The sequence below is a fragment of the Triticum aestivum genome, chromosome 7D, assembly GCF_018294505.1.
Source record: "Triticum aestivum cultivar Chinese Spring chromosome 7D, IWGSC CS RefSeq v2.1, whole genome shotgun sequence".
Classification (NCBI taxonomy): domain Eukaryota; kingdom Viridiplantae; phylum Streptophyta; class Magnoliopsida; order Poales; family Poaceae; genus Triticum; species Triticum aestivum.
This window is the reverse complement of record NC_057814.1, coordinates 490,002,012-490,063,077: the sequence shown is the minus strand read 5'-3', so window position 1 is coordinate 490,063,077 and position 61,066 is coordinate 490,002,012. Positions and strand designations below refer to the sequence as shown.

The window sequence follows — 61,066 nt, the reverse complement described above, 5'->3', positions numbered from 1 at the left end:
ATAATTTAATTAATATAATAATAATAATAATAATAATAATAATAATAATCTCTCCCTCTCTCCTTAATAATTAATAATAATAATAATATTTTTTTATAATAATAAAGCACGGATCGACTTTGTCGGATTCACCGTCACAATACGCTTTCTTCTCATGTTATAATACGCTTTTACAATTTGTCGGGTTTACCAATAATTTTTCGTGCGTCTAGCCGTCCGTTGTTGTATGTCGTTTCTCGCTCCTCCGTCGTGCAAAACCGGAAGTTGCTTACTTGGAAAACCAGCGATCTACACCGTGACTGAAAAGGTTACGACTCAGGATTCCGTAAATTTTCTATGCTCATATCTAAATATACGGCCAGACACGCACGTGTCGCTTCTGGGTTTCACGCGAACCATTGGACGGAAGCAGCGGCAGCGTGACAAATAAAAAAAAGGAAGCAGCGGCGGCGTGACGCAGTCCGGATCTCACAGGACACGAGCCGGTCGGCTTGGTTACGAGGCTCAGGGCTCAGGGCTTCTCGCCGCCACCGCCGCCCCCTGATGTAGATGGCGTACGGGTGGTTGCAGTCTGCTACACTCCAGCGATTCCCGTGATTCCAACGGCCTGGTCCTCTGCATCCTCGGTCGCCTCCTCCTGAACATCTGCCCGTCTCGCTTCACCAGGCCTTGATCCCTCTTTCTTGTGGCCAATGGGGGAATCCATGCCGGGGAGCAACATGCACCAATGGAGTTCCTGCAGAGCAGAGCACGCAGACCATGGTGGCCGTCACGGTCGCCGTGACCACTGGCGCCGGATTTCCTCCTCCGGCAGCAAAAAAAGGTTCGCGCGCGCCAACTCCTATAGATAGTGTGCGGGTTCTTTGGATCAAGTACAGAGTTGGGAAATTTGTTGTGGATTTTGTGAGATTGATATACTTGAGGCGTAGCCATCTGCGTCTTTGATTATCCATGAAGCTGCTCAATATAGATGTGTTCTTTTTTCGTCTGGATACATGCACCAGTTCCGCTCAGGACTGTACCGATTCATACTTTCGAGGTAATTTAGGTGAACCCGGGTGATTAAATTTTGTCGTACTTCCATGCATGCTCCCCTCTCTCAGTTTCTCTAGCGATGTGTTGCTTCTGTGTTTCGTTGGTGGCACCAGACCAATTCATCTCTACCACATGACCTGATGCTCTGTATTTTTTGGGACGTATTTGTCTTCTGGAAGAAGCTAGCTTTGACGGATTTAGGTGTGATTTATCTAGAAAAGGAAAACTATACGAGGCAAGCCAACGGCAAGAAAGACAAACAAGATGACGCCGGACTGTTGGAAGGTGACATGCTGGATCCATGGCGGGCTGGTGCTTTGCAGATGAACCGACTAAGAGATTTGTGCGCTAGCCCAACAAGAAGGTGCAGCGCTATTCTACACTCTTCTCAAAGTAATAGCTTATTGGATGCATACATCATCTGTTTTTCTTCCATTGACTCAGAACTACCTATTTATAAAGTAGTAATGCTTTTCCATGTTAGGGACATGTCGCTGACCTCTGCGAGCGAGCGATGGTGGTGAGAGTCTGCAATAGAGAACAGACTTGAAAACGGCGTCCACAAATTGCATTGTCAGAGGCGGTACCTTGTAGAGGCAAGGCCTATGGTGGCGGCATCTAGGCCCTGATGACGGCAACGGTAAGGTGTACATTAGGTACAAAGCTACACAACCTCACCTTCTATCTCGAGTTCTCGACAAAGACGGGTCAGGCACCAGCTTCATCATACACAGGTATGAGATTTATTATCTCGCCACTCCCAGACACAGGACACCATACTCATCTGCAACCCTCGCTGACCAACAGGTTGTTCTTCCTGTGCAAAAGCACCAGAGTCGAGTTATGTCACCACCATGATGATGAACGGCGACCCGTCTTTGAAAATCAAACGAGCGGAAGCAGAATGACTCTTTTTATACCATACGTAACATTTTATCTCCAGGATTTTATCGACTTTCTCGACTCCAATCGCCCTTAGAATGCTCTTTTTTTATACTTTCTATATTTCCTCCTCAATACCCGTCGGTATTGCATGTCGGATGTGCCATTGCTTATAGCGACAATCTTGAATTGGGCGACAGAGATAATGGGTGGAATAAGAAGAAGAGAAGTGAGTTAAACGTTAACAAAAATCAGCAATGCTATCTGACGTGTACGAGGATCCTAAAGGTACATATTTGACATGTTTGATAATATTGCACAATTAGAATATTTATGCCTTCGAGCCTGATTCTCAGCCCTTGCATTCTCCCGTTGCAACGCACGGGCTCTTAATAAAGCACAGATTGACTCCGTGGGTTCACCGTCACAATACGTTTTCTTCCTGTGAATTTGCACTTTCAGTTTTTATTAAATGTAATGATTTTAGATCTTTCTTAGTTTGTTGGTGGTACTATTCATGTGATCATATGGCCCGCCACGCACGACTGTTCCGTTGTTCCTGTTATTAATCAGGAAGAAGCATTTTGGTACCTAAAAGATCTCCACGAACAGGAAAAAGGAGTTGATCAAGGACACGAGACGGGACCGAGTTGACGTCCATCGAGATCAACCTACCACGCCTACATATAAAAACAGGAGAGGAGGCGGCGGCCAGAGGTAAGGGACGAGGAAGTGCCCAGGGTGGCGGCGGCTGGAGCTTGGAGGGGCCGGATCCGTGCGCGTCAGGGGCTGGGGAGGCGGATCCGGAGGTGGGCGGCGCGGGGGTGTCGCCGGTGACGGCAAGGAAGGCCGGAGCGCGGCTTCTCGGGCAGAAACGAGACAAGGAGGTGAGGAGAGAAGAAGCGACAAGCAACAAAGGAAGGGAGGTGCGACGACCTAGGCAGGAGCTCGCCGGAGCCGGGCGACGACCGACGGGCGCGGGTGACGGAGGGATATGACACGGCGTTGCGAAATCCTTTGCGGGTGCGAGCGGACGACGGCGCGATGGACGGCTGGGCGTGCGACGACGCGGAGCCCTCCTGTCGCTATGGCGCCCCAGTGGAGTGCCCTGAGGCCGCGGATGCTGCTCCTACACCCACACCACCAGCCCAAGGTCAGTCTCCTCTACCTGGTTGACTGGTTCTATAGCGCAGCTCCCGTCTCGCACCATGCTGCTGAACTTCTGCCCCTCAACCCCACTGCTCCTCCTAAATTAGCTCAATGGCGTTGACTCTTCCATAGAGGATGGTGTGGTGTCAGGCCAGGCAGCATAACACTCGACGAGTACACGTTCTGCAGGTGGATTCGTACTCTTCCACTCTAATTCATTACTTATTTGTTTACTAATTTTATGTTCACGATAGACTGATTGTGTTTTGGAATTTCACAATCCCTTCTATCTCTCTATTATGATTTTGGTTTCTTGCCCTATTGTGCTGATATAGCGGGCTGACCTTAGGTAGTAAAATAAATCATGTCCCTTCCACAAAATAAGAATTTTTTACTGTTACATACTCATCAAAGTTACATGATGTGCAGTTTAGAAATTTGATTTCTAGGGGACTTTTACTACATGTCCAGTTATGGTTTCATGATAAAAGGAATGCACACAAAACATTTGTTGAATTACTACTTGAACAAAATGTATGGAGTTCTTGTTGCGTGCTCCAAGTCATCAACCATGTAAAATAAATCCTATAAGCTGTTCTCACCATACGATCTTTTGAACCAATTTTGTGAAGTTGGTATGATATGATTATTATTTTTGTAAGCTTCCCTATAGATATATTGGAGCTATGAACTCTGCAAAAGCCACTAAAATATATATGTAGACTTGCATAGAAATAATTCATTTTTAATTGTTATTTGGTGATTATGGCTCGCAGCCCTCGAGGCTGAGCAGCCGCCATTGGCTCGTGGGTATGGAAGCAGAGTCCGGGATGGCGATGGTGCCAAGGAGGACTCTTGGACGTCCACCAATTGCATCGCTGCTGCCGTACCCATGGAGTGGCGCGGCTCCAACTACTCTGAGATGGTATTCCTCCCTCTTTCTTTCCTAACAGAACTATTCGGTGTCATCCCCTTTTTTAAATGAAGTACAACCTGCTAGCTACCTAATGGGCACTGCCACTGAACTTGTCAACCCCTTCAGTTCTGCCGATGCATTGTAGACTCCAACAATGGTGGAAAGGAATCAGATTCCAATGAAACTAGCACTATTGTGTTTTTAGACAGTTGCCTTTTTTTGCTAAATTACCTAGCTTCTTCGTGGTAGAGTAGGTACAAAGATACTCTCTGATGAATTTGATTGGTATTGTGTAAAGTAGAAAGCCTGAAATTACTTCGTTGGTAACTGAGTTAACTAATCCCAGAACTAGAAACAGGTAGGTGATCGAAAGATTTGCGGATTGTGAACCTTTTACTCAGTCTTATCCCTAGGGTGCACAACATTTGCTTTTAGCAAAGGGTATCTATTGCTGAGATTCTTACAAATTGCTGGGAGTCAGCATAAAGTACATGGAACACATTGGTGCGATATTTTAAAATTGTGAAACAGCCTCCAAGCTACTTGTGAAGGTGTCAATTTCTGCATTGATAAAGATTCAATTATACTTCTGATGGGATTTTTTCTGTTAGCTATCTGTACAAGAGAATGAACTTGAGAAATATTAATTTCTAGATAAATTTCTTTGGAAAGTGAAGCTTCCCCTGAAAATTAAAGTTTTTCATGGCTGGTTTTAAAAGAATAAACATACTAACTAAAGTCAATTTATTCAAACGATGTTTTCGGGGAGATAAAACCTGTCAATTGCGTGGTAGAGATGAGATTATTGGTGCAGAGGAATCAGTATTACAACAGAACTTGAAGCTGCCGAAGATGGATGATGTTTGGTTTTGGTGGAAAGATCAGGTGCATATGAACAACCTATCATCTTCCATTTTTGCTTTTCATCATTCAACGGGACAATTTCCTAATTCTTTGTTAGTACTCTCTGGAAAGATTATTAGTATGGGTATAGGTTTGTCAAAATTTATTTGCACATGATTCTTTGGAGTGGGATTCTAGATAGAAGCTTATGAACCTCATAAAAAAGTAGTACGCCTTTGATCCTAACTGACTGTTTGTATGTTGGATGATTTCAACTTGCTATGTCCCAACATACTTTTTTTTTCTAACAAAAACTGTAGGAGAAGTCCTAACAGTCTACACTTCTGCATTGTATCTTGAAAAGTAGATCATTTCTCTAGCATTCTGACAAATGGTAGTTTGCAGATTGATTAGTTGGTTCCAGTTCCTTTAGCAGGTACATCACTTCTCAATGATAATTCTGTCCCACTACCGAAGAAAAAAAAATATAATGGTAATGTTCATTGGTGCTAGGCCTCCAGAAGTGGGTTTGTCGGATTTTCATTTTCTTTGTATATTAAATGTAATATATATACACACTGATATAAAAGCATCATGACACCATACCAAGATTTTAATTTTCGTGGCAGCATGGCTGTGCTTAGTTCAGTTTTTCTTGGTCTACTTCCAGTTAATTCCTTATTGTGTTGTGGTGTTGGGAAACATACTTATCCGTGACTCCTGCAGCCTGTAGATTTTGGGGAGATAGAGTATGTACTGTAGGTTCATTTTGTTTTCTCCTAATCAAACTCAGGGTGTGTGCACAACTACAGAATTAGCAAAGAGACTTTTTTCAGACAGAAAGACAATCTAATACTCCCTGTGTTCAATTTTGTAAGACGTTTTAGACATGAGGAAGTATTAGGTCTTAGTATGAACAAATGATCAATATCAAACATCGTGAAATAGTTTTTTCTTCCGTTGCAACGCACGGGCCCTTTTGCTAGTAATAATATAATCTTTCCCTAATAATAAAGTACGGATTGACTTTGTCGGGTTCACTGTCACAATACGTTTTCTTTTCATGTCATATTACGCTTTTACAGTTTGTATAGTCAAAATCGTAATATAAACGAAGTGGTACTATTCTAACTTGCCCGTAAATTCGTCCGTAACAATTTTCGTCCGTCCTTCGAATTGTAAAAAGAAATAAACCAGGACGGGCTCTCCTCCTCGATGCCTACAGGCACGGCGGCGCCGCCGCCGCCCCAACGCGCGGCCGCACAGCCGATCTTCTTCCCCGACCCCGACCCTTTGCAATTCTGTCTCCTTCCCCTCTCCATCTTCCCAAATCTTCTCCTGTGCCACCCTGAGCCTTCTCGGTCTCCAACCTCCTGCAATCTTCAAGCCCGCCGGCACCCAATCCGCCTACAATCTTCAAGCCCGCCAGCACCAAAAGCAACCAGCGGTCGATTCGAGTGACCCCCGCTAGGAATCCATGGGATTTGAGGTGGATTTCCTAGGAGAGCGAGTAGGAAGGGTGATGGTGGGGTTCATGGGGAAGGTGAAGAAGCAGAAGGTGATCCACGGCCCGCACGCGACGCCGAGCCACCACGGGCCTCCTCCCCTGCCGCTCGCCGCCATGCCGGGACGGCGTACTGGGCCTTGCCGGAAGCCGAGGACAAGCGAGACAATGGCCATCCACCCTGGGCCAAGGTGTGTGTCTCGCTATACAATTTCCCCGTCTCGATTCTTCCATACGGTGTGGGCTGCCTCGGCGTAGACGGTGACTGGCTCGAGTGCGCAGGACAAGCACAGAGCGACCAGCGGAGATAACTATGCTCGGGCAGATGGATCCCGCCGCGGCGGAGTTCGAGGTATGTAACATATCCTTGCTTGATTCATCTTCATGATGCATGCATGCCGTGACATGCATATTGATTATGGGTTGATCTGACTCTTTGTGCCATGCTAATTAAATCATTGATTGTTACATTGTTCTGATATGATTTGCATGGCTGCGTGCAGGAGAACAGTAGCTGTGATGACTCAACAAGATGGAAGTGCGGGACAAGGGATGAGTGCAATCGGCTCAGGTAAACTCCTCCTGTACACCGTCTGGCATCAGTTCCAGTTGCGCCCGAAGCTTTCAATCTCGCTGCTCCACTTAGTTTGCCGAAACACTGTCGGCATGTGCTCCATCCAAGGTACGCCATCGTCCAATTCTATCATCAGTTTTGAACTTTAAACTAATGACTAATGGGTCGGAGTGGCCAGGCCTGAAAGTTCAAGGAAGATTCAGCTTACATTTGAATTCCTTTGTATTGCCTACAATGTTATAGCTTAAATTCTGCTAATAAATTTCTATCAATGATGTTCCAAACAATTTCTTAGAGATGGGTTGTGCACAAGGATGCACATTGTAGATCTGTTAACTTAAGTTTTGAATAATGAGATATGTTCATATGCTTTGCTCACTATTATTCCTAATTTTCTCTGGACATAAAGACTGAAGTTTATTGCTTTTGTTCAGCCGAGTGCTACTTGATCAGTACTTAACCAAGATTGGCAGCCATTATAGCTGGTGTAGAACTCAGATATACACACTGAATGTTCCGATATGCCAAAATAAACACATTAGAATCTTTTTAATTATATTCCTACTATTTTTTCGAGATTGCTCTGCGGTAGCTAATTTTGATGTTCTGCTATACTACTATTGCATATAGAGAGAGATCAGAGAGGAGAGCAGCAGCCCGCTGCTGCAATTTTGTTCATGCTGCTGCTTGGTTACTACACATCTATACAGAGAACACAGAGAAGGCTGCTGCTTGCTGATTACAATTGCTTCATGATATGTACATATCCTTATGTATGCTGCTGCTATGTACCCTTGATCATGGTGACAAGGAATTGATGCTGCAGCGGTAGGGATCTGGTGGCCATGGAGCGGCAGCCGCTACGTACATACATAACTCCAGCGAGTCATGGTGAGGAGACTTTGATCTTTATATGTTAGATTCAGAGTGGATATACGTTACTACATGTAGGCCCCATACGCCATACGAGTTCCTCCATTTTTTATGTTAGCTGATGAGCTTTCTTCTCCACTCTACACAGATTGGTCCTGCATGATGCATCCATGGCTTAGGATAAGAAATGACTGTTTCCATCTAACTGTTATTTTTTTTCTAAATCAATTGAGGAGAACATATAAAGAAAAAACAAGTTACTTATCCGATTCATTTGCGAAATTCAGTACTTTCTTATACTGCTCTGTTTTAGGAGACGAAATAAAGCGAAAAAGAAATTTCTATGAAGGATCTCTAGGGAGATTTGGCACATGAAGTTAAGGTTTGGTACATTCGATCTCCAAAAGATATGGTGAGACATCTGAATTATGTTTCATCTTCACAGACTAATATGACATTTTACCTGGCTATTTTCCCCATTTGTTGCTGTAGCTAATAGTGTTGATATATATCCCATTGTAGTGCATTCATTTGTAAATAAGGATTTTATGACCTTTGTTTGTGTTCCTGTCGTTATCATTAAGCTTGCCTCATGTAATTGTTAGCACTGCAATCAGATATAATATTAAATATTTGTTGCAATCAGATAGTATATTATCCTTCGAGTGATCATAGATGTTCAAAATGATGTTTGTTACCACCATGAGTTGTACTTTGCAATCTTAGGATATACGACATCTGTTTACTGCAGTATATTGCTACCAAAGCCCCTATCTATATCACATTTAAAAAGTATTCTCTCATGGCTTTGTAAGATTTTCCTTTATGCAAATTAGATTGCTTATTAATAGCATTCATATTTCAAATATTCATTGATATGAATAACCATGTATAGACCACGAAATGTAGTTGATACACACGAGCCATACAACGTTAGATATGATTCTTACCTAAATCCAGGGAATGGCTGTATTAAGTTATTCATGATCCGAAATGTTATCCATGTGAATGTTTATTTTGCAATCTGTTGTAAAGCTAGGAAATTTGTTGGCAATAGTTTTTGTGTCGAGGTTCTTCTGTTTAGATTCTAACTGATATGTAAGGGCATACCGATGAATCAAATATTTAGATGTTTTTTTCTTTTTGAGATTTTGAACTTCAGGGGTGGGGGTGTCTTCAGTCATGCTTATTGGATTAGGATCTAGGACCGTGAGCTATTTTCTAAAAGTCCTGTTGCAACGCACGGGCATGTTTGCTAATTTTTAGAAAAATGCATCGGGCAAATTCATAATTAAAAATTAAGAGCCTTTCGTTGAGTGTCATCAAAGATGCCTTGAAGGTCTTTTCCAATCTGAAGCGGGATCCCAAACCTGGGACTAGCACAATTGGCATCGGGCAAATTCAGCGCGTACTCTAGAAACGAGATGACTCTGATGCAGTCTGAATGTTGTCCCCATACTCAAGTATTTTCAGTGCTATACCTCGCAAGTCTATCTTTTGGGTACGAAGCTTTGATAAATTGGTTCAAATTATACTTTGCAACTTACATATTTCTCTAACTAAAAGTCTGCATTTTCCTGATGTACCGTACTATACATATCTAAGGTACAAAATGAACTCTTTATAGGTCTCTGTTCTGCCATATGCTCATTTCAAATTTTATGCTAGGTCCACTAATTTTAGCTCAAGGGTGATATGAGCGGTAAGAAACACTTGCAGATGTATGTCTTGTGTATATATATGTGTGTGTGCTCTCGAAGATGAATGCGGTCACAGTAATTTAATTTGTTGTTTAGTGCTACAATATCTAAACTCAAGAAAATAGGTAATTATAAGATTTTGTGTATTTTTATTATCTGAGTTAAGTAATAAATATTAACATTCCTCTAAAGAAGCATGTTGCCTTGCTTTCATAATTAAATGGATTAACTAAATCAGTAATGATGGTTTGGACCAATTCTGGGCGATGAATGGATCTATGTATGAAGTTGTGCTGGCTATGCATATGATTCCTATTTGTTAACATTGACACAATTAGTTTGTCCAAAAGAACTATTGTAATTGTACAAAAGTGCCGACTAAGTTTTCTTTAAAAAAATGTCGATCATCACCTTTCGCCTGTAACATGGGCCATTGTGCTAGGTACTTTCAACTGACTGCCCATTTTTTAATGAGTTTAGCTACTAATTTTAAATAGATTCGCTAAATTTCAGTTGATTGAGATTTAACGTAGTCTCCGTCACCTTTCCAAGCCATTGGATGCAGGCACACTAAGATCTTCTGATAGGAAACTTTTTCTTCTTTTTATTGTGATATCGAACAGAAAGAGATGTGTGGGTGCAGTTCTGCTCTCTCCAAAGCATGCACGTTTTTGTAGAGAGAGAGCCTGCAATCTACGTGAGAAACTTGTGTCTGGCCAAGTCCAAAAAGTGCAAAAAGAAAAGGAACATAATGTTTCTAAAAAGAAAAACAGCATAGAAAAACCCTTTTCGCTTATGAATATTAACACATAACTGTGTATATAAATAATCACACTTCAATGCACCACTACTCTCCCATCCGTTGATAGTGTGATGCTGATTGAGGCAACGGCGAGGGACATGCATGTGGATTCATCAACTTTTTTCAGCCGCGGACACCAAAAATTGTATCATGTTTGACGACGGTGGCGAACATGGAAAGTGGCAACATGAATGAATCACTAAACAACATGTGGTGATTTTTTTCCTTCTGGTGCAACACACCACATACTAAATTGTGGCATACAAAGGTTAAAGGAGATCTTCTTTTGAAAACCACAGTACAAACGTAGACTCACAAATATAAAAATTTGACATAGTATAAGTCTGTTTGCATTCAAATGTTTTGAAATTTCCAAAAAGAAATAGATTAGTTATTAAACTCTCGAATAGTATAGAACATGCCAACATATGTATGTCCCATTAAAAATAAATACACCACTCATCTCCACCCGGTAGAATATCTTAACTCTATTCTCCATGGTCCGGACACCAACACTCATTTTTTAGTTACTGCCACTGAGTGTGAGTTTTTTTAAAGATAATGAGTGTTCATAATTGTTCTTGGTTTCAAATTTTTTTCATATTTTAATTTGTTCACAAAATCATTAAAAAACAAAAAATATATGTGTTCATAAAATGTTCGGTTCAAAACATGTTCCAATTCTAATTAAAAAGTTAAAAAATGTTCAGTTTCTTAAAAAGTAAAGAAATATCCGTGTTTTCCAGAAAAGCAAAAGATAAAACCAATTGACAGTTTATTGGAATTGGATATAAGAAATGAACACTGGTACAATTTTTTTTGCCCGGTGCAACGCACGGGCATTTGTACTAGTCTTTCCCTAATAATAAAGCACGGATTGACTTTGTCGGGTTCACCGTCACAATACGCTTCTTCTCGTAAGTTTACGCTTTCAGTTCGAATTTAAAACATATACCTGAGGTGGTACTAAAGTATTGGTCGCTTCTGGTCATATGTCAATTTTCGTTCAGATTGTTGGGCACCGAAAAAGGGAACGAAACAGCCCATCCAGAAAAGGCCAAGCGAACGAAACAGCCCATGGGCCGTCCCTTACACCCACGTAAAAACGTTTCGTAACCCTCAAAAAGAAAACGTAAAAACGTTTCGTTTTGTATAAGAACCGGAAACACCTATGGTCCACGCACCGGTTGGATCCTGCCTTTTCGATTGGCTTGATTCACATAACATTGGATCGATTGTGATCTCTCGTCTTAGGTCCACTGCAACCGAGGTGAGAGCGCTCGCAATCGCGGCAAGACTGGCAGCGGCGGACAAGGAGCTATTTAATGGATTCATCACCTGCCGCAGCACGGCCGTACGTGGAGACGGACATGGAGCAGGACGAGGGCCATCGAGATTGAGGCGTCGGCTAGCACAGCAGAACCTGCCACCATGGTTGAAGTTGACGATGATAATGGCAAGGATGTAGATGAAGGTGGGACTGGACGCGGAGAACAAGCTCTGTGCAAGCTGCACGCATGGATTAGCATCTAGCATGACGATGACCTGCTGCTGGGACCAGTCGGGACCGGACCGGAGTGCCCAGCGGGCCTGTCCCCCTGAACCGGACCGGCGAGGCGAAAGCTCGGTCAGGGTGAGGGATCTAGCGACGGCGAGGGAGCGCTAGCTGCGTGTGTGTAGCTCGGTCAGGGTGAGGGATCTAGCGATGGCGAGGGAGCGCTAGCTGCGTGCGTGTGTGTGCGCCTTTGTGCGTGCCCAGCGTGCTTGCGTGCGTTTGTGCCATGCCCTGTCCTAAAGAGCAACTCCTCCGGATGCTTGCTGCAGACAAAGAGGCAGTCCATCTATGGTAGCGTCTCATCCTGTGGAACTCCGCCGCCCGGCGGCACCGTCACCACATACTATGTACGTACATCGTTGCTTCAAATTTCAGATTACTAATCAGCCTGTACTGCAATACAGAGAGGTACATAGGTTCATCTTTATATTTTGAAGTTCAATATTGACTCCTTGATCCCGTTCTTAGGGTTCACGATTGACAATTGATTTTGGGCTATGGAACTAAAATGCCTACTCTGTGACTGAATATTTATGAATATCTTAAAAAGAGAACAATTCAGAACTTAGATTTACAATATATTTGATGAATCTGTCTAATCTATACTTGAAATTACAGTGTATAATTCGTTTGGATACTATATATTTGATGGAGCCGTCTAAGTTGGATCGTTGGATTTGAAATACAGTGTATGGTTTCCTTCCAACTTGCTAATTCAAATTCACTTATTTTAAACTCTATAATAATAACAATTATAATCATCATAATAATCTAGACAATATCTTCCAAGGTATGTTTTTTTACATCTTCTTATGTTAATTTGATGTGAGGTGGGATGTAAATACAGGCCTCTAAATAATTTAGCAGAGTTGTTATTTACACATCCGTAGGGTATCATTGTCAAGGGTGAGATGAAGTATAAGCGGTGCCAATGTAGGATCCATTTTCAAATTGAGGACGCGGACCGATGGAGAGGGTTCTTCAGGGTAAGGGTGCTCGATATTTTTTCGGAAAAAGATATGGTGTCGGCAATCGGCGCATTGTGCAACCACACAAGTGTCATCTATTCTCGTCAAGGAGTGAAGATGTACAACCCACTGCTTATGTGGTGATGACATCATAAATGTGCCGTATGCTCGTCTTGTTGTAGAGTTGTTCTATTTTTTTTTTCTCCGGTGCAACGCACGGGCATTTGTGCTAGTCTCTCCCTAATAATAAAACACGGATTGACTTTGTCGGGTTCACCGTCACAATACGCTTCTTTCCGTGATTTTACGCTTTCAGTTTGAATTTAAAACATATTTGATGTGGTACTAAAGAGATAAAACGTTTCGTTCCAATAGAAAAAGAAAAGGTCATGGAATCGAACCCCCGACCAAAACATGAACACAGATTGACTTTGTCGGGTTCACCGTCACAATACGCTTCTTTCCGTGATTTTACGCTTTCAGTTTAAATTTAAAACATATTTGATGTGGTACTAGTAAGCCTGCACGTGCAACGCACGTCTTGACTAATATAAATGATAAATGCCAGACAAATTTGTAAACTATATTGGATATTGTACAGTTTAGCCGTAACTTCAAATATTGTGTCCACTAAAATTGTTTTCCATCCATTGTTTAGGTCATATACATAGTATTGCGAAAATTGCATTGATCACATAAATAATAATAGGTGTACTCATTTCACAATGCAATGCAACTTGTGTTAAAGGAAAAAAAAATGGAAAACATGTACCATAAAAAGATAATCTAGAAATTTGTTGAACAATCACAAAATAAAGAAAATAATGAATGAATAGGTCCTCTTCATTAATACTTCAGCTGCACCCAACTGTTCTTGTTCCTCCTCTTAACTGGCTAAAAACTGTACTCAACCACATCAGTGATGCGCCATCACCTGTACCAACACTTTTACACTCTCCTTCGTCCTTTCGTCACTCGAGAGAACCTGTACCCTGTCCAACAACGCACCGCCCTTGACATGCAGAGCCACAGCATGTTGGGATGCTCACAATATTGGTCCAAGCGTGACCAAACACGCGCGGAGAGTGCCAACGCTACAATTAGGTGCATTTTACAACTGGTATATACATGTAACAATAAGTAAATTACCAAAGAACGATAGTCAAACTACCAGATCATAAATGTATTTGTCCAAATCCGGTGATACCCATCAGTTCAAGAAAGATACATGGGTGTTTAATGCGCTCTGAGGGCAAATGATTAAATATAAAACTCAATTAGAAGCAGTCGCAATGGTACATTGTTCCTGGAGTGAGGCATACCGTGCCCCTAAAATATTGATGTTAAGAAGGCAATTAAAATTATTCTCCGAGCAAATGTTATTTTGCATATTCTTTCCGAATAGTACATCAAGGCAATGTTATTGTGCATGTCAAGGCAAGGTACATCTAGGAGCAGTGTTATTGTGCAAGTGAAAGCAGAGCATTACAACTTAGAAAATGCATGCCAGAGAATCTTCCTTTTCGAAAGTACCCAACTTTCCTTTTCAAGTGTGTAGAATTTTCCATCAAATATTTTGAAATTTCCCACAATATTCATGGTCAGAGAACTAGATTGTTTTATATCTCTCATAAGCAGACTACTTTAATTTAAAGAAGCAACTATTGTAGACCTATATAATTAATTTTAATGAAGTGTAAAAAAATACACTGCAAGAAACATGACTTAGGGGTTTAGGTGTCATCTAAATAAAATTAATAAATTATTAGCATTGAGGGTATTCCAGTTCGGAAGAGCACAACAAATAAATCTATTGGCTGCGATAATAGTCAGTGTCTTTACTCATTTTCCATTCAAAGTCGTCTCTTTAAGCAGTCAAATATATGATGATGTTCTGCTAAAGAAGTGTATGGAAAGCAAGAGTTAGATAGCTGAATACGGTATATCAATTGAAGAGCATAAAAGGGAAAGATCAATTCTAGCAATCCATGATACATAACACAAGTATTAACACCTTTGAGTAACCAAAGTTGCAAATTTTCACTGGGATGTTCGACTCTCATCATGTTTAAGATCATGGTGACAGATTTCCTGCATTTCTAGCATCAGTTAATGAGGGGGGAAATCTGCATTGGTTTCCTTTGATAATTTTCCAAAGCAAAGTGTACCATGAAATGGCAGTAGCAGACCTCCGAAAGTAGTTGCTGAAAGAAGTACCTTGCTTGTTGACAAGAGAAAGCATACAAGTTATATGGTTACATCATTAGAGAATAAACAGAAGCATCTCCGATTAAATTTATTCTTCTTTATGAAAAATGTTAGTGTTGTACATCAGGCTGCAAAGCAATTCTCAACATTCAATTCAACTGGAATCACCAATAACATCGAAACAGAGGTATTTGAACTGACAATGAGCTCGAATATATAAATTTGGAAGTCGTACATGTTACGAAAATTAATTTTGTTACATATACTTCTTTTTATCTGATTCCTCTGATTGGAAGGTAACACTCTACAAATTTAGCATGTGCAGGTGCAGTTAGTGGAAAACATAAAAATCAATCTAGTTCAGCTTCAAAATATTGATGTGAACTATATGATTCAGAAATTAGAACACATGACATGTTCTCTAATCAGTTTATGCCTTTAAATCATTTGTCAAGCAACAACCATACCAATTGTCATGCGGAGAAAAATCTGATTCATAATGCTTATCATTCTGTAATGTTGGCAGTCCAGGAACACAACATGAAACATTACAGGTGCATTACTCATGCAGAAATCAAGGCTACCCCTCGCCGTGTTGTAAGCTTCACCTAAAGTTTACATTGGTGCACGTCGGCCTTATACAACGCAGCAGCTCTCACAGACAAACGCAGCAGCTATCATTAGTACACAAGTACACACGAACGAAATGATATTAACAACTTCATTCACACCTAATCTGCAGTTCCTCAGGTTGACTTATCAAATCAAATTAGTAAGTAGGCACACCCACCAACAAACTACTAAAGATCCAACCTTTGATGTAGAAGTCGTGGTAACTCATCTTCTAGTTGTTCTAGGGAGTTGGATGAACACCATGAGCCGCAGAAACTTGGCGAGAACCCACCCATCTCTTTTCCGACCTTCGCCGGCGCCGCAACCGCGTGCCTGATGCTCCTTCCGCTGCGTTCCTCTATTCCGTTGACACTGCCAGAACCACAAGAATTTGAATCAGAAATTGACAGAAATTTTCTCCAAAATAGAGCGCTAACAAACCATTAAAAATCCTATGAATTCCATTCCTACAAATCAATCGACCCGCAGAGCGCTAAGCCACCTTAATTAGTAGCATCTTCGTGGGTGAAGACGATGAGGAGCGGCGGGCGGCGGCCGTGTTGTCTGTTCGGCGGCCATGTACCTGGGGTAGCAGAGGAGGAGCAGCGGGGCGGCGGCCTGCTCTCACATCCGTTGGAGGAGAAGCGGCGTGGGTAGCGGCCTGCTCTTAAGTTCGTTAGAAAGGGACCGGCGGGGGCGTCGGCCCGCGCTCGCGTCCGTGGGAAGAGGATCAGCGGCCTACATGGGGAAGCAGAGGAGCAGCGGCAGGGGCGGCGTCCTGCAATTGCCTCCGTCGGAGGAGCGGCGAGGACGGCGGCCTGCTCTCGCGTACGGTAGAAGTGGATCGACCGGGGCGGCGACCTGCTCTCAGATGCGCCGGATGAGGGTTGGTTGTCTTCGCGTTTTCCGCGGCCCTCGCGCCCCTCATCAGGAAGCCAGGACGTATTTGTTTCCTTTTATGATTCCACCTTTTTTTCCTACTTGTGCGGGTGTGGGAGGACATCGGTTCGGCAGAGTAATCATCCGCCAGGGAAAATTGATAAACGCACTCTTGGCTGATGGTTAGTGTAATCTGAACGGTTAGATGAAATTAAATGACTTTGAACGTGAGGCTGTAATTGGTCGGGTTGTTATGTGTAGATTAGGCTGAGTGCGTTTAGCGATGAATATGTTTGCTTGTTTAATAGTAGTATAGACTAAAGAGATAAAACGTTTCATTCCGATAGAAAAAGAAAAGGTCATGGAATCGAACCCCCGACCAAAACATGAGACACATGCCATACCAACACGCCAAGAGTCCACGTTAGACACATGGATTGGCAAAAAAACTATTTTTCCTAAGAGGTCCTCTAACACACATAATCCTTATTTTTTGGGTAATGTGGGTTGACAGTGAAATACTGAGACGAGAAAACATGGTCTAACCGCAAGCCGAGCGGACAAATAAGGGATAGCATGAGAGTCCTAAAAATGTCTGAGGCATTTCGGTTCGAACGTGTGTTACGCTCCAAAACTATATAAGGGCAAAATATGTATTACCTCGCATTGGAGATGTCTTTACCATCAGCACAAAAACTCATTTTGTGATCATTGTGCAGCTGAGACCAAGTGGTCCACCAGTCTAATAATACCTTGCAAAGAGAGTATAACATGACCCCCACAATTTTTCTAAACCTCGATTCGTGCGCCTGCCTGCCGGCGATGGCACCGTCCGGATGTCGTACCGCGTGGGTGGGCGTTTTGAAGGATGGGGCAATTAGTGTTTTCTTCGTACCGAAGCACAAGGTGTTGTGCTTGCAGATGCACACCAATTTATCCTTCCCGTTGCAACGCACGGGCATATGTCCTAGTAATAATAATAATAATAATAATATATATATATATATATATCTTTCCCTATATATATATATAATAATAATAAAGCACGGATTGACTTTGTCGGGTTCACCGTCACAATACGCTTCTTCCCGTAAGTTTACGCTTTCACTTTGAATTTAAAACATATACACAAAGTGGTACTATATGTTTTACGTGCCCAAACTTGTAGCTAAAATTTCCTTAAAACGTTTCGGAGACTCTGTCACCTCCGTAGCCATCGGGATAGGAGCGGCACATCTATAAGTAGCGAGATCTGAGAGAACGCTGAACCACGCCGATCGAACATCGTGGACGCCATCATGGATACGCGCGTGAGCTGCGCCGCCGAGCAGAGAAGGTCGAATGGGGGACGGCTCCGGCGGGGCTCTCGTCGGCGAACTCGTCGGCCGTCCGGCTCTCCCCTCCGCCTCTGTCCCTCTCGGCCTCTCCTCCGCCTCCGGCGTCCCCGGCCCCCTGTAGGTGCGTCTCCATCCCAGCACCTGAGCTCCCCTGTCCTCGTCGGCCAGCAGCCGCGATGAGGCGCTCGTCGGTCGGCAGCCATGGCGCCGCTGGGTGGAGAAGATTGGCGGTGGCGTCAGATCTTCCCGTCGTCCGGTTCATCTCGTGCACCGTCACGTCCACCGCTACGGCCCCGTCACGCGCGCGGCCGTGGTGTACATGGCGCCCATCCTCCCCGGCCCCCCGGGACCTCACCTGCCCCGCTCGGCCCGTCGACGACGACCACGTCCCACCTCGCGTCGAGCACCTCCCGCGGCAAGGAGGTCAGCACCAGCCGGTAGCCCAACTTGCGCACCATCCCCGTCGGGCGCCGGCACACCGGGCTCGACCTCGCGCGCCGCAGCACCGCCCACGCCTCCCCGGCCGGGTCGGGGTACCTTGAAACATGGACGGCCGCCGAGCTGCTGGGGCCACGCCCAACGAGCACGCCCTGCGCGTCCTCGGCGCTGTCGGTGATGGAGGCGGTGGTAGCGCCCTGCCCGGAGTTGACCGTGGCGAGCGCGAGGAGCTGCGGCGAGAGGCCGAACACAAGCAGCCTGATGGGCGCGCGCGCGGCCACGATGGAGCGGAGCAGCGCGAACTCCTTGGCGTTGAGTCCGTCCGTGGACCAGAGGTGAAGAGCGAGGAGGTGGTGGTCCGGGACACAGCCAAGGTGCATCCTGCGCATCAATCAGAGACGAAGGCCAGGTATGTATGCAATTAATTCAAAGAGATTTACTGATTTACTTTAATGACTACTCAGGAAGTATGTGACAGGGATGTTTCTCCACTGACCCCTGGATCATGAACGCTAATTACAGTTGCGGATCAGCATATGTGTGACTGGGATTTTATGGCTGCTGCATGGCATTGGGCAATATGGTGGAATTGTTGTGGGATTTTGGATGTCTTTGCGGGTTCACAGAGATAGATGTAGGTGAGTTTCTTCTGTGCTTATGATTGTGTTTGATAATGCCTCGTTCAATGAGCGTGCCATTCGACCAATTGCGATCGTTTCGTGGCTGATGCGTTGCCACTTGGGCCTCAGCCTGTCTGTGTGAGATGTTCCAGCCCCAGCGAGTGTTTCTGTAATAAAATGTAGAAGATTATGGTTAATAGATAGTCCCACATCATTTACTTGTAGACAGTCCCACCAATTTAAATGTGTTTGTGAGTTGACGACAACAAGTAGCATCAAAGGAGTTGGTCAAAGATGGAATAAATGGAGCGGGAGATGCTACCTCAAGAATCAAAGGAATTAACAAAGAAAGAGAACAGAGGGAACTCAGGCGATGTCATGGCCCGAGCAGAGGCAGTGGTCGACTGTGGGAGGGCAAAAGAATAGAGGGAACTCAGGCGATGTCATGGCCAGAACAGAGGTGGCGATGGACTGTGGGAGGGTGGGCCGGTAGCGGGCAAACTTGGGCGGCGTTGGTTCACCGTCGAGGTTAGGGGAGGGAAGAAAAGGAAGGAGAGGAGGCGTGGAGGAGGAGCTCGCCGGCGGCAACGCCTTTCCAGAGGCGCGGGCAGCGGGGGAAGCGAGGAGATCGGGGCATGGGGGCTAGCGTGCCTGTATGGCGGCGCAAGAGGGAAAGGATCGAGAGAGAGAGGAGAGGAATTTTAGGATCGGTCTGCTCTAGGGTTTTTTTGAGCAACTTCTGGTAGGGTAAGAGAAACAGGAGATGGGCCTTTGCTAGACCAGCTAGGCAAGTGGGCCTCTCTCTCTCTTTGCTGTTTTTATTTCTTTCTAATTTAGAATAAACAGAGAACTAAAAGAAGTGAGAAAAATTCCCCTCGAGTTTTGAAGTGAGGATATTTGCCCTAGATCAATTTAAATGTGCTTAATCCAGGAACATATAGGATTTGGTCATGATGGAGGAATTTAAATTTAATTGAAAACAAATGTACACGGATCACTATGCCTCAGAGCTAGCCGAAACGCGGTTCACTCGATAGAAGATGGGCAAGTTTGGTAAAATGATGAATATACACAAAGAAATACTCCCTTCATCCCAAAATTCTTGTCTTAGATTTCTCTAGATACGGATGTATGTAACACTAAAATGTAACTAGATACATCCGTATTTATAGACAAATCTAAGGCAAGAATTTTGGGACGGAGGGAGTAGTAGATGGGCAAGTCGTGTACACAAGGAAAAACTCATGAATTTATTTCCATCACGGAAAAATACTCCCATAGTTCCCGCAAGCACATCGGTTGATTTCAATTAGAAAAACACACCGTGTATGTTGCTGCCAAAAAAATAAAGAGGAATAACCCAATATGGACTCGGCGGTGAGTGATGCAATGAGGAAGCACGCCATGCTCCTCAGGTTATTCCTCCAACGACACCTGATAGCTTCAAGACGATAGGAATAGGAATACTCTAGGACCAATCTGTCGAGAAGCATGGTCGGCGGTGAGTGGGAGCCAAGACCACCATGCCATGCACACATACCACCATCCGCGTCAGCAGTTGCCACCGTCTACAAGCGTTTGTAAGAACATGAACATATGTCCATGGGGATGGGAGCCGAGCCGAACACCCATATAAAATTGTATAAAACTCACGGGCACTCACAAAATTGATGTTTGGAGCAACGATTTGAGTGTATTTTCTCTTTTCTAAATTTAAAATTAGATGTAAACAATCAAAACATATTTAAAGAATAGGTTCAAACAATCAAAACATGTATGCTCTACATGAAAAAAAATAACTGCACATTTGAGTTTTTGTTTTCTTTTTGCAAGAAACAGTCATATTTCGGGTACAAAGACCAAGGAAGACCATGTAAAAAATACAACTACAAGTTAGAAAATCCACACTAGAAGTAGATACTCTGTAGCAATCTCTATAGTGGAAAACAATGCATGCCTCTGTAACTATTGTTGGCACTATTAAACTTGATTTGGGAAATTAAGCTTTAGTAATATTTCATATTCATGGTTTATGCTATTACTGCTTCTCTGCCGTGTTGAAATGGTGGGCGTGTATCTATGTGGGCTCTTAAACCACTCTTTTCCTAAGATTGAGTTTTTTTTCTTCCGTTGCAACGCACAGGCATATTTGCTATTTGCTAGTAATAATAATAATAATAATATAATAATAATAATAATTAATTATTATCTCTCCCTAATAATAAAGCACGGATTGACTTTGTCGGGTTCACCGTCACAATACGCTTTCTTCTCATGTCGTAATACGCTTTTACAATTCGTGTAGACAAAATCAAAATCCAAGGTGGTACTATTCCCCGAGAGCTCTAACAGTCGAGCTTTGGATGAAACCTCGTGTAGGTAATCGGACTGGCCCAGTCGAGCTTTGGCTGAAACCTCGCGTACGTAATCGGGCCGGCCCATAACCAGGAAACAAAAACGTAAAAATAGCACGAAAAACAAAACCACACATGATGGGTTCGATCTCGCGACCTCACGCTAGGTAGCAGGGACGCCAACCACATGAGCTAGCTGTTGATTATGCTCAAATTGCAGCGCCCCTGTTAAAGTAGTTTAGCGACAGGTCTATTTATTTTTCTTAAATATTTTCAACAATTCTTGGAAACAAGTGTGGACGATTTTCCTTAAAATATTTGAATATGAATACGTTTTTAAAATCGTCAATAAATATCGAAAATTCGAACAAAATTTCGAAACCTGAACAAATAGAGTTCTGGTTCGATGGCCGGAGGGGGTGGGTGTAGGTGCTCTGGTGGTGCCTGTTATATACGGATTGACTTTGTCGGGTTCACCATCGCGTCCTTTTTGCAGAAAAGTCCCTGTAGTTTTTAGGAATCAACCCACACTCAAATAAATAACGTTTGTGTGTTGTGTCCAGTTTTTTTTGTTCCGTCTGTTCATCTTGGTCTTTCTCGATATGTTAAACTCCCCTCTCAACGTGGACTCTTAGTTGTAGTCCAACTCTTCATCCCACGTCTCCTCTAATTTCTCTCATAAATATCGGTTTAATACACATCTCCAAGGCACGGATCGCCGGCTGCAATAGCGACCGGCTCCCCATCTACGAGACCGGCCTTGACGACGTCGCCAAGCAGTGCCGTGGCCGCGGCCGCAACCTCTTCTTTAGCACCGACGTTGGCGAGGCGGACTTCGTCTCCGTCTCCGTCAACACCCCCCACCAAGAGCCGTGGCCTCGGCACCGGCAAGGCCGCGCGCCAATCCTGACCTACTAGGTGAGCGCACGCATGATCGTCGACATATCCCACTCCAACAAGATCATGGTCGAGAAGTTCACCGTGCCCGTCACCGTCAAGACCGCCAAAGCCATCGAGAAGATCCTCACCCACAACGGCCATGGCGTCCTGAACCAAATCCTGTCCAATCGGGAGGTTCCTCGCTGAGGGCACCGCCGTGAAGGTCCTCAAGGATGTCTACGTGAAGGTCCTCAAGGACGTCCATGGAGGCAGGCCGCAGGTCATCGGCATCAACGACTGCAAGAGCCACTTCATCTACCGCGTCGTCTCCTCCATGTTCAACACCGTCGCCGTGAAGAAGGTGGCCATGCTAGGTTCGCCTTCAAGAAGGATACCGGTGACACCCACGAGACACCGGTCATCGACATGTGCCTAGGTCTGCTTGGCGACAAGGCCGTCGTTAGCATCTACGACCCGCAGGTGAGGCGTGACCTCGCCATGAACAAGTTTGACTGGGACCACGCGCACCCTCGCCACCTGCAGCCGGTGGGCCGTGGGCGAGCCCGCCGGGCAGCCCGTCACCGTCACGTTGGATGCGTACGAGGCCGTCCGCGATGCGCACGCCGTCTGCATCCTGACCGAGTGGGATGAGTTCAGGAGCCTCGACTGCTGGCGCATGTACAACGTGATGCAGAAGCCGGCTTTCGTCTTCGCCGTCGCAGGATTCATCATCTATGCAATTGGCAAGCCGCTTGACCAAGCCCAGTGGCTCAAGGTCATGCCAGCCGTCGCCTGAGGCGATGCACACTGATAGCCGCGCGTCGACGAGCGTTCTTCTTACTAATTAATAACAACAAAAAGCATCGATGAATTTTAAGAGAAGTCTTATGTTATAAAAACCGAAAATCTCATAGATAGGAGGACTTATCTATAGAACTTTTCTGTTTCCCCGTCAAGCAGACAAGACAGAAGCATCCAAAGGAGTTATTAGTACGGAGGAGAGGGCCTAAGCAAAAGCAGGGGGCAGATCAACGAGGTAGTACTTGCACTAATATGTTTCATGCGAGCTTAGTGCATTCTTATTCTATTAGTTAAATTTTAGATTTGTACAGCTATGTTTCATGAGAGAGGACATACTTTTACTTCCTATTCTCTGCTGGATTAGTTCCAAATTACAAGGATACAAGTGTTCAAAAGTTAACTAAGTGAAACACTGAACATGTTAGTTGATGACCTCCGACTAGCAGTTATGTTCTTCTCTCTTCGGGTTGTGTGACATGGATTACTGAATTTTAAAGAATATATATGTTTTAGCATTTTTTATGATGTTTTGTTCAAGCAAAGAAGAAACGTAACTAGGCTAGAATTTTTGGAAGACAATATCCGTATAATATGTCTTGCTGTAAATTAATTACTGTATTTATGGCTTTTCATTGTGAGAGTTAGATGACCTGAAACTGTTAAATGAGATGCGTTTAATTTCACCCCATAAAAAAAGATGCGTTTAATTTCAGTTATCAATCTCTAAAGTTGGATCCCTCGACCAGTATGCGATTTTGTATATGTTGTGCCACATATCTTATTAAAGATTTACTGTCTTCAGTTCATTAAATCAGTTTTTCTTCTCTCCCACGGATGCTTCATGTCATAAGTAGTTTGCGAGTCATTTTAGTATTCTTGCAGATCTCTGCAATAATGTAGCTGCAACTGGTCGAACATATACTCCTACTAATTTGTTAGCTGCTCTCAAGTAAGGCACTTCTTGAGTTAATCGTTGACGGTCGATATTAAGCATTCAACATTCTAATTATCATTTCGGCAGCTCTATGCACTTCCTAAATTAGTGGTCGGCGATCAATATTAAGCAATCTACATTCTAATTGAGCCATATAATGTACTATATTTCTTTATCCTGATGCCACCAAGTAATCTGCTATGCAGCTTCTCTATCATGGTTTCTTTGAAAATGACTAGCCATAAAAAATAATACAATGTTCATGTTTTCATTTTTCATATAGGACGTCAATCTCTTTGGAGATCACATGACCTATTTGGAGCACAGTTCCATGTCCCTTCAACGCATTCTTGCATCTAAATTATTGGGTTGGCATGAAGTGCGTACATACTAAAAGAATAAGTTACTTTCTTTTAATGTCAGATTTTCTCGAGCTTTATTAATCCTGACTATGATAAATATAAATTCACTCAGTACAAAAATAATAGTCATGAAAAATTCTAGCTCATGCAGTTGCGTGGATTGATGACTAGCTCAACTGCTCTATTGCCACCGCTTGTAACCATGCCATTGGCCTCCCCCGGCTCCTCCTTATCAACTGTGATCTCTGATTTTCAGGTAAAGTCCTCCCATGGTAGCCTCCCATAAAAGCACTTAACCCTATCACGTAGCCGGTTATGCATCCCATCGATTTCTTCCGTTGCAACGCATGGACAATTTTCCTAGTCTTTCCCTAATAATAAAGCACGGATTGACTTTGTCGGGTTCACCGTCACAATACGCTTTTTCCCGTGAATTTACGCTTTCAGTTTGATTTTAAAACATATACACGAGGTGGTACTAATTCGGGAAATAATAAAGCACGTGGTCCGTCTTCGTTTCATGTTTCATATGTAGTCTGTCGTATGTCACCGAGTCTGGCCAAAAGAACAAACCAGGCCGTATGGCCCAGTGAATCCGGCCCACGGGAGGCAAAAATTCTGCTCGCGAGGGGTATCGAACTAATACCTTCAGTATCTCTACGTAATGTCATGACCAACAGAGCAAGTCCTGATTCATGTAGAATTGAAGGTTGACACATATATAGTCCCACCTCGCTCCTTTATATCTAATCTATCTGATTTATATACGTTTTTATTTTTCTGGGCATCAAGAATCCTTCTTGAAGATCATGAGATATAAACGAGGAAGGAAAGAGATTCTAATTACATGTGAAGAAAAGAGGTGCTAATTATACCAGAAAAAAAGGAAAGAGGGCTAACGCTTTCCATAGGTGAGGGGGTGGGCTATTAAACGGATGCCTGCAGACATGCATCCTGCACAATTTGAGGACGACTTGACAGAAACAAGGAGGAAATGATGCGCTACTTGAGGTCAATTTGTGCGTACGGAGACGCCTCTGCAGCCCAAAAATAAAAGACTTTAAATCAAAATCATGGTGATAAAAAAGGAGGAGAAGAGTGTGCTTCATCTTTACTGGTCCAAATTTCAGGTAATGACAACAAGTCGTTATAGTCTGTCTTTTCAATACAGTACTACTCTCATGTTCTTTCGAGTGCAAACCCACCAACAACTGAGCTGACTACACATAACACTGAAGGTATCACCATTGGCATCCACTGTCGTGTGCATTCCTCTCCTCCTTACCTGGATGCCGTGTGCATTCTTCGTGTGTCTTTCACCAACGCACGAGGAGGACTTGGATCAATTTGATTCAGGCACATGGGATGAAGGCAGGGAAACATGACGCAGCCATGCTGCACCAACCAACTGGATGTTGGTAAGTTCATGTCGTGTGAAGGGAACATATGGTTGATCTGCTTTCTATAGTTTACTTACACTGAGTAGCTGGAAATATAATTAAGCACGAAGAATATTATAACCGTTCTTTTAGTTGGGTTGTTGGCTATAGGAGGGCTAGCCAGATTTGTTTGTCTGTATTAGAAGCTCATCATGGGCTCGCTTCCTGAAGGGAGCCGGGAGACCTAACCCTAGCCGCCGCCCCCGCGCCATCTCCTCCTCTTCGGGCAATTACAGCGCCGTCGCGCCGCCGGCCACGCCCAACCCCTCGCCATCCTCCCTTCCACCCCTACAACCTATGGTCTAAGCCTGGTAGGACCCTAGCTCCTACCAGTTTGCATTTTTCTCATTTTTACCCGTTGCAACGCACGGGCTTTTTCTAGTATATTATATATATATATATATATATATATATATATATATATATATATATATATATATATATATAATAAAGCACGGATTGACTCCGTGGGTTCACCGTCACAATACGTTTTTTCCCGTGAATTTACGCTTTCAGGTTGAATTTAAAACATATATGCGAGGTGGTACTAAAATATGATTCTGATTGTACGCGCACACTAAAAGTATCGCTAAAATTCCTTAGAACGATCTTTGTGACTCGCCCGGGCAGCCCATTGATGGACCTCGCTGTGGCATACGGCCCGGCTGAAACGGCAGCCCACAACCGATGCAGACAGGCAGGGACGCAAAAATAATGTGCTTTCTTCAGGGATCGAACTCCCGACGTGAGGTCAACAGCCGAAGGGAGCACAAAACTGAGCTAGCATCCCCACTTATGTATTTACATGAGATTATTTGTTCAAAGATAGTACCACCTCGGTACTTCATATCCAGACCCACCAATTTAAATATGGTTATGACTTGAAATATGCAAGCCACCTGAAAGATCAATAGGCAGAGGGAATAAAAGGATGTTGTCATGAAGGAATTAATTGTAAATCCCCAGGATTGTGAGGCTGCCATGAAGGAATAAATCCCCGGGCCATGCATGCACACTCACGTGGAGGAGGGATTGTGGGCGCTGCATGAGCATCATCGACCGGCCCATCATGGCTGCCCACGCATGATGCAAGGGCGTACATGTTTAAAAAAATACTAGAGAACGTTGTGGGAATTAATTAAAGGGAGTAACGTTTCCTCCTTATGATTTTTGTGTTTTTGTATTCCGTAGGGCCTAGACCTTCAAATATGCTTATTATTAGGGAAAGATTATATGTTAAATGAATTATACAAGCGCAATTTGCATCTAGCATTGGTTTGGATATGTGGTCCATGTGCTTCTGCTGATGCACGCATGGCGCAGCCTCCACCTGTCCTCTATTACTCTCCTCATCACAGCGAACACCATCATTGTCCATGAAATTATAAGTTAGTATAGCGAGGTGCTCGCGGGAACGACATGCTACAGTGCGATGACCAAACTCATCACCATGGAATTGACCAGATTCATCTTTAATTGGTTGACAATGTGACAAAGGGAGGGGCTGGCAAAAACAGTGTGTTAAAGTGTGGTGACCAAGCTCACCTTGAGATTGATCATGGTCGTCGTTAATTGGTGGATGACTAACAACCATCGGCGATGGTGATGAAGAGAAGTGACAATATGGATGGGCTACTATGCACATATAAGGATTTGTTTTCTCTGTTGCAACGCACGGGCTCGACCACTCTAGGAAGTCATCGTGCACTCAAGCCTAGGAACTTCCGGTAGACGGCAACTCGATACGGCTAGCTTTGTTAGCTAGCTACATAGTCAAATTGTACAATGTACAACGTCCAACTGTTGTTATCTTTCTTATCTCCTCCCAATTGCACAATCAATTTTTGTAAGGAAGTTTCACCCGCAAAAAAAAATTGTAAGGAATTTCACCACAACGGTATTATTGTACATAGTATGCTGAAATCAGCAAAATGTGGTCATAGGTTCATAGCCATTGAAGATTTTGTTTTTTTTCTCCCGTTGCAACGCACGGGTCCTTTTGCTATAATAATCTCTCCCTAATAATAAAGCATGGATTGACTCCGTGGGTTCACCGTCATAATACGCTTCTTCCCGTGAATTTACGCTTTCAGTTTTTTTTCAACACGTCCATATTTTTTCCAAAATCCAAGGTGGTACTAATTCACCGTCACTTTCCTTCTTCCGCACAACCAACGCCATAAAAACTGCCCGAGGCCGTCCAATCTGTTCGACCGTGTATGCAGAGATTGTGACCGTATCAAACAAGAGACCGATCCAAGTATCATGAGTCCCGACCAGATCCGAGTCGGCTCTACTACCCTTCCCCTTGCCTTTAAATATTGTAGGAATCGATTGCCTTGCATCAAATCGATCCAAACTTCCAATCAAAATCGAGTGTTCCAAGCTATCAGGTATGGAAGAGAATCATGGTCGCGAACACCATGGACGGAAGCAAAGTCAATGGATCACGCTGGTCAGCTCCTACGGCGAGTGCTTCGAGATCACGCAATAGGCGGCAGCGCTGTCACATCCACCACATGATCGAGGACAAGTGCGTCGAGAACGGCGTCCCGCTCCGCCGCCGCAACATGTACCAAGGTCATCGAGTGCTGCAACATGCACGCCGCCGCCGGAGGTACCAGCTCCACGTCCGGCCAGTAGGACCTCAAGAGCTAACAAGCTGTCCCACGATCCTTACGTATACTACATCAGTCCCTCAAGCGGCAAGACCTCGCAACGGCTCGACGAGTTAACTGATTTCCGCCGCCATGGCACTTCGATGAGCCATCGCCCACAAGTGGCTGCTACTTGCCACCCCGTGCCTAAACTTCGGCACTCAGCGATCTCGCGAGCCCGCGACTGATGGCGTCACTGACCGGCGGTGCCGCCTGCTGCTCGTCCGTAGCTAATTTGCAGATTGGATGCACTTTCGATTGGATGCACATAAGATAATCCGTCCCTAGGAAATAAGGAACAAATTATTTGTCAGCGTATCATCACAGCTAATCTGTCATGTTCCGGTAATGCCTAATGCATTGGCTTTCTAGCAGTACATTGATCCCTGCTCAAGGTAGCTCTGTATCTCTGATTATTTTTTCCCCTGTGATGGAATTAATCAACATATGTCTGATGCCCATGTAATGTAATGGAAATTTCTCACTATTGTGTACATAGACATGTATCATAATTTACTGCCAATTGTACGTAGCCCACTTCTGTTCTGTTTCTCTCCCTGAATATGTTCTCTAGATAATTATCAGAGTAGGCATTCTAGCTAATTATACATTATCTTTTGCATTGCGTGTTGATACAAACGTGATTTCACTTCCGATTGGATGCACCTAAAAGCTAAGATATTTGTTGGTTGCAACTCTGCTGCCTTGAATTAACCGCTTCTTTTTATACAGATTTTTTCTCTCTGTATTCCTGACCAGCTATCTATGCAAATTTATATAGAGAAGAAAATTGTTTACCTCTGTTTTATAATTTATAACTCTTAACTTCTAAGCAGGAGATGCCTATGGCAATTTTGGGATTCAGCTCAAGGTCAGCATTTCTTGGTACATGTCACTACTGCGTGCTAAGGATTGGTCAAATTTTGACAACTTGATCCACTAAATTTAGTGGGAAAATTGGCTGAGAATAAATTTGAAAGGAGAAATCATCCAATAAAGTTCTAGACTTCTTTCATTAGGACAAAAGTAAAAACATTCTGCTATATTCTAATTGTATGATCTGCATACAACCTTGGTATCCAGGTAGTGTGAGCCGAGATATAACGCTGTCAATTTGGGAAAAGAAGCACAGTCTTAAGAAGCATGCTCTCTTAATTAGAATTGTTTTTACTAGAAAACTGATCCTAGGATGTTAAAGACTTGTGTCATATCATTCTTCTGAACCATGTGTTGCTCATGGTCTTTATCTGATGCAATGTACTTATATTGTCTGCCGCTACTTAGCTTGGTTTCCCCAAGTGAAAGCAAGTCTTCATGCAGTTGCAGTCCTTTTGACATGAAAGAGTAGTGTTACAAATCCTTCACGCTTTGAATACTCCTACTACCACACATGTTTATCAGTTGCATGTTTCTATTTGTAAAATTCCATGTTGAAAAGGAGTTCTATTGCAGGTATGCCTTTGCTTATTTTGTGGGATTTTAATTTATATAAGGACAACCCAAAAAAAGATATAAAGGAGAAGAGAGAAGACAGTATGACACACATCTTCAGGAGGCAGAGCAGGCTCAGCCAATATTAGTGTGTCTTTTGAAAGTTTTGGACACGGTGAAAAACCTGACAAAGGACACACATGAGGTCTATTCAAACATTAATAATTTGAACTTAGTGATGGTATTTCTGGATAGGCATTGCTATTGCACTCAATGCCATACAACCAGAGCCCTGCCACGCCAACGGGAATTTACTATATGCATCACCGTGACATCGATTTTTTGTTCTTTCCCGTTGCAACGCACGGGCATGTTTCCTAGTCTATCCCTAATAATAAAGCACGGATTGACTTTGTCGGGTTCACCGTCACAATACGCTTCTTCCCGTGAATTTACGCTTTCAGTTTTTTCACCTATATTATTTTCTACATCCGAGGTGGTACTATTCATATGATCACGTGGCCCGCCACGCGCCACCCATGAGTTTTTGGTTACTAATCCGGTTTTCTGTTTTTAGTTAATTAAGCTGCCATCTATTATATATATACCTGCGAAAAATAATTCTGTTAATTAACCCGTCATCTATTCTATAATAGCAAAAGGTAACTTTGCCCTGAGATTCGAACTTACAACCTTCCGTTCTTACGCTACAACAACAACCAGTTGAGCTGGCACCCAAGTTGCAATATAAAACTGGGTTAGCCCTTAATAATCTTGGTTCGAAAGCTGGCCAAATATTCTGGCCCACCCAGCCAAACGTAGCCTGATGGAGTGAGAGTACGGAGATAGGCCCAATTACCCTGGCCCTCATGCCGAACGAAGCAAGGTTAATTCCAATCGATACATGCATGCTTTTAATAATTAGATAAAGTTAGCTTGGGTGTTGAATAATCCCACCTCGTTCTGTTAGGTTTAGTTGTCTCAGTTTATATACTTTCCCAAGTTAGTTGAAATATCAACAAAGCCAACTGGGAATCAACAAGCAGCCCCGAGAGCCAATGGGAGAAGACGATGCAGTACCATTGAACAGGCTTGGCGAGGCAAAGAGGAGTAAAGCTTGTTGAGGGGCGAGGGACGCGGGCGACGAGAGGAGAACAAGCGGAGGCCGGGAGGTGCAAGAGCGCTAGGGGGGCGCAGCTGGGCGATTGCGTTCATGGCCGGAGGCGCGCGCAGCTTGCGCCAGGTGCACAGCGGGAGAGGAGGTGCAGCGAGGAAGAGCGAGTCCAACGGCGGTCAGGTGGTTCACCACGCGATGGTAGCGCACGATGCACAGCGGGAGGAGGCGCACACAGAGGTGCGGCGAGGAAGAGATCGAGTGGGAATGGAGGGTCATCGGGTGCAACCTCGAGGCCATGCAGCGAGGCGCTTGGGGCACATCACCCCGGGTCGAGACTTGAGACAGAGACCCCGGGAATTGGGGGGCGGGGTAGGGTTAAAGTGGGAGGAGGCTGCCGCTGGTGGTGGGGAAAAATGGCATGCAAACTGGGTTGCTGCTGCTATATGAGTTGGGCCAAAAAAACACAGGGAAGAGAGAGCGGTGTTTAAGAATTATAAAATCTTGCCTAAGAAAAGAATTTGAAAATCAATTGGGTTTGAAGAAACTTGAAACTATTTTTTTGGCCTTTTGGGTTTGTGCCAACTCCACATGAATTATCCGAAGTGGAACTTATATTTACATTGCTACAAATATAATTCTAAATATTTAATTAAGAAGTTTAAATTAAGAGTGGGTTATGCTTAATTTGAAATGAATGGGATTGTTATTTTTAGCTCCCTAATATTTTTGGGGGCTATGTTCATGAGTAATAAAAAGAACCACCATGTGAATTCCCTCAATTTAGATAGATCGAAGATCCATAAAATTACTTATTTGAATTTCATTTGGTTGGCTAACTTAATAAAATTCAAGTGAGGGATTTTTAAAAAACCTCAATTCAAATCAAAGCAAATAACATGAAACCAACATTATAGTTTAGTAGATGTAGTACTGATGCAACAGAAGCCTAAGATGCCCAGACATATTGCACTTGAAAAAAGTGAAGTATCAGGGATAAGAAAACTTCAAGGGAAAGGCCTGGTTGACTCGGTCCTTATACACGTTGTTCCGAAAAGCGCACGAATCCAAGCCGCCGCTGCCCTCATTGAGAAGCAGTGCACCGACGGGCCGTCACACAAAGTTATGTATATTTTTTTATGTATTGCACTTTTTACTAATTGTGTGAATTTCCTAAATTTTCAACAGCGGTAATGGTGTCTTAGTAAATAAAATAGGCATGTTTAACAGAATGCAAGGACGTTAGTGGTGATATGATAAACCGATCAGCTTTATGCACATGGTCACAATAGAAATACCTTTAAGTTGATGTTTTAGGATTTTCTTTAACTCCGTTGCAACGCACGGACCCTTTTGCTAGTCTTTCCCTAATCTTTCCTTAATAATAAAGCACGGATTGACTTTGTCGGGTTCACCGTCACAATACGCTTCTTCCCGTGATTTTACGCTTTCAATTTGGGTTCACCGTCACGTATTTTTGCAAAAGAGTCCTTCTATTTTTTGATAGTCTATATACCTACTAACGCACGGGCAAAATTTCCCCTCCCTACGGACCTGAGTTGGAGTCAAACTACACCTCCTCGTTGCCTTCCCAACCCCTTCAATAAATATCAATTTGAGAGGCGGAGGAGAATCAGACAAGAAGGCTTGCCACGGACCTCCGCTCGTGCTGCCAGGAGCTTCCGTCGGTCAAGTTGCTACCGTCCCAAGATCCCTTGTTGTGCCGCTGCTCCGTTCCACACCGCCGGATCGCCGCCGCCGATGCCGTGTGGTGCTGCGATCACCCCGCTCAATACGAATAATCGATGGTGCTGATAAGTCGTATGATCGATTTCCCCTTGATTTCCTCAACCAGAAAACAAGATCGAGATAACTCCGCTCCAGTCATCCGACCACGTCTCAAGCCACTGCCCATGATTTTTCTGCTCCGCAGTGCAGCCGACCCCTGCGTCGTGGCCGTCGCCGGCGCGCTGGGTCGTAATTCCTATCTATCCCCGGATCTAGGCGGCCTTGCCGCAGTGCACGCCGACTGGGAGATGGGAGAACGCTCTCCAACATTGGGTGTTCCGCAGCACATCCCAGCGGCTGGGGGACGGGAGCACACTCTCCTCCAGGGCTCCAGGGCATCCCAAACAGTGTCTTGGTTAGCGAGGGCCGCTGCTTCTTATCCGTGTTGCCGATCTGACTGCTCCGCAAGCCCCTACTTCAGCGAAGATGCAGAGGCAGGCGAGGTCGACGTGGGAGGAAAAGTCGTCAGGGGAGGTGGCGCTGCAGGGAGAGGAAGTCGAAGGACATGGCTGGGCTGTGAGAGGTCGTGCCAAGGGAGATCTAGGGAGGATGAGCTAACAGGCAGGTCAGAGAACCGGAGGAGCGCTCGTGTTTGACCCTGATGCGGGATTGCACAGGCAAAGGAGCTGAGGGTGTAGGGAGCGAGGTGTCCGTGGCAATGGGGCTGAATGAAAGATGAAATTATTGACTGCTCGTTCTCTACAATTTGGATGAGAGACTACACTATGGTGCTACTACCTGCGGCTTGATTATTATATTTTCTAAAGTTGCGGTGTTGCGGCCGCTTGCTATGATACAAGGTGAGGGAGTGAAAGAGAGGGGGAGATTTTGCAAGATAAAAATATCTTTGTTTTGGGTTGTGCTGTCGGTGCTTGTTTGGTGCTGCTACTAATGCTACGAGAGAGATACCGACTGCTGGCACTGATTATAAGCGTTTCATGGCTGATGTTTATTGCTACTAGATTGAGTGTTTTGTAAGCATTGTGCGTGAGGTCTGCATGATCAATAGCATGTTCAACTGATTTCTGGTATTTATGAACTATATTGCTGGGATGCTTTCTTTTTCATTTTATTTTGTTACGCTAGATTTTCCGTGAAAGAAATATTATGAGAGGTGCAACGATTGCTAGAGTATGCCAATTTAGCCAGCTCTCATGTTAATGATTTTATACTTTTTTTGTGGAAGTTAGGATTGGATAAAAGGAATACTTAAAGGCACACACATTTTTTCCCCTTAGAGGTAACAACTGGATATATGCTTCTAAAATGACTTAGATGACATAACTCTCAAAGAGGCCGAGATAAAAACAATAGTACCTAAGATGCATCTTTGCATAGGTTAAGTCTAGATGTTTATGCATATCGTTACATCTTGGACAGTACAATGAGTTGCTCTAGAAAATTAAGATGCAAAAGTATGACGATTATCTTGATAGCCTAAAAAATATTGAGTATATCGAGTTTAAATGGAGCCGGCCAATCCTAATTCATGGCCACTGGTCTTTGTTCGCACAGGTTAACGGTAAAAAAGAAAGTCAACAATGCTATCTAATGAGCACGAGGATCCTAAGGGCACATATTTAATCTGCATGTATTAGAATATGTATGCTCTGCGAACCAACATGTGGTTGGATGGTTAGGAGGAAAACGATACTCCAGCTCACAAGGGTACAAGTTCTAGACTTGGCACTTGTGTTCGCATTTTCTTGGGTTTATTACATGCCTTTCGGCGATGTGTATTTAGTGGCAGGAGAAGTTCCCGTTGTCTATGAAGGTTTATGTGACGATTTCGTCAATCTCTAGATGATGTGCCGACTCAATCTCTCGAAAACAATCATAAAGAGCATCTTGCGAATTATCTTGATGCCGCTTTAATCTCCTTAATAATGTTGCATACTATCCACCCGTGCCTTCCTTGGTGTCATTGACCACAACCTTGCACTCTGATGCTATGATCACATGTGATAGACAAAGATCAAGAGCAAGAGAAAGGGCTTCACGGAACGCCAACGCTTCCAAGGTTGCCGGATCTAAGACCCCCAAGCATTTGAATGCCGAGAATCCTAAATACGTGTCTACATCATCATTGCAAGAATATAGTATTAGCCTTCACACCCGTATGGGATGGGTTGGAGACCATGCCACGCTTCAGCCACTCCCTCCGGCTCAAGGAGCGGGCGGGGCAGGGCAGCATTGAAGCAAGCTAATAAACCTTCATATTTTGTTCACATGTTAAATAGTCCTATCTTACTTTCTTAACTACATAAATTTATATATGACATTGGTTGACGTATTAACAAGTCCTCTTGTGATTTGATAAGCAGAGACTGGTGCACGGATCTAAATTATATTTGGGAAACGGAGGAACTGCACTCTCGAATGGGAGAAAGGCCCGAATAAATTGGAGACATAAGAGAAGATGGTGAACATAAAAATAGCATGCAAGTTTTTCTCCCGTTGCAACGCACGGGCATTTGTGCTAGTCTCTCCTAATAATAATAATAATAATTTAAATAATAAAGCACGGATCGACTTTGTCGGGTTCACCGTCACAATACGCTTTCTTCTCATGTCATAATACGCTTTTACAATTTGTATGAAGAAAATCGTAATATAAACGAGGTGGTACTAATCTATATCTATTCATCCGTACGTGCGGTAACTTCCGTACGTCATTCGTGAGGAGAGAAAATTCATCGTCATTATCCCAAAAAGAAGCCCACTACGTCCCAACCGGCTAGCAGGGCCTCGGCCCATCAAACGAATCCGGTCTAAAAAACATTACGAGAAAGATGGATCGAACGGGCAACCTACCGCTTATATCAGAAGAGGGCATCCAATGGGCTAACCCATGACATTGTAAAAAGGAGAGCGTTTGATCGTTGATTACATAATCCCACCTCGCCCCCTTACATTGATTTAAACCAATTTAAATACAACTACGAGTCGACTGGGATCAATAGGCAAGGGTGGTAAAACGAATTAAAATTGAGGAAGATGATGAATGATCAATGAGGAAGAAGATATGCCTGGTGGTGAAATCTCAAAAGGAGGACGTTGGATGGGGGATGATAATGAGGAAAAAGATATTCCGAAAAAGATATTCCGCTGCTGCGAGGAGCGGTCCTGCGGACGCCATGGCCGCCGCCGAGCCCCTTGTGAGGGATGGCTGCCGTGGTTGCGGGGCTACACTCAAAGTTAATGACGGAGGGGGATCCCTAATGCTGGGCGACCCCTCTGTCTATGCCCAGCTGCAACAAGGTTCAAGGGAAAACGGCTTGAATTAGTGCTACACATGATAAAAGACGATTTGTCCGCCGACCGTCTCCTCCGCTCAGCGCCGCCCCCGCTGGACTCTCCCGCTCCCGCCTGGCGTGTCCGTCATCCGTAGGTCGCCGCCTCCCAACCTCACGCATCGATCATCCTCCACTCATTGCTCCCTTCATTGGCAGTTGCAGCCGTATGTTCTCGCTGTTCGTCATGGTGCAGTGTTGAAGATGTTCCGGGAGCCGCTGGCTGGCGCCGGAAGAAGCGTCTCGCCGGTGTACCACTCCATCGCCTATCAATGGCACCACCAACGTACGTTCATCGAGGTCGAGGTTCACAAAACATTGTGAAATCAGAGATAGAGTCGTGTGCTCAATTTTCACAAGCAGGATGTAGCAGAGCGTGAACTACATCCTGGTGAGGTGATGGCTATTCATGCAGGATGCAGCAGCAGCAGCATGCAGGGATGGATGAAAGTAAGTAGCAGACTAGCACTTTGCACGTCTCATGATTCTCCCTGATTGGTGATGACAAATCTTTGACTGAATATTGCATCAGTAACGTATCCGTTCAGCAATCCTCCTGTTATTGCTGCTGCTCTGGCCTATGAAGATATCTGTCCATGCATATCTTCTTGATGAATAGACATAAAATCTTGGATGCCCATAAATGTTAGAAAACATGGGTAGTGGGAATCACCTCCTTTTACGTAACATATATGTACATACAAGTTTTTTTGGCTTTTATATGCTTCAACTGTTGTGCCAACTGGGTGAGACTTCGCGGCGACGGTATGAGCGCAATTGGGGTGTCTGATAATAAGAAATCCCGACATATTTTATGCATGAAAAAATAATTCTAACTTGCACGAGCAGATAGGGCCAAGCGAAGGTTGCATTGACGTATGAATTAGTATACAAGTCTCCTATATATGCTTCAAAGAAAAACTCTACAATACAATGCAAACCTATATATATATATACTTGGCATCAGTGAGATCCATAGATTAGCTAGGTAAGTACAAAGATACGAATTTTCATGTAGCTCTGTGAGTTTGTGATGTTTTCCATATGTATTTCCTTAAGACAACAAAAGCATCCTACTTTTCAATCTATAAGTTAGTTTATGAGTTGATCCAGTGCCAAACACAGTTCAGTTGAACATGTTTGTTACAACATTTTTACGAGATAAGCGTGAATTTTGAAGAATTAATTGCCGGGGTAGATCGAAATATTATAGTATGTCTTATAAAAAACGTTTCTTGAAATTCAGAATAATTCTTTGAATGATCAATTTTTTTGACAACCAAGATATTTTTTTAAAAATGTGAACATTGCTTCAGTTTGTGAATAAATTTGAAAAAGGGTACATTTTCTTGCATTTGTAAATAAATTTTAAAAAATATGAGATGAGATGTGAACAAAATGTGGTCATAACCATTGGAGAATAAGATTTTTTTTCTCCCGCTGCAACGCACGGGCCCTTTTGCTAGTCTCTCCCTAATAATAAAGCACGGATTGACTTTGTCAGGTTCACCGTCACAATACGCTTTCTTTATGTAAATTTACGCTTTCACCATTTATAAAATATATAAGCGAGGTGGTACTAATTCGGGAAACCACGTCGTGTGCATCAAACGATCCAAACAATACCCGCCCGTGCGCTTCGGCCCAGTAAATCAGGCCCACATGCCCGTTTGCAGCCCATAAAATAATGGCGCAACCACCAGAGCTAGCTGTGTTTGTTGTAGAAAAGCACGGGCTCTCCCTCTCCTCCCGATCTCAGCTGCCACGAGGCGACCGACCCCGGCGACGCTCAATCCGGTGCTGCACCGGCCGCCGGTCGACGCCGGCGAGGATTTGTGCCCTCTCCCGACCCACGTCTCTCTCTCTCTCGCGAAATAGGATTGGGCGCCGCCGTCGTTTTCCTGGTTGAAGGCGGCCAGAGCGCCGCACGGGAGGCCTTTGTCGAGCGAAGCCCTGGATCACGCACGGCGTTCCCACGGAGGGACAGGGCGGCGGATTCGAGGATGGGCGCGGCAGGCGGAGCTCTGTCCTCCTTTGTCCTCTCCCATCGAGTGCTGGATCGAAGAAGCATCAGCTCACCCCACCTCCATCCCGTCTCCTCTCCTACATCGGCCACACCACGCCGCGCTCGTGGAGCGGAGTCGCAGAAGCACGACGCCGACTGCGGCGGAGTGAGGAGAGCTCGTCCGGTCGTCTTGTCCCTCCAAGGCAGGATCAGGCCCAACCTCCACGCCACCAGCTCCACCCCATATCTCTTGCCTTTCAGGTTAGTTTCAGGTCCGCTTAAAAGTTTCAGGTTAGCTCATCTAAAAAGCAGTTTCAGGTTAGTCCGCATAATTTAGTTACAAGTGTTATTTGGTTGACTGTCGTTGTTACTTATCCGATCTGAATCTAAAGGTTCCATGTTTCTGACAAAACAATGGCTGATTTGCTAGCTGTAGAGTGCAAGCTAAATGATACAGGCTCTGCTGTGAAAACCAACGGGTCTCTTCTTTTACAAGCTTTTGCTACAGTTGAATTACTCAATATGTGTGTGTGTTTTATATCATCTGGTGATCAAGTTTTAATGTATCTTGATGAAATGTAGACCTTTGTAACATATTTGCACCTTTGGAGTAACATATGATGTCCTTTATCAGTATGGCTGATCCTTCGCCCTTATTTCCTCTACTTGTTGATATGTGTCTGCTGGAACAAGCTGGTTCAATGGTGCCTTCAGCAAAGTCGCCGAGGCTGGTCATGTTGCCGGCTCAAGAACAACAGAAAAGTTCCAGATAGTTGTGTCAAATATATCAGCCAAAGTAAGTCAATAATAAATTTTACTTGGTAAACTAATGACAAGAAAGATAATCAGTGCCATTAAAGATATGTAGAAACACTAAAGAGCTGCATTCTGCACTTATTGTGTAGTCCAAACTGCGATGAAGCAGAACTTTATTTGCATTATGGTCAATAGGCATGCCCAATAAACATACCTTTGAAACATCCTCTTGTTGCTGCCAGTGCACACATGATTCTCAAGTTTGGGAGCTAACCGATCATAGTTCTAGCGTTAGATGCTACTCTCTTCCCCTGAACATTAGCAAGCCAACATCATATTCTTGCCTGCAGATAGTAGAGCCAGTCTTGATCCCTGATTAGAATTCAATCATTTAGATAAACTCCCAATTAAGAGATCACAAACACCCAGCAAGGGATATAGAGTCGAGTGCTGGAACAATTGGTCCATTCAGTCATAGTTTTTTTTTCTATTCACTCTAGGACGTATATGTTTTGAGATATTTGCAGAATATATGATGCTGTGATAACAATAGTGTCGTTGCTCACTGCTTTTTTTAGCTTTTGGCAACATAAGTGGCATTTCGGAAGGTAATTTCTTTTTTGCATAGCTCCACGAGTAAATGTGCTTTTGAAAAGTCTTTCTTTAGCGAATCTACATGCACATTTTCTCATTCTTTGCGGTATATTATTTCAAATAGTGTGGTTTATTTGCAAGCTTACTGTGTCACAACATTGTTTGCTGCTTCTCATTGTCCAATTCCTCTTTTTTCCTCTTGCTGTAATAGGGACCTGCCGTCGTTGCTTGAGCTTGTTGAGTTTGTTCTGGGAGCTCCTCTTCCTGGGGAAAATCTGTTGGAAACCTTGAGCAAGCATCTAATGTTGGCTGTGTCATCAAGCTTTGGCTTGTAACTGTGTATTTCTCTCCTTCTCATCTTCTTCTTTGAGGAGGTTTATTTTCAGGGAGTCTTGACAGATTTGGTAGAGGATCTAAATTTTCTTTAGAATTTTAGAACCACTATCCTTTTTAGTGTCGGTGTTCAATTGATTATAGATGATAGTGACATTTTGGACCATGGTCCTGGTTCGGTGTGGTTTCATGATTGTCATACAGTACACTAAATTTTCTGAGTATTGCACACGCCTGAGTAAATATGGGTCGAGGTAATCTAACCTTATACTACATATTCAATTAATACACGTTCTTATTGAAAAAGATATACCAAATACCATTTTGTAATGGATAGCACACTTTTAAATAATGGACATAACAATTAACGCTTTCCTTGTAGTGAAGAACAACTGTGTTTGCACATACAATCTTCACTTAATTTGAGGACATGTCCAATTTTTCTCCCGTTGCAACGCACGGGCATATGTGCTAGTCTTTCCCTAATAATAAAGCACGGATCGACTTTGTCGGGTTCACCGTCACAATACGCTTCTTCCCATGAATTTATGCTTTTAGTTTGAATTTAAAACATATACATGAGGTGGTACTAATGTTGCCATCGGTATAGATTCGACAAATTAAGTTTTTCTATCCGTCATGGGCTTTGCCCCACATGGGCCGAGATTGTGAGCAGCGACTTTGCCCTTGCATATGGGCCGAGATTGTAGAGGAGCGCAGCAAAAATTCGTTGATTTTCATGGGAATCGAACTAATGACCTGCCGTTTCATCCCAACGTGCACGACCAACTAGGCTAAAGCCGCACATGTGTTAGCTTATGAATTGCCTGAAAAATAAGCAGAGCTGCCCCGAGAATCTAATAAATAAATGATTATCTGCAATTAGAAAGACAAGAAAGGAAGGAATAACGCCAAGAAAGAAAAGGCAAATCAAGAAGTTGACTCCACGGGAAGGCAATGATTTAATTAGTGCAGCTTGATTGCTTTCCTACTTAAAAGCGGAGATGCAGATCTAAAAAAAGCAAGATGCACGTGGGGATAATTATTGTCGCTGATTGCCTTCCTATTTAAAAAGCGGGCATATATATGCATATCACGAAATTAATTAGTAGGGAATCTAACATTAAATTATTTTATTTTATATTTGAACTTTCTGCTATTAATCTGATTTTTAGATAAAATCAACCTTTTTAATTGTACAATTTTGAACAAAAGTTTCTACATTCCATAATTTTCTTCCTCGGTTCCTGATTTTAGCTAATTTTTTTAATTTTTTTCAAAAAGGTGCACTAGACTTTTTTTCAATTTTTTTACCTTCCTCTATCGATATAGGTATAGAATTTGTCACAGTTGAGCAGAAGAAGGGTGCTTTGTCAAATTGACTAGAAGAAGGTGCCCATGGAGCAAGTTGGTGAAATGAACAAGATCGAACAATTCTCGCTAAATTTGAATTCACACCAAAAGTTTCCCCCGTTGTAACGCACGGGCATCTGTGCTATAATCTATCCCTAATAATAATAAAGCACGGATTGACTTTGTCGGGTTCACCGTCACAATACGCTTCTTCCCGTGAATTTACGTTTTCAGTTTAAATTTTAAATATATACGCGAGATGGTACTAATGCTTCTGCTCGTACCACGTCGTTATCGTTAATTTTATTTAATGACGTCGCTATGTTGGGCTTCCGCCTGAATCTGTACGTCGCTTTGCTGGGCCTCCGTACGGGCCAGAGTAGGCACGTGCGTCGCGTCCGACCACGTCCATCCCGATCTCCTCCCCTGATCCAGGGCGTTTCCTTTAGGTCATTGTCGGAATGCCAAAAAAAATTGCGAATGTCTGGATTCGAACTCGGGTTGTCTAGGAAAGAGCACGTAGCCGCTAGCAAGGCTGATGTTTCTTGCAACAAAAAGAAACTCTTTTTTCTTTCTATGCAACTCTCAAAGCCTGGGCCATGCGCCTATCTCAATTGCTCCTTTTGTCCCTCATCTGTTTTGTCCTTCGCATGGGCCGAGCTGGGCCTGGTCTAAGAAAAGAAACGACGTTCATTGTCAAACTAATTAGTCTCACCTTGCCCCTTTCAATTAAAGTGCACTAATTTATATAGGCCTGTGAGTTTTACTACATCACCAGGCAGCCTTGGGTCGATTGAGGAAGGATGAGATGAGGCCAATTACACGAGAAATAAAAAGAAGGAAAGAGAAGCAAGGTCACAGAAATAAGGAAGGAAAGGGAGGGAAAGATAAAAGGAAAGAGTAGGCCTTCTATATATGTGCTCAGGACAGAAATTAGGAAGGAGATGGAGGCAGGAAGAAAAGGGAGGGAAAGATAAAAGGAAAGATAAATGATGGAAGGGAGGCTGGTTCACATACTCAGACTTTGTGTTGAGGGTCTTTTATTTTTTCCACTTCCTTGACGTTCTTTTCAAGTCATCATTGTTGCTTCCTGCACCAAACAAATTTATTCGTGGGATAAATGTAATAGTGTTCTATAGTACAAACTTAGATACGCTGGTTGAAACCAGCGCAACGAACTAGCGGTGCTATGTAGCAATCAATATTAGCTAAATTATGAGCAACTTTATTTTTATTGCGCTCAATTTTCAACGGAACCAACCCATGCAGATCGAGGAGCTTCTTCATCACCACAATAAAAATGACCCCAATGAAACAAACATATGTTGCCTCGCCGCAATTGCTCTTTTGCTTGTGAGCTTTGGGAGGCCCTCTGCCATATGGATGTAGATGATCAAGAAGAGTTCAAAAAAAACAATCTCATTTTTTTCAGAAAATTAAAAGTGTTTTTTGTCACCCGAAACTTGGTTAGGGCATGTACAATGCAGGCGCTAGGAATAAAATCCTGGCAACTTTTGCATCACCCCGGCTACTTTCGGCCTCAGACACATAACCTAGAGTCGGACACTAAAAAAAAGTATACACAATGTAGCTGCTAGGGTTGTATGATTGTGCATGTTAATTTGCTCAAGATTTTAAACGCTCTTGCATTGGAGCCGGCCTTAGGGTGATATTTTTAACCTTGTCATATGTTGGTCATTAGCTATTAATGATGTTCGTGTATGATAACTGATTCCGCATGAGCTTGTCAGTTAATGCTAGCCTACATAGACAGTGTGTTATGTTGTGGATCAGCTCATCATCTTGAGATTGATCACATTTGGGTGCATTGTGATCACATAGACATCACAACTATCTCGGACAAGCGCCAGGGAAGAGGATAAGGTGCGAAAAGGCAAGGGGTGTTTGATATTGATTTTCACCCGTTGCAACGCACGGGCCTTTTTGCTATCTATCCCTCCCTAATAATAAAGCACGGATTGACTTTGTCGGGTTCACCGTCATAATACGCTTCTTCCCGTGAATTTACGCTTTCCGTAAATTTTATAATTTTCTCCGTTTGCATACAAATCCACGTTTTCTTCGTCGGTTGGTCCGGTCCGTCGCAATCCTTCCTACGTCAAGTGCTTGGGCCACATCGCCACATTGGGCCTCAGCCCGCTATCAGGCTGTTGTGAAAATAAAGAAGGTGGAGAAAAATAATTGCTCACAGGGGATCGAGCTCACAACCTCCACTTCAATGTTGAGCGCTGCCACCAATTGAGACAAGTCATGTTTACATGTAAAAGTAGAGAGGATACGTATACATAGCGATCATGCTTCCCAAAAAGAAGGAATTAAGGGAGAAGAGGAATTATAAAGGAGAATTAAATCGGGCGCTCATATATGAAGGAATGAAAGGGAAAATTATGGGGAGAGAGATAGTTTGGTGAAATTAATGGGAGAGAGACCAGATCAAATCGCAGCAATCCCGAATTATGGGAGAAAGACCCCAATTAAATCTTGCTCATACTACAAGTGGAATGGAATGGAGGAATTAATTCAAGGCGGATTGATGGATTTAATGGAGGCCGATTATTAATTAAAGAGACCGATTAAATCGGCATTCATGCACAATGCCTGGAATGGGTCCAAAATGTGCCAATATTCCACATGTTTTTTTAAATCACAATATTCCACAAGTTGGACAGAGAAATATACTACAAGTGGCACGCAGGCTAAGATATCGGTTGTGATCTAGAAAAGTAGGCATGATAAACAGTGTACACATGTTTAATAAAATAAAAAGGAAAATAGATAATGGAAGATGAATATATTGAAAGTTTTTCGCAAAAAAGGAAATATACTTACTCCTTATATGCGACAATCATTGTGTACCAAATGGTTTAAGGCGTGACTGGTACGCAATTACTCCGAATAGTAATGTTTTCTCTTTTTGTTGGACGTTGCTTATCTCCTTTGATTACTAAGCCTTTTAATATCTTTGATTTTTTACTTCCTGTTTTGATGTCAGCTTCACGTTAGCTTCACAAGTGAAACACGAACACGAGGTGCATCATTTTGCTTCTAACATCAGGGAATTTCTTTTCTTTCTTGAAGTATTAGCGAATTATCACTCTTTGTGTCAAGAATATGGTCCTTGGTACTTTAATTTACTTCTAATATTGTTATGCTACCTGCAACATTATTTAAATAGTAAATTGTATTTTGAGTTTATAACCATTTTCATTTTGTACCGTTGCAACGCACGGGCATTTTTGCTATCTCTCCCTAATAATAAACCACGGATTGACTTTGTCGGGTTCACCGTCACAATACGCTTTCTTTTCATGTCGTAATACGCTTTTACAATTCGTGTAGACAAAATAAAAATCCAAGGTGGTACTATTCCCGGAGAGCTCTAACAGTCGAGCTTTGGATGAAACCTCGTGTACGTAATCGGGCCGGCCCAGTCGAGCTTTGGCTGAAACCTCGCGTATGTAATCGGGCCGGCCCATAACCAGGAAACAAGAACGTAAAAATAGCACGAAAAACAAAACCACACATGATGGGTTCGATCTCGCGACCTCACGCTAGGTAGCAGGGACGCCAACCACATGAGCTAGCTGTTGATTATGCTCAAATTGCAGCGCCCCAGTTAAAGTAGTTTAGCGACAGGTCTATTTATTTTTCTTAAATATTTTCAACAATTCTTGGAAACAAGTGTGGACGATTTTCCTTAAAATATTTGAATATGAATACGTTTTTAAAATCGTCAATAAATATCGAAAATTCAAACAAAATTTCGAAACCTGAACAAATTTTGCAATTCCAAATGTTTATTTATTTTTGATATACGTTGTATTTTTAGAAGAATATACATTGAACTTTTTTTACATAAATTTAACAATTTTACATACAAATTGAACATTTTTCTCCCGTTGCAACACATGGGTCTGTCGGGTTCACCGTCACAATACGCTTCTTTCCGTGATTTTACGCTTTCAGTTTGAATTTAAAATATATTCAAGGTGGTACTAAATTTTATAATTTCCGTCCGTCTTGACTTGTCCGTACGTCAGCTTTCATCTCGCGTCCTCAAATATTAGATTCAACCTAGGCAGCCCATTATTCTGGTCCACCTAGCCCAACAAACAAATAGAAATCAGAGAGCTAAGACGAGGGCGGACTCTCGATCAGTTTGGAGTTTTCCCTTGACCCTCCCATAAATATGGGCTCAAGATTCAGGAAAGAGAGAAGGGGAGGAGGTGGATCCCCTGGAGGCGGAAGGAGCCGGTTGACGGCCGATTTGACGGGGCACTTCATCTCGACCATGAGACCGCGGTAGTGTACGGTCGCACACATCAGCCATCTCATCAAGCGAGGACGCGGGGGCGCTGCCATCGCTGCTTTTGAGAACCCACCGGTCCAGCGGACAGCCATGGTCGATTGGAGCTGCTAAGACAGCGGCGGCGCAGGCGCGCAACCCCATTTTGAGGTGTGGTGGCTCGTGTCAAGGAGCCAACCATGATTTAGAAGGAACGATTTGATTATCTTCTCATGTACGTGAATAATACAGTCTGATCAACACACAATTGAGACTTTGAGATCGATCAAACGCCATTGGCCGAAGTTGCTCGTTCAGCTGGTTCGTCAATTGGTCCTTCTGACCGCCAACAATACGGCCATATGGGAACTAGAAAACCAATGCATACAACCACGAGATCATGATCCAGAAAAACCAGATCCACCACTGATCCGCTGCTCTGGCTACCGTTCGTCGTCGAGCGCCTGCACCGTTCCCGCGCCGCCCTCTGCCCATACTGTACTCACAAATCACCATGTCGTCTTCCTTGACTGGAAACTCTAGGAAAGATGGCTTTATCACATTGAAGCACCGCCGCCGCCGCCGCTATAACCAATGCCACAAGTAATATCTGGGTGATCAGGGCACCGGATGACGATTAGCTGGATGCATGCTTATCAACTGAGGGCAAGCAGCTAGATGCATGTACGGATGATTACTGCAGGCGGACCGAGATAAAAGTACTAACTACTTCGAGCACGTCACATCCTCAGGTGTGTTCCTATGCATATGTCATTATGTGCATGAAGCAAATAGCTAGATGCAGTATTGACATTAACTAAACTGAATTAGACTTCAAGATACTTTTTATTTTCTATTAGTGCCACATCTGTCACAATCTATATCCACAATTACTCACGCTTGTCGTCGTCTCCATAAAAAACTCAAGGTCTATCCGAAGTAAATATATTTGTCGTTGCATTACTTAGAGCCAATAATATATGTACATGTGTTTTTCAACTATTTAGAGATCTATATAGAGATACTATGTGATAGTATATCATTATTGCTAAAAGGTTTGCTTCCACTGAGCATGTATGAGTATGCGCAGATAATTTCACACTTTGAAGGAAGTTTGTTTAGTTTTCAGACCTAAGTTAAGTTTATTTCGATCCAAATCCAACAATAAAATTTGGATAATTTCTCAATGTTATCTACAATGAGTGGCATGTATATACCATGACTAATCAGCTTGATCAATAATGTATTTTTGTATTTTTGCAGTTCCTTTTTTTGCGAAAGAAGGAACTTTCATTAATCAAACGAGATGATTACATTTAGACTTAACTATGCTACTATCTCTTCGGGGAAGTTTCAAAGCCAACACACAGTTCACTATTGCGCCCGTCCTATACAAGCAAGGGTGTGGCTAGCAGCATTAGCATGTTGAGTGATCTTAAGTAGACTAATGTTCCTCCTGCATATGTATTTTTGTGGTTCATATATGGTGAAAATTTTATATGTCAACTTTCACATACACATATCTGAGTAATACCACCTCCGATCCATAATAAGTATCGTAGTCTTGAACTAAACCCAGTTTAAAACTGCGACACTTATTTTATTTTAGATAGGAGGGGGTATCATTTTTATTTTTTTTCAAGGATGAGTGTTGCATCTCAATAGTAGCATGGCTGTCGAATGCCCGGCAATTTTACACCAAACGAAAGATAAGTCGAGGCAGAAGCCGACTGATTGGGTGCTATAGTTCACCACGGGAGGTAAACAGTCAAATACCATATGAATTGTCAAATTCATTTTGTACCCGTTGCAACGCACGGGCTTTTTTGTTAGTCTCTCCCTAATAATAAAGCATGGATTGACTTTGTCGGGTTCACCGTCACAATACGCTTCTCCTCGTAAGTTTACGCTTTCACTTTGTATTTCGTAAGAAGGAAGTTGCAAACCAAAACTGTTGGTTTTTTTTTTAGATTCTGAACTTCAGGGGTGGGGTGTCTTTAGCCATGCTTATTGGATAAGGTTAGGACCATGGGCTATTTTTTAAAACTCCCGCTGCAACGCACGAGCATGTTTTCTATGCTATAAAAAACACTAATCTGCTTAACCTTATTATCGATGTTTATTAAAATTGGATATATAATGGTGCATAATGGAACATGAAGCCAGTTGTGCCCCTTTTTCGCCCGGTGCAACGCACGGGCATTTGTGCTAGTCTTTCCCTATAATAATAAAGCACGCATTGACTTTGTCGGGTTCACCGTCATGGCGTTTTTGCACAAAGGTCCCTGTGATTTTGTGTGTTCAACCCGCAATCCAGCATTAATCTGCCACGAAAAAACGATTCGCTGAAAGAAAATACCCGTACACATCTGGCTCCTGGCCTCGACCCTGGCTAGGCCGAGCCAAATCCCCTAGCCACCGCCGCACCACTCGCCGCCGCGGCCGACCTCAACCCGCCCACCACCGCGCACGCACCTCTGCCCGCTCGCGAGCCTCCACCCGCGCGCTCCGCTCTGCGACGCCTGCGCCGCAGCGCGCGCCGCCCTCCGCTGCCAAATCGGCGCCCCCGGGGCCACGCTCTGCGCCGGCTGCGCCGACTGCCGCGCGCCGCTGGAAGGCGGCGGTGGAGCCTCCCTCGTGGAGGATTACACCGGCTGCCCCACGCTTTCCGAGATCCTCCGCATCCTCTCCGTGAAGCGCCGTCGGCGCGGGAGGACTTCGATGCCTGGCTCGCCGACAACCTCCTCCAAGTCCTACAGGAGGTTCAGGTACAACATCTACAAAATCGTGTTCGTGTATGTCGGGTCGACAGATGAATCAATCTCCTTTCAAGTTTCAACCCATCAACCTTCGTGTATGTAGATGTGTGTATCAAGGACACACGGATCCATTGGCCTGCGTACCACACATCCCTTCACTAATTCCATCAGTGTCATTCTTAACAAGGTAAGTATGATTCCCCCATCCCTGATTTTCTTAATTGATCTTTGATCCTTGATCCCTAATGTCGTTACATTTTATTGATTCTATAAACGATCTCAAACAGGAACATACCATGATTTAGATGGAACCATTTTTTAGGCTACAATTCCTATAACTTTCCTTGTCAATTTGATAAAATTACATGTGTGATGGAGGTTGTAACCTATTACGGTTTACATTGTCAGAATTCTTCAAGACCCTCTGTCGGTCCTCACTATCTTTGAAACAATCTGATTTCTGTGTCATTGCTAAACATATGTATATATTTGGTGTGCTGGATTTTCTGATGTAGATGCTATATAAGAGGAAGCTATTCGACAATCCTGCCCAAGTTGGTACGGATTAGCTCGATTTTATTCAGTAAATATTTATGCTTGATAGATACAAGCCTCCCTCTTTTGCCCTTCTTTTCTCCATCCTCTGCAGGTCTCCAGCACATGGGAATCGTTGTCGTCAGGAGCATGCTTGTGACATCATTACAATACGTAATGCAGGGCAAAAGGATGTTGTCAGGAATAAAAACTAATTTAATAATTTCCTATTCTTTTTCCTTGCCCGTTTCCGCCGTCATATACACTATATGTCCCACTGTAACGCACAGCCAAATTTGTATTCTTGACAGTTTTAGTCATCTCTGCTGCAGCTAAGTGTTCAGTTGCAATCTCTAGCCAAGTTCCCTTTGTTGTTGTGTTGAATTTGAGGAAAGGCGGCCAAGCAGCTCGTGGCAGCTGTGTCGCGCCTGCTTCACCGCTGCCTTGACTTGCCGACGACGTCGCCGGTTGAGCCGCAGGGGTGCAAGATCGTCGTGGGACCCATTGCCATGGGCGCCGAGTATGCTTGATTGCCATGTCGGAGGCAAAGCTCCTAGAGCTTGGTGGTGTGTGTGTGATTTTTTTTCTCCCGTTGCAATGCATCAATCCATTTATTCATGCATCCGTCGATTTACTTTGAATTTTTTTCAGTCGTCGAACATTAACTGGATTTGTTCATGGATATGCAGTGTGACAAGTCGTGTGAGATGAAGGTGGTGAACCGTCTCAATGTTAAGCCAAGTATGTGGAGGATATGCCATGGATGATGTGGACAGGTAAGGGTAAAAGTTTGAGCTGTCAATTTTTGTGTGATCGAGCTCCTGTATGGTCAAACCTAAAAAGTTCAGTGAAGATTCAGATTACATATGGATTCCTTTTGTTGCCTACAATGCTATAATCACGCTCAACTATGTGCATGGAGTACCAGAGATGATGCAAAAATTGCTTGCCGATAGGCAGCTGGGCGCATGCATAATTGTCGAGGAGGCCGAAGCCAACGCTATTCTGGTTTGACTGAATAACGTATCCTGAGGCTCCCTTGTGGTGGAGATCGACTATGCAGAGGGGAAAGGAGCTAGGGGCTGATTCTGTAAGCAGATCATTGTCCTACCCAATTATTGTTGATATTAAATCTGCCTTGAATAAATATCACATCAGGACTGTCAGAAGGACAAACAATGGGCTGGCTCATGAACTAGCCAACTTTTCCAAAGCTCATGGAGACTTTGTGGTTGCGGATGGTGTCCCAGACCAACTACATGATCTACTCCGGAAGGAAAATGATGCAGCCTTAGCGTCGGTATCAGGCATTTTGATGGATGTAAAGCGGACTTGATTGTCTGTGATGGCGCCCCTGATTTAGATCTCAGATACTTTTTGGACGTAATTTGCAGTACCCATAAGATGCAGTGTCCAAAAATAATGCTACCTTAACCCTGCAGTTTATGTTTAGTATTCTACCTTAAAATGTTTACTTTTGGCGCAATAGCTTCTTTGGATTTTTATATTGAACATTGGACCATTTTTACTCAACCTTTGGATAATTTGTTGCTGTTTATGTTGTAGAACAACACATGTAACACAATGGTTCCACTAACTTGTTATATTTTCCACTAATGTCCTTCCTGCTTCCATCTACATTGCTGCCCCATCACTCCTCTACCAAATCCCAGCTTCATGGTGGATTCATCTACAGGTAGTTAATCTCCTAGCGCCGAATCACTGCACAGCTGCACATGAATTGTTATGGACCATTTGTTTTCTTCAGGAATCCACACCTACGGCAGTTCTCCTAGAAACCATCTGCCCGAAGTTCATCTCCCTACCACTCTGTTAGTACTTCTCTCACCCCATACGCCCTTGGCAGATCCACCTGTCTCTCTCATCTTACTCACAACTGATTGTTGTTGTTTTGCTGCAGAGTTTGTGACAGAACAGAGAATTGTTACAGCTGAGATCATAGACAAATCTTATGTTGCAACAACAGGTTTGGAGGTTATGCTGAGAATTAAAATGTCAAGGTTCAAAAAATAGATGCTTCAAGTATTTAATCTCTTCCAAATACTCTTATCATGTTCCTTTCAGTGGTTAGAGCCCACAACTAAGATATGTTTGCTTCACACTCATGCTTGTAATACGCCTATATGGTTTCTTATTTCATCATGTCCACGTTTGTAATTCACTGGTGCTTGACCGATAGTAGAGGTTAACCTTTTTTTTTTTGAGCCAAAGCTTCCAGTATTGTACTAATTATCTGTGCTCTTTGGTGCAGCGCTCACTCAACATATTGATATGTAAGTCAATTTTAACAAATAACTCTTTGCTTTGTCGTGGTGCCACAAATACATCAGACTTATCTGCACCTAGAACCGAATATTTGATTCTTTTTGCCTGCATGTCAACGTTATCGAAAATGATGTGCATAGTTATCCAGTTAGTTTTGTGAGAACTGATATGATAAACTACTGGAACCAATAGGATAAACTATAGTAGTACTGTTGCATTGGAACACATGATTCTCTGGTTGATATTTCGCATGATGCTTGCATTCAATATATAGAATCCTGCACCACAAACCATATGTTTGTGATCCCTATATGGTGTTCCAGTGGTGAAAACTGGAGCATATACTATGTTCAAATAATTTTTGTTACACATCAGGCATACATTGGATGGACGAACCATACAAATAGGAGTCAATCTGATATGGTTTAGTTACATATACTTTTTTGTTTTCTTCTGTTGTGTAGTCATCTCTTATAGTGACCACTAATTAGTACATATAAATTCAATTTTATGATCACTGTTAATATGAACAAGATTCTTGCTCTATGTCATTTATGGTTAGTGATATGTAACAGTGAGATGCACTATTTTTTTCATCCTGCTAGCAAAGCATCATTTTTGTTTTCGAGAAGATTTGATGATAGTGCAGCTTATAAACTTACTCCAGAATGGACCGACGTTAATAATTCTTTTTCAGATATTGGTCAATAGATTTGGCGATTTAACTCCCTTGATATTTTCAGTTGCTTTGGTTTTGTACCTAGATTCGACTATATTTAGGCTGCACACAGTACAAGCTATATTCAGATGTACAGGATGGTAGACGTGCATATCATGCTGGTTTTCTACTCTACAGTTTTGCACACCCATGGTGTCAATTTTTAACAGGATGGTAGACGTGCATAGTCTGGATTATAAGATGTTTCAATGCATGCGAATATGGCCTGATTTATTAACAAAGAACTCTATATGCTACTACTGTATGTGAAATGCATGTGTTTGCTGGACAATTGTTATTATTTTTAATGACAGTTCTATAGGCCTTGTTGGACAAGCAAATTCCCCCCTTTGTCGTGTTTTTATGCCAAATATATCGTGTTTATGTTTTTATATGACGATCGCATTGTACTTCCGTTGTGATTATGATCACAAGTGATAATCTATAATCCACCATTTTCTTGCCTGAAAAGAGGATTAAAAGATAAACAACATATGTTTCTGAAGTTTACACCTGTTTGGAAGGCCCCATATGAATACATTATCGATGCTGTACTGTTATTGTCAAGCCTATATTATATACTGTCCATATTATAATTAGCTAGAAGAAACAGTCTATCATGCTTCCATTTGATTCTCGAGTGCAAGGTCATAGTATGAAATGATATAAGCATGTCAGATTCAAGGAAGTTGCTGGTCTGATGTCACATTATACTATTTGTCCTTCCCCAAGTACTAAAAAAAAGAAAATGATGCATTTTCCTCTAATTAATCATTTTATTTACGATTGTACTGCGAATATGTATGAGGTTATCATATACTATTTCATAGAATGATCACCATGGTTGCCGTTTTGTATCTTTGTTTACTATTGCATCGTTGTTGCTTGATTAACTCGAAAACAATCATGATATTTACCCATCTTTGTACTAGGAATGTATGATATAGCCACCTACACCGACAGAAAAATAACCCATGAAGCAGGTTCTGCCATTTTTTTGCCTGGTGCAACGCACGGGCATTTGTACTAGTTATTTTTTTTTATAATAATAAAGCACGGATCGGCTTTGTCAGGTTCACTGTCACAATACGCTTTCTTCCCATGTCATAATACGCTTTTTCTTGTCCGTTTTTTCTTGATTTTGATATTTTTCTTGATATCCGAGGTGGTACTAATCGTTAATCAATTGGTAGTCCAAATCTATGCATGTACGTGAAACGATTGCTAATGTTTTCCGTAAGCACGTGTGCCTTCCTATCGGGCCATGTTGCTGCTAGGCCCTCAAATCGCTGCAACTCCTGACCTTTTATATGGGCCATCGATGGGCCTTTTCTTATGGAAAGCAAGCAACCTGAATTTTTGTGATTCAGCCATCAATATTTCTTCTCGAGAGCTCCTGTTCGGCGCCTGTTGCGCCCGAACAGCTTCCTGGTGCCTGTTACGGTGAAGGAACTATGCAGCGAACCTGTAGCGCAAAAAAAAAAAAAAAACCCGCAAAAAATCTGCCTCCACCAGAGCATTCGAACTCGGGCCACTCAGTTTCAGTCCCAGCGTCGCTAACCACTACAGCAACAAGACACTTTTAATTGCTAGAAAGCACCAACCTTATAAGAACAAGTGCGGTCGCGCTATTTATTGCACAATACCCACCATTAGATCACTTAAAATTTTAAATTATTTAGAAAAAATCGTGAATTTGAAAATGTTCATCATTTTTTAAGAACAATTCACATACTTAAAAAAAGGTTCATCGATGTTGAAAAAAGTTCATCGAATTTGAAGAAAAGTTCATCAATTTTAAAGAAAGTTCACCGGGTTTGAAAAAAGTTCACCGAGTTGAAAAAAAGCTCATCAAGCTTGAAAAAATTTCATCAAATTTGAAGAAAAGTTCATCAATTTTTAAAAAAGTTCACCGGGTTTGAAAAAGGTTCAACGGGTTTGAAAAAAGTTCAACGGGTTTGCAAAAAGTTCATCAATTTTGAAAAAAGTTCATATCGAGTTTTCAAAAAAGTTCATCAAATTTGAAGAAAAGTTCATCAAACTTGAAAAAAGTTCATCGAATTTGAAGAAAAGTTCATCAATTTTGAAAAAGGATCATCGAATTTGATAAGAAGTTCATCGAGTTTTAAGAAAAAATTATGAATTTAAAAAAAACGTCAAACCAGGAAGAAGATTAAAGAAAAAAAAGAAAGGTAGAAAGAACAACAGAATGGAAAGATGTAAACAATCACCTGAGGATTGGTGGCGGGATGGCTTGTGCGAACTACTTCTAAGCGGGAGGTTGTGTGTTCTTGTGTCACCTTATTCTCTTTTTTTGTGTTTTTTGGAAAACAGAAAAAAACAGAAGAAAGGAAGCAGATGGGCCGGCCCAGCGCGGAGTGCGGTATGCGCCCGTTTGCGGAAACGCATGTAACAGGCGCTAAAGGAGCCAAATAGGGTTTGCCTTTCTTCTCATCTAAAACAAAGGCAGCAATATTTCATGTTACATAATCCCACCTCGCTCTCTTATACACATACAGATTCAGACCAGTTTATATAGGATCACATGTTTCCTGAAATATCAACAAGAGTCCTAGATAACTACAGCGGGAACGGACGAGAGGCATCACATTGGCTGCACAGACGTACATATACATGTGACAGATAAACGGGAAACTGTGGGCTGTCTCGAGAATTGCACGGCGAAGACGACTGAAGCTGAGAATCTGATATGCAGCGCCGGCGACCATGGCGGATGCAGCGTTGGCCGCGATGGATGCTGCGACGCAGCACGGCGTCCATGGCGGAAACTCCAACACATTGCAATAGGTGCTGCGACGCAGCGCGAGACCTTGCTTCCCTCGCCTAGGACAGTAGAAGGATTTGTGGCCGAAGGCGCCACATACGAAGCGGGTCGCCTCTTTTCTGTAGATCTCCGCAAGATGACCCTTCTCCCCGCAACGATAGCACATAACGACGACGGTGGCCATGATGTGCGCGGTGCAGCGGCGCAGCGCCATCGGCTACAGCGGGTGCTGCGATGCAGCGTCGATAGGGACGGGTGATGGGATGCAAGGCGACGACGGATTGCGGCGGTAAATGGGGCTGCTTCGTCAATGGAGAAACAGAGATGCGGGAGATAGACCGACCGAGGAAGACTGCTGTTGTGGGAAGAGGGCAGCGATGTGTGGGTCCTCACAGAGACACGTGGTTGGACCACGAGAGGGTTTACACGAAGGAGAAATCAGCCGGTTGTTTTTAATCATTTTCCATGATGGTATCCTTAAAAGTGGAATTGTGACCTTGTGTGTCGTCTTGAGGAGGTATTAATGGAAGGATGGAATCCTTCAAAAGGAATACTGATTGTGGGGTAATTAAAGGAATGATGGAATGCAAAAAAAAAAAGGATTAGTAGTGTGGGCAAGGGTATTTACAGTCGAGGAGGGGCGTGCTGGGGTGGGATTCCAACCAAGTAACGCAACATGGCGTACGAGCAGATTCTGAAGAAAAACTATTCTATGATCGAACACATGAAAAAAATTCAGATTTCGACATACTTAGGTTTTCTATAAGGAAAACGCTTGCTTTTGACCGACTGATTTTCTGGAGAAAATCAGCCGCGTCCCGCGCGTGACACGTGTTCCGACGGGTCCCACCCATGACCCATAGTCTTATCTCCAGCGCGAGCACGGGAGCCACCCATTCCTTTTTCTATCTTCAACATCGTGATCCCGTTGCTCTCTGATGCTTTTCTCTCAGCGCACGCATGCTTTCTCTCCGCTGAAAGGATCGATATAGTTGACTAGAGGGGGGTGAATAGGCAACTAACAATTTTTAGCTTTTCTTTACCAAATTAAACTTTGCATCAAAATAGGTTGTCTAGATATGCAACTAAGTGAGCAACCTATATGATGCAACGACAACAAGCACGCAAGTAAGTAAGAGAAACAACACAAGTAAACTAGCGAAAGTAAAGGAACAAGATAACCAAGAGTGGAGCCGGTGGAGACGAGGATGTGTTACCGAAGTTCCTTCCTTTTGAAGGGAAGTACGTCTCCGTTGGAGCGGTGTGGAAGCACAATGCTCCCCAAGAAGCCACTAGGGCCACCGTATTCTCCTCACGCCCTCACACAATGCGAGATGCCGTGATTCCACTATTGGTGCCCTTGAAGGCGGCGACCGAACCTTTACAAACAAGGTTGGGGCAATCTCCACAACTTAATTGGAGGCTCCCAACGACACCACAAAGCTTCACCACAATGGACTATGGCTTCGCGGTGACCTCAACCGTCTAGGGTGCTCAAACACCCAAGAGTAATAAGATCCGCTAGGGATAAGTGGGGGAATCAAATTTCTCTTGGTGGAAGTGTAGATCGTGGCCTTCTCAACCAATCCCGAGCAAATCAACAAGTTTGATTGGCTAGGGAGAGAGATCGGGCGAAAATGGAGCTTGAAGCAACAATGGAGCTTTTGGGGGAAGAGGTAAGTCAACTTTGGGGAAGAAGACCCCTTTATATAGTGGGGGGAACAAACCAACCGTTACCCCCCCCTCTGCCCCGAAGAGAGCGGTAGTACCGCTGTGCCAGCGGTACTACCGCTTGCAACACTAAGCGGTACTATCGCCCAAAAGCGCGGTACTACCGCTTGGTCCACAGCGGTACTACCGTGGAGGGAGGGCGGTACTACCGCACAGGAGCGGTACTACGGCCCCCCACAGCCGCGGCCAGTACCGTAAAACCCGACACGAAAAATGAGCCCTCGAATCGAGGCGGTACTAGCACGAGACCAGAGCAGTACTACGGCTTGGGGCCACCAGCGGTACTACTGCTCTGGAGCGGTACTACCGCGCCCAGAGCGGTACTACCGCTTGTGGCACCCAAGCGGTACTACCGCTCCGTCCCGCGGTACTACCGCTGGGACCAGAGATAGCACACACACGGAGCTACTAGCGGTACTACTGCTCTGGGCGGTACTACCGCTCCGGAGCGGTACTACCGCTTGTACCACCCAAGCTGTACTACCGCTCTGGCCCGCGGTACTACCGCTGGGACCAGAGAGGGCACAAAGAAAGGAGAATCCAAGCCCATCAACGAAACGGAAAGGCTCGGAGGGAGGGGCAAAGGAAGTGTACGTGATGATTCCGCCCTAGCCTTTCCAAAGCGGACCCCCTCTTGATAGTACGGTGATCCCTATGAAACTAGTCCACCAAACTAATCCGAAAGGACTACACCGTCTTCGCTTTAAGTTCCGAGGGGAGGATATCGTCTCGTGCCCAAAAGAATGAATCTCTGAAAAACACTCAACGCACACGATTAGTCCGCGAAAGCATTGTCATCAATCACCAAAACACCTTAGGGATAAATATGCCCTTACAATCTCCCCCTTTTTGGTGGATTGATGACAATACGGGATTTGCACAACTGGGAAAAAACAAATGGCATAAGCAAACCCCAAGTCTCTAAAATATAGACGGGCTCCCCCTAGATGTGTGCCATCAAGATAGGTGCTTTGAGCTGCACGACACACATACTAGGATCAACACTCCCCCTGTATTTTAGAGACCAACAACCTAAGCGAGAAACAAGATAGCAGGATATATAACATAATTAAGCATATAACTCAAGAGATATCAAATGACTAGAGACAAAGATAAAGATATAATAATGATAGGGTAGCATATGTCTCACACCATATGACGCGAACTAAAGTCTTACGGAACACAAAACCAAGCAAACGCAAGTTCCAAGCAAAGCACAAGGTATCACATAACGAAAGCACAAAGGCAAAGACACACTCGCAGACGCAAATCTCTAAACTCTCTCCCCCCTTTGGCATCGAGACACCAAAAGGGGCAAAGAGCTAACCTACGGCTCCAGGTGAGAGCATCAGGACTCTGCGTGATCATCTGCACTGCCGTCCGCGCCCGGAAACTGCTCGGCATCGGAGTCGGTCCACGGACAGTGTTGCTGGATCCACTCCTCCTCCTCAGTAATCTGACCCTCTGAGCCGCTAGTGACTATCGCACCCATCTGACGCATCAGCTCCTTGTGTCGTCCTCTTGCCTTCTTCTCAGCCACATGAGTCATGTACTGACCATGAGACTCCATGCAGAACAGCTTCTTCATCTTGTGTTTCAGCTTCTTTGCCCAAGAGGGCTCTGCTGCAGAAGGCTCTGTCCCAGGTGGCACATACTCCTCATCATCATCCCCGGTATCAGCCTCGTCCTCGGTCTCCATGGCAGCAGCAGAAGATGGAGCTCCAGATCTACCCCAGTTATCCTTCTTCCTCAGACGCTTGATCTCATGAGAGACCAACTCTCCAGTCTCCAGCTGCTCATCAGGATAGGTACGTCTCCAGGCCCTCTCAATAAGCAACATGATGAACGGACCATAAATTGGGCACTTGCGCTCAGAGACAGCCGCCAAAAGCTCAGACCACATGACATGAGAGATGTCCAGAGACTCGCCGGTGTTTGCGTCCTTCTCACGCTGGCAGAAGAGAAGCATGTCCACAAGGTAAGAGTGCACCATGTCCAGATTCCCAATGCGAGGGAAGAGAGTCTCGCGGAAGATGCGGTGAAGGATGTCCAAATAGGTAGACAACTCATAGGTTTCCTTCCTGGTCTCAGGGTGGACCTTCCGAGTACAGTAGGGCCAGAGGGCTTGCTTGTGAGTGGAGGTGGTATTCTGGTGAGGACGAAAACCAACTGGAGTCTCAAGCCCTTGATCTTCCACCTCAAGCAGCCCCATGAAGGCCTGCCACTTGACAGCTAGCACCTTTCCATTTGTCATCCAAGTCAGAGTCCTGTCTGCGTCAGTCCCTAGGTGAACAGTGGCAAAGAACTGTGCCAGCAAATCTGCATCAAAGTCTTTGTTGAACTGCATGATCCTAAGAATGTTCAACTGAGAGCACATCTGTAGAGCATCACCAAAGTACTCAGGGTCCTTCTCCATGGCATCCGTGTTGATGGAATGAACATTGACATAGAGATTCTTCTTGGCTTTGATCACATCAAAGTATGTGGAATACTGAAACCGGTTCCAGAACGGGCGGTTGACAAGATTGGGTTCTTGTTCTTCCTCATAGGGGTTGCGCCTTTGCTTGTCCCAGAATTCCCTGCTAGACATCTCAGTCACTTTCCTGCCACTTGGCTTTGGTCGGCTGGCAATCTTCTTCGTGCGAGGAGGATTAGCACTTGAGGAAGCACCCCCTGCCGGCTGTGGAGCACTGGAAGAACCACCTGCAGGCTCAGATGAGCGGTACCGCTTCGACGTTGAACGCCCAGGGTTGACACGACGGACTTGCTGCTCAGGATGTTCATCACCGGCATCCATGGGAAGAGGACGAGGTGGGGATCGACTCCACCGAAGGAAATGGAGAGGAATGGTCCGAAGACGGAGGGCCGCCGGAGCCTTCCCGCGGCGAGATGGCGCTGGAGAGAGGAAGAGGAACCAGGGGACGAAGCAAATGGGTATGGGGTGGAGGAAACCACCCCTGCCCACGACTTAACCCCCTGGCCCCGCCCCTCAGCGGTAGTACCGTGGTGAGGGGCGGTAGTACCGCTTAGCCGAATAGGCGGTAGTACCGCTCTGTTGAGCGGTAGTACCGCTCCAGCGGTAGTACCGCTCCTTCACAACGGTAGTACCGCCCAGCGCAACACAAACTAGACTCTACACACATGGTGCAAAACGAAAGACGGGAAACAATGGCAAGAAGACCAACAAGAGCACTAGCAAGAGAACAAGAATCACACACCTCTATACGAGAGGGCGGTGGCCGAGGCCACCTATGTTTGAGTCACTTGGTATGGCACCGCGAAGAATTATCCTTGGGCCCATGACCAAAGCTCGTCTATGAAGCACAAGTACCATCAAAAATGGCTAATGTGGAAGAGTGAGATTAGTTTATGCATTGTGGGGGGAGGGAAAGTTCATTGAGAGAACAACACTCCCCCTACGTCCATGCCTACACCTAGACAAGAAAGCACAATGAATGTGAGGGGTGTGCAAAGGTTCAAACCACATTGCTCGAATCAATGATATTTAGCTCATGCCTTAACTCGCGAAATCTTGCTTCATCCAATGGCTTCGTGAAAATATCTGCAAGATTATCATGAGTGTTGACATAGTTGAGCTCGATCTCCCCTCGCCTAATATGATCCCGGATGAAGTGATACCGAATCTCAATATGCTTTGTCTTGAAGTGTTGCACCGGGTTGAGAGAAATCTTGATAGCACTTTCATTGTCACACCAAAGAGGCACTTTGTCACAAATGACACCGTAATCCTTTAAAGTTTGCCTCATCCATAAGAGTTGTGCACAACAACTTCCGGCCGCCACATACTCCGCTTCGGTGGACGAGAGAGACACACAACTTTGCTTTTTGGAAGACCAACTTACCAAAGAGCAACCAAGAAATTGGCACCCTCCGGAAGTGGACTTCCTATCCACTTTGTCTCCCGCCCAATAGGAGTCCGAAAAACCTACAAGCTTGAAGTTTGCTCCTCTTGGGTACCATAGGCCAAAGTTTGGGGTATGAGCCAAATATCGAAAGATTCGCTTGACCGCCACAAAGTGGCTTTCCTTAGGTGCGGCTTGAAACCGTTCACATATTCCCACACTCAACATGATATCCGGTCTAGATGCACAAAGGTAAAGCAAGGATCCAATCATAGAGTGATATACCTTTTGATCCACCGCTTTACCATTGGGATCAATGTCAAGTTGGCACTTGGTGGGCATTGGAGTGGAAGCCGGCTTGACATCACTTAGCTTGAATCTCTTTAGCATGTCTTGAGTGTATTTGGCTTGGTTGATGAAGGTTCCTTCTCTTCTTTGTTTGATTTCGAATCCGAGAAAGAACTTCAACTCTCCCATCATAGACATCTTGAACTTTGAGGTCATGAGAGCGGCAAATTCTTCATTGAAAGCTTTGTTAGGGGAACCAAAAATAATATCATCAACATATAGTTGGCACACAAACAACTCCCCTTTGACCTTCTTAGTAAAAAGAGTGGGGTCGATTTTCCCGATTTTGAATCCACGATCTTGTAACAACTCCGTAAGATGCTCATACCACGCACGTGGGGCTTGTTTAAGGCCATAGAGCGCCTTGTGGAGTTGATACACATGATCGGGGAAATAGGGATCTTCGAACCCGGGGGGTTGTTTGACATATACCAACTCATTTATGGGACCATTAAGAAAGGCACTCTTCACATCCATTTGTTGCAAAGTGAAATTATGATGAGAAGCATAAGCAATCAACAAACGAATAGATTCAAGACGAGCAACGGGGGCAAAGGTTTCACCGTAGTCGATACCCTCGACTTGGGAATAGCCTTGTGCCACTAGACGAGCCTTGTTGCGAACAATGATTCCATGAGCGTCTTGCTTGTTCTTGAATATCCACTTGGTTCCAATGACATTATGATTCCCGGTTGGCCTTGGCACTAACTTCCACACTTGGTTATGTTCGAAGTTGTTGAGTTCTTCA

General features: G+C 43.8%; 2 long non-coding RNA genes and 2 pseudogenes across 15 annotated transcripts; 3 read left to right on the top strand and 1 right to left on the bottom strand.

Moving 5' to 3' along the window:
- Positions 1 to 396: 396 nt before the first annotated feature.
- LOC123167818 (uncharacterized) lies at positions 397 to 8,770 on the top strand. 11 transcript variants are annotated; one of them, XR_006484106.1, is made up of 7 exons: positions 397 to 1,399; positions 1,520 to 1,769; positions 1,843 to 3,070; positions 3,174 to 3,255; positions 3,843 to 6,520; positions 6,612 to 6,681; positions 6,833 to 8,770. It is a non-coding gene; the product is annotated as an uncharacterized lncRNA (long non-coding RNA). The 11 variants fall into 11 exon arrangements; XR_006484100.1 differs by having other exon boundaries at positions 397 to 823; positions 1,252 to 1,399; positions 1,843 to 6,520; XR_006484102.1 differs by having other exon boundaries at positions 397 to 1,039; positions 1,252 to 1,399; positions 1,843 to 6,520.
- A 9,024-nt stretch (positions 8,771 to 17,794) lies between these two features.
- LOC123164203 (probable methyltransferase At1g27930) lies at positions 17,795 to 18,739 on the bottom strand (annotated as a pseudogene).
- Positions 18,740 to 22,462: 3,723 nt separating this feature from the next.
- Positions 22,463 to 22,924, top strand: LOC123166267 (UDP-glucose 6-dehydrogenase 2-like; annotated as a pseudogene).
- Positions 22,925 to 47,658: 24,734 nt separating this feature from the next.
- Positions 47,659 to 51,932, top strand: LOC123167596 (uncharacterized). 4 transcript variants are annotated; one of them, XR_006484000.1, is made up of 5 exons: positions 47,659 to 48,062; positions 48,157 to 48,611; positions 48,703 to 49,153; positions 49,277 to 50,419; positions 50,509 to 51,932. It is a non-coding gene; the product is annotated as an uncharacterized lncRNA (long non-coding RNA). The 4 variants fall into 4 exon arrangements; XR_006483999.1 differs by having other exon boundaries at positions 48,157 to 49,153; positions 49,277 to 49,363; positions 49,516 to 50,419; XR_006483998.1 differs by having other exon boundaries at positions 48,157 to 49,153; positions 49,277 to 50,283; positions 50,356 to 50,419.
- The last annotated feature ends 9,134 nt before the right edge of the window (positions 51,933 to 61,066 follow it).